The sequence below is a fragment of the Physella acuta genome, unplaced genomic scaffold, assembly GCF_028476545.2.
Source record: "Physella acuta isolate Inbredline_101_S28 unplaced genomic scaffold, ASM2847654v3 ptg000255l, whole genome shotgun sequence".
NCBI lineage: Eukaryota > Metazoa > Mollusca > Gastropoda > Physidae > Physella > Physella acuta.
The window spans coordinates 480,525-549,867 of NW_026731774.1; the positions used below are offsets into that span (position 1 = coordinate 480,525).

The 69,343-nt window shown below is 35.6% G+C and overlaps 1 protein-coding gene across 1 annotated transcript; it reads left to right on the forward strand.

The window, feature by feature from the left end:
- The first annotated feature begins 9,449 nt into the window (after window positions 1-9,449).
- On the forward strand, window positions 9,450-53,189 carry LOC131938673 (LDL receptor repeat-containing protein egg-1-like). Its single transcript, XM_059296799.1, has 20 exons — window positions 9,450-9,544; window positions 16,430-16,560; window positions 16,939-17,043; window positions 17,536-17,646; window positions 20,622-20,729; window positions 22,622-22,732; window positions 23,244-23,354; window positions 23,968-24,078; window positions 29,226-29,336; window positions 34,021-34,128; window positions 36,354-36,464; window positions 37,388-37,504; window positions 37,903-38,013; window positions 41,628-41,738; window positions 42,625-42,732; window positions 44,319-44,429; window positions 45,291-45,401; window positions 49,922-50,035; window positions 51,763-51,876; window positions 52,599-53,189. Exons 2-20 carry the CDS (start codon window positions 16,449-16,451, stop codon window positions 52,661-52,663), a joined length of 2,061 nt encoding a protein of 686 aa, XP_059152782.1. The 5' UTR covers window positions 9,450-9,544; window positions 16,430-16,448; the 3' UTR covers window positions 52,664-53,189.
- Window positions 53,190-69,343: the final 16,154 nt, after the last annotated feature.

Consider the following 69,343-nt stretch of genomic DNA (forward strand, 5'->3'; position numbering starts at 1 on the left):
AAGATAAATTTCCTTTATTAAACAATCAAATTAATTCCCTACCTAACTAGCCATTTTTTATACCCTCTACTACTACTGTCTGCCGTTTCCTAGGTCTAACTATCTGACCGCTCTCTTCACTAATTATCAACTGTTACCTAGCCCTACACATCTCGACCGTCTCTGCCCACTTCCTAATACCTTCTGCCCTCCTCGCTAGCTATACCTATCAACTGCCGTTAATCTCTCTACTGACCCACGACTCAGTGGTCAGCTGACCATCCCACGTGACAGGTCAGCTCCTGTACGTCCATTGGTCTCCACCCAACCATATATAGCCTGTTTCACTATCTACCTGACCTCTCCGACGCAAACTTGCGTCATCACACTGCCCTATACTCCACAGGAAGTGACGAGGATTAATTAAGTCGGTAATATATTTATAAAGTAACAATATGGAGGATTTAAGTAAATTGGTATAGTTTTTTGTTATGTCACAAGCTAATTTCCGCTAAGCCAACATTTTATAGCAAGAACTAAAATATATAATTTACTAGCACAAAAAACTAAATCACGGGCAATGTATTTTCTACTTCAAGAACAGCGTATGGACAGTATAGCTTTTTATATTGATAAAATAATGCATTGAAATACCATTTGGCTACGTAACGGGTAGGATAACAATTTTAACGTTTCCTTTTTTTCAAAATTGCGGTAGCTAACTCAATGTACAATGTTTTCGGCCTTTGCAAAAATAATGTTAGTTATCAATAACAAGGTTAACTACAATAGTTGACAATAAGTGTATTATATTTAAATCATCAATTTAAAAAATAAATGTTTAAGTAACTGACACGGAAATAAGAAAAATAACTGCTAAAAATTAAACCAGAGCAAGCACAAATGGAACCCGACAGGCTCCACCAGCGTCTGTCGACATCAGATATTAGCGTAACAATCACAGCTTCTTAATCAAAGGTTTCTGTCTGTTAAGAAAGTTTTGAGTTTTCTACGCTTTTTATGCGCTTATTCTCTGTTTGTCTCGTTTTTTCCGACAATGCCTTTACAGTACAAATGTACGACGTGCTCCGTTGTGATGGCCGTTTGTGACGTATCTTTAGAAATACGAAATGGAAATGAGTGGATTAAAGAATGCCGGAAGCTAATGGTAGAAAAGTAGTCTTTTGGATGTTACGGTCCATGCGGAAGGTCAAGTTGAGATCGTCTGCTTTAGATTGGCCATATCATATTATTCTGGAAAATTGTAAGAAAACATGTGTGTTTTCTTAAAAGTAATTTCTGTTTTCTAGAATTTATTTTTCTGTCAGGCGGTGAAAAAAGGTAGCCCTGTTAAAAAAAAAATTGTCACTTAGACATTTTTTAGACTTTTCCCAAATGTTTTCCTACAGTTTTTTCAAACTGGCTCTTGTGTACCTATGTTTTAAAAATAAGCTTAAAATTCTTCTTCTTCTTCTTCTTCGTTCTTAATTATTAGTGTTGAAGGGGATCGAGATTTATCTGCCAGTGGGTTTGAACTCGAGACTTTGTTCGAATTTATCAACCATGAGCTTTTTGCCGACTCGACCACGCCTCCAACACAATTAAGCGTTACGTGATGCGCCATTGAGGCCATTGACTCCGATTTTAGCCTGCTTTTCTTTTTGGATTTGCTTCCATAGCCTTTGTTCAACCAAGAACAAACTACAAGGCAGCAGTTGTTTAATTTTGGAGTTGTCTCTCTTAGAAGAGTGGCTGTCCCGAACTAACGAGCCTCATCTGCCCGAGGGTTCGAACTCGAGACTTTTCGGTTTAACAACCATGAGCTTTACCGACTCGACCACGCCGAACCCTTAAAATTATAAGTGGTTATTGAAATATTTTTTTTTTGAAAAATTTATATAAAAATGCCTTTTAATCCCAAAATTTGGTCACCTAAGGAAAATCATGTGCTATTTTCGAGATAAATGTTCATTAGAAACATAAACATTTGCTATATGTGTTATTTTGTCTTAAAATGCTGTTTAAAAAAAGTTCTCCCCAAAGCTCCCACCCCCCTTTAATATTTGATTTCGTCACTTGTAGATTGCTAACCCGAAGGCCTCGAGTTCGAATCCGGGTTCAGGTCAGTAGTCCGTCCCTGAGTCCACCAAGCTCTGATGGGTACCTAACTCACGTTAGGGAAAGTAAAGGCGGCTGGGCATATTGCTGACCACAAATCCCTTTAAATGCCGAGGGGTGAGGTCACAGAAACAAGTGAATTCAACTTCACTTGCCCCATAGACAGGTCTGAAAGGGAACTTCACTAAAATATTATAATTTACACCTTCTCTTGTAGGTTCTATCCTCTGGCAAATATTTCACGCGTATTGGTATTTCAGGTCGTTCACGCAGTCCACTACAGAAAGACAATGAATGCTGTGCAGTACTTCCAATTCAACATTTTGTTTTTAGATTTCAGTCTTTTAAAAGCTGGAAAAGCAAACGATATATCAAACGGGAGATACATGTTTTTATAGACTTAATTTAAAATCAGGCTACCTAGATTTGAATAATCCATGCTACACTGTTTGATGTAGCTCAGCATTATTATTTTCTCTCATATCTGCAAAACTATTCATGGAACATAATGTATAGTTGTATATTCATGGACTAAGCTAAAACGTGATTTGTTATACCTGAAAACTAGACCACACATGTTTAAATATATGTTTTCTCTTTATTGAGGTTTTAAGTGGCAATATCTAAGATGTTATTGGGACTTATACATTATCATCGGTTTATTCATGTATATACAATGTTATTGCGATATGAATTAATTTCATCTGTAATTGCCTGTTAGAAATAGGCCGTGTTCATAAAAACATCGTTACGCGTTGTAACAAACAATGATTAACGTTAAATTACTGGCATACAAGTAGTCGTGTAATTCGCGTGGTTAATTAGCAGAAGCGTCTACACCAGGGGTCTCGAAACTTTTCAACCCCAGGGTGCATTAACTATTGAATAGCAGTTACGGGGCCGACAACACAATCAATGCCAAATGTTACTTTTTTCAAATTGTTCTTCACGTATTTCATTCTTGAATAATTTTTGTTCATCAAGATAACATTTTGCTCAAAAAATTGAAAAGTCCCTTCATGTAAAAGTATTGACATTAGCAAAGGTTTCCTTTGGCTAAAACGTCTAAAAACCCATTATTAAGCTTATTGTTTATTTGTGTCACTTTAGTCACGACACAATTTGCATCATTGTTAACAGGATGCTATTTGGTACTATGGCACCTGTTAGTTTTAAGGAGCCAAGGGCCGTACGCGGCGCCTATGCGGTAATGTAATAGGTGGGGGCGCCCCTCTACGTCCCTTACACATGGGCTGTCACCGAAGTGTGTTCTACCTCATTATTTCGGTGAATGATTAATGTAAACATAAGGTTTTCACGCGGTAGTGTAGGTAAAACCGTGTCCCGATATTTATTGTTTACATTTAAATAACTCACTTTTAGAAAACTAGGTCACACGTCTAAGAATATAGGATTAGTAACGCATGGATGAAACCCTTCTTATATATTTCGTGGGCCTTTCTTCTATTCCCGCGGCAACGCGCGGGGACGGGTACGCTAGTAATAAATATAAGGCTGAAGATCTCTAGCTTTGATCTCGGTGGACGTCCCAGAGTCCACTCAGCTCTGATGGGTACCTGAATTACTTTCGTTACAGTAGAGGCTGCTGGACATATTTTGACCATATTATCGCCTTGTAGGCCGAGGCCAATGAAAACAATGAATTTTTTTTATCCGCCTATGTCTTTTGTGCACGAATGGAAATAGACGATGATGCGTCAGCTAGTGTTGACTTTCAAGTTTTTGATTTTTACTTTCTCGTATATACGAAGTATAGAAAAGTATAGTAATCGTGCAAACAAATTCTAGATTTTTGCAAATCTCGACGTTTTACACCTACCTGAGTGGGAAAAACATAATTTCGCAAGCTTTTCCGTATGTCTGTGTGTGTATGTGTGTATGTGTGTGCGTGTCTTTTAACACAATAACTTGAGTACCGTTACATCTAGGTTGATGAAATTTAAGTATAATATCAAATTTGTAGATCTGTAAAACTTTTCAGCAATTTCCGATAACCGGAAGTGGAACATTTTCTACTTTCAATATTTCAAGTCTATTACTTGAGAACTATTTCAGATAGAAAAATAAAATTTCACATGTAAGTATAAGATCTAATTATCTCCCCAGTCAAATTTTGAGCAGTTTCCGTTCACCGGAAGTTGTAATTCACGCTATCTATGATTCTCAAAAAACGCATGTTAATTTATAACGTACTAATCATATCCTCCACTATTATGCACTATTTGTTTGGCATTCACTTGGTGTGTAACCTTTTTTTTTCTACGAAATTCTAATCTGTTTTAAAAAGTTTAAGTAATTAAAAATGGATTTAAAATATTGTACATATCCCAAGTTGCCATCCCCCGTAGTGTTATATAAGAATATTGGAGAAAGTTTAGGGGAAATCACTCCTGGTTTATTTTTAATTACTCTCTACAGCGTTGTAAAGCTAAAGATTTCAATGGACACAGTTTTGTCGCGATAAAATAGGACTTAAAGCAAACAACAAAAATAGGTTAAAGGTTAAAGTACACAATTCTTATTTTTTCTTAATGAAAGCAATGATCAGATACATACATAGACATGATCTTCTTCTCACATGTCACAATATTTTCTTTCAATTTCACATCCTCGCAGACTAACATTGTAGATTCATAGACTTGCATCCTCTGTTGCAACTTCATCATCCATAAATGACGTTTTTAACGCTTTTTACCTCCCCCCCCCCCTCTCCTCCGTCACACGTCGTCGCAAAAAGCCAGACCCCCCCCCCCCCTAAAGTGACGTCAAACCTCAGCCTACAACCCCTCCCCCCACCCCCTCTAAATTGCTGATTCATTTTTCTTAAAACATCGATATTTTTCCAAAATCTTGTCAGAATCTTGTCAACAAGATTTATCACTAGTATTTTGATCAATTCCTATTACAATTTATTAAAACCGTTTTCTAAAACGCGAAATAACAGTTAAAACTCGTGTTCTAACATTAATTTTTTATGATGCAAAAAAGTGACGTCACACCATCTGAACCCCCCCCCCCCCCCCCCACTCCCCCTCATCACACACCGTCACAAAATTACGAAACCCCTCCTCCCCTACAAGCGTGACGTCAATTATGGACGACCCCTCAGTCTGGACAATAAAGCGTTAAATACAGTTTATCTTTTTACTTTTATGCGTGGTAAATTCTAAGATCGATTTTATTTTTTATTTATGGGCGTGCCTCGTGTCAGGCGGTGGAGACAGCGAACGCAGCCACGTGTCATGGAGATTGTTACACGTAGACAGCTTCGGTTTAGCAAATTGCACAAGACGTAACAATAAGTTAAAATGTGTTACATTTGAGTGGCTAACCATAGCATAGGAAAGTAGACCTCCCCCACCCGAAAATTTCAAGTGCAGTCTCGGAGAAAGAAGTCATGAAGAATCACTGCACACAAGTCATGGTCCTTTGGTTTTTCATATAGGGCCTGACCTAGACGGCTATATATATATATATATATATATATATATATATATATATATATATATATATATATATATATATATATATATATATATATATATATATATATATATATATATATATATATATATATATATATATATATATATATATATATATATATATATATATATATAGGGGGCACAAAGTTAAAAGTTCGCCCCGGGGTCGCTACTCCTGTGCTTTAATCACGTATTTTACAAATATACCATGAAGCTTATTACCTGATTGTAACGCAGCCATATTGTGTTAAGTCTTGCTTACACATATGCTGCTTGCACATGCATGCGGGTAATATGCAAGAACATAATTTGTTTACTAATCCTACTAGGAAACATAGCCTACATGTTCATCGAAACTTGAATTAGTGGATACTAAAAAATATTGTACTGCTATAATTGGAAATAATTGTTTTAAACATACCTTACCTTACCTTACCTTACCTTACCTTACCTTACCTTACCTTACCTTACCTTACCTTACCTTACCTTACCTTACCTTACCTTACCTTACCTTACCTTACCTTACCTTACCTTACCTTACCTTACCTTACCTTACCTTACCTTACCTTACCTTACCTTACCTTACCTTACCTTACCTTACCTTACCTTACCTTACCTTACCTTACCTTACCTTACCTTACCTTACCTTACCTTACCTTACCTTACCTTACCTTACCTTACCTTACCTTACCTTACCTTACCTTACCTTACCTTACCTTACCTTACCTTACCTCACCTCACCTCACCTCACCTCACCTCACCTCACCTCAACTCACCTTACCTTACCTTACCTTACCGTACCGTACCGTACCTTACCGTATAATGTATCCTATTCTATCTTAAATTATCGTTTCGTATTCTATCCTATCCTATAGTATCCTATCCTATCTTTTCCTATCTCATTCCATTGTATCCTACCCTGTCTTGTCCTATCAATTTAAAGGCATGTCATTTTAGAGCACAATCATCTTTGCATACATTAACATTCATACGGAATGATTCATTGATTACAGTGCGAGATAGACGATTATCGATTCTCTGTAACGGTATTTCATTTTAAAATGCAACAGCTGCGTTTTATTAATCAAGTCAGGTACGAAACAATTCTTATCTCTTCAGTGTTCAGCTACACTCAATATAAATTATAATATGCTATGTTGTTTCTTTTCATTTAGAGCAGGGGTCTCCAAACTACGGCCCGCGGGCCGGATGCGGCCCGCGAAGTCCTCTCATCCGGCCCGCGGAGATCTTTTTATCCAAGGAAAAAACGATTGTTGGTGATGGCTGAGGAGCTTTGCCCAGAAAAATCAAAGACATGCCTGGAAGAAACTGGCCCCCGATCTGAAATTTGATAGTTAATGCGGCCCTCGGAATGAAAAATTTGGAGACTCCTGATGTAGAGGAAGTATTGCAAACTTAATTTGGCAACATAGTTGTGTTTGTGTGTGTGTGTGTGTGTGTGTCTGTGTGTCTGTGAATACGATAACTTGATTACCGTTCACACTAGGTTAATGAAATTTCATTTATATGTATTATATCAAATTTGTAGTTCGATGTTAATCTTTCAGCAATCTCCGTAAACCGAAAATTTCGATATATGTAGAATATCTAAGTCTCTTTTTGATGAATTTTGAGTGAATTACAATGACCGGAAGTAGTAATTTTCCCTATTTCCGATTTCTCAAAAAATAACGCGATTTTATTTTTAACTTAATTCCTCTCTCTTATACACAGATCAATTGCTGTTCAGTTGGTGCGCAATTCTTCGTTCTACGAGATTTGTACGATTGCAGACTGGCGGGGGGAGGGGGGGGGGAAGATCGGGTCATTGTGGACGTCCACACATTGAATTTATTAACAACAAAATACTTATATTTTTAAAAATTGCACATTAAATGTAGGTTATACATTAAATCGGCAGCTGTCGTGTTGGTTCAGAATTGTCCAGCACAACGGGTATCACACATGTAAATGTATACAGCCCGCCCTAGATAAAAGCAGGAGGTTTCGTTGTTGTGTTTTTGGAGGGGGGGGGGCGGCTGTGACCGCGAAAATTATCTAAAACATTTTAAGGTATTTGAAGTCTGTTTTCAAACATGTTAAACAATTGAAGCATAAGTTTGAAAACAAACAGTTCTAGACTCCGATCGTGTAACTAAAGCATAGTCTAAATCATTAGTTTGCGTCAAAGCCTAACATGACGCGGATCTAGACTTTTTTACATGTAAAAACACCGCAAAAAAACACGTTACATTTAGATATTTAAATAACAGCGTGGGTAAATATGCTCTCCTTAGTGAGGCGTGTAGGGCTCACGGTCAGCGCGACTTCGACGAAGGACGGTTGAAGAGGTGGTTTGTTATAAAAACACGTGTACCATAAAGTTGAGTAAATGTAATATAATGACGTCACGTGATTAGCCGAATTTACCCTTAACCCACATAATCATTTATAGATAGCCACAAATATTTAAAATTTTTGGTATACAGCATCTTTAATTTAAAAATATTGTTTACCAGCCGACCCGCGGCGTACCATACGCCACTGTTTTGTTGTTTTATTTTCAACTTTTCAGTAATTCATAATTTGTAAATTCGACGCTACCAATACAGCGACTGAAAATATTTGTTTTAAAATACTATCGGTAGCTCGTGAAGGACTATAGCCCCCCTCCCTTTACCCCCCCCCCCCCTCTTCCGTAAAAGCAGCCTCCACTTAGTTACCTCCCGTAAGTTTCAAATCCTTTTGCAGGATGTTTTGAGAGGTAGGCATTTTTTGTGGACGTCTACATGTGGGGAGTGTGTGTGTGTGTGGAGGGGGGGGGGGGTAAATGGATCAAACCGAATATGCCGTCAAGTTCATTAGCCAAATTTTAATAGCTAGGCAGCCACACATGATATCAAATAGTTCGGCCCACAGCACCTACTAGCCCAACCTCTTTAATAAAAATTATTTTATGACTGCCTCCAACCTCTGACTACCTATATGAAAAATAGTGTGTAAAGTCGAGAGGTACACAGCGTCCATGCGCGATCACTACAATTTTTCTCAATACCCTTTGACGATACCAAAACCATTCCAGCTCTCTATTGCTTTTAACGCTTCTTAGATCTGCTAGTCCATTTAAAGGACATGTAGATCTTTATTTTTATTTATCAATCAAGTAGGTTTTTGTTTGTTATAGCCGAGCGGGATAAAATTTGTTCCAATTAAAATTTATGACATCGTAAAGCGATTTTATCTCTTTTATCTGTTTTGTTTTGCACCAATTATTAAAATTTGGACCGAGGCGCGTTTACAGATATTATGCATTCATGAGGAGTAGTTGTGGTGGTTAGGGGGTGGGGGTGGTGGAAGGAACCATTATCAAGGCAAATCTAACACAATTCGAAAAACTTTTAGTGGATGGTATAACATATTCTAAATTTATATCTTTTTTTCACATATTAGTGTACCCAAGAAACAAATTTATCATATTGTTTAAATGTCATTTCTATTAGCTTTCAGTATTTGTGAGTGTGCATTGAGCAATTCATGGAGTGTATGCGTGGACATTTTTACCGATTATTGCCGTGGTACACTTTACTATGACCTTTTTTCAACTTTCCTATGCTATGCTTAGCCACTCAAATGTAATACATATAACTTATTGTTACATCTTGAAGAGTTTACTAAACTTGAGCTGTCTACGTGTACCAATCTCCATGTCACGTGGCTGCGTTTGCTGTCTCCAACGCCTGACGCGAGGCACGTCCATCAACGTTAACCAATAATATCGATCCTAGAGTTTGCCACGTATAACATCAGTAAATAAAAAAACTATATTTAGAGCTTGATGGTCTGGCCTTAGGGTCTCAGTGATCAAGTTGCAACACAGGGCGCAAGTCTACGAATCTACTATACTAGTCTGCTGTATGAGAAAGTTAAAAAAAAAGTTAAATGTGAGTACAAGATCATGTTTATGTATGTTTGCTGATAATTGCTTTTAGTAAGAAAAATTAAGAATGGTGTGGGTATTTTACAAGGGATAAATGGCCCGTTGAGATACAACGGGCGCTAGGTTGATAGTATTGTCAATTTTCTCTAAACCAATACCAAAACTAAAATCACCACCTTAACTTCAAATTGAACAGGAAACGAAAAATGTAATTGAAAACGGATTTTTATCCAGAATCGGCATTTTAATCGGATTTAAGCTTGATCTACACGTATACTGCATTTTGTTAACTAAATATAGTCGCTGCCATACCCCTAAACCTTGCACCTAACAAGTGACTCTACGCGGGGGGAGGGTACGGGCGGGTGTAGGGGGTGGGTTGTAGCTCCGCCCCGCTGCATGACAGCCCCCTCCCCGAACCCCACCCACCCCGAGTTACGTCTACCGTCCGCTTCAACGAAATATAATTTATATAGAAAACATACTTTAACCAGTGTCCACCTCCGCCAAAGAAAATTTGCCCACCATCGGGGAGGAAACTGTCTGAAAGAAACAATGATCTCATTATTAGCGTGCGGCGTCAATTCGGCCAATGACGAAACGGCCCCGTCAAAACGACCCCGACAAAACGACCCCGTCAAATCGGCCCCGTCAAAAGGGCCAGCGACATATGGACCCCGTCATATAGGCTCCCGACAAATAGGCTCCCGCCATGTAAACTACCGACAAATAGGCTCCCGTTATATAGGCTCCCGATAAAAGGGCTCCAGTCAATAAGGCTCCCGACAAATAGGCTCCCGTCATTTTGGCTCCCGACATATAGGCTCCCGTCATTTAGATTTTTCCCACAAAACGGCCCCCGCGACTCCCGACAAATAGGCTCCCGCCATTTAGTTCCTCCACAAAACGGCCCCTGTCATTACGACTCCCGACAAATACGCTAGCGTCATTTTGGCTCATGACAAAAAGGCTCCTATCAATTTGGCTCCAGACAAAAGGACCACTGACAATACCGTTTCTGTAGAGACTAAGTCGCCCGGCAAAGCGGTCTCATTGAATATGACACCTGCCAGTGGAACCCCTTCATCAACATTCTTTAGAGTTAGCTTATCCAACAGTCTTATGTAATACAACCAGGGGCGGAACTACAGTGTCGCCAGACCCTGCAATGCGGGGGGGGGGGGGGGGCAAGCCCTTTAGGGGCCCACAGCCGACCATATTTTTAAAAATATATAGTTAAAAAATATAATTTTCTTGCATTTTTAACTTGATGGTTGTTATTTAAAAAGATTACTATAGCTGCGATTGGATTATCTTTTTTTTCTAAAGACACCACCCCGCGCTCTTGTATTCTTTTTCCCTTTGTTTTTAAACCATTGTGAAAGCCGAGTCCTCTTTCTCCTACAATCAAACTTATCAAAGATAAGTAAACGTGCAAACCACTTCCATGACTTATTTCCCTTTTTAAAATAGTCAAATAGGGGTGTCCATAAGCTCATTTAAATAGATTTGCACTAAACAAATTAAAAAATATTTACTTCTCTTAATAATTATTTTTTATAAAGTACTTACTAAAGAATGACATTGTACAAAAAGGAAATGCATTTAAAATTAATAATATAAATACAAAAAAACATAAAAATAAACATAAAACGAGACACCATAACTAATACAAAGCTTTTATGTTTTATATACTTTTGAACAAATAGTGATCAAGATATCCGATAGCAGAGATAAAATAAACTAGAAATTCAATACAGACTATTGCACTTACACCAGGGGTCGGCAACCAGCGGCTCGCGAGCCGCATGCGGCTCTTTTGATATCAAGATGCGGCTCTCCAGCTCCTTGAACAAATACTAATATTCTTAATAAAAAAATTAAATATTTGAAATAAAAAAATGTTAGTGGCTCTTTAAAACCAGGGAAATTTTGAACATTGTAACTTTTGGCTCTTCCGCTTCAAAAGGTTGCCGACCCCTGACTTACACACATGACAGGTTGTAATTTGCTTAAATTGAAAAAAAAACAATTATGTTTTTCAAAACCCGAACAGCCCAGCCGTGAGAATCCTATGTTCTTATTGTTTGTTTGTATATATATATATATATATATATATATATATATATATATATATATATATATATATATATATATATATATATATATATATATATATATATATATATATAGAGAGAGAGAGAGAGAGAGAGAGAGAGAGAGAGAGAGAGAGATAGATATAGATATCGATATGAAGTTATGAAGTTGTAGATGTAGATGTAGATGTAGATGTAGATGTAGATGTAGATGTAGATGTAGATGTAGATGTAGATGTAGGTGTAGGTGTAGGTGTAGGTGTAGGTGTAGGTGTAGGTGTAGGTGTAGGTGTAGGTGTAGGTGTAGGTGTAGGTGTAGGTGTAGGTGTAGGTGTAGGTGTAGGTGTAGGTGTAGGTGTAGGTGTAGGTGTAGGTGTAGGTGTAGGTGTAGGTGTAGGTGTAGGTGTAGGTGTAGGTGTAGGTGTAGGTGTAGGTGTAGATGTAGATGTAGATGTAGATGTAGATGTAGATGTAGATGTAGATGTAGGTGTAGGTGTAGGTGTAAGTGTAAGTGTAGGTGTAGGTGTAGGTGTAGGTGTAGGTGTAGGTGTAGGTGTAGGTGTAGGTGTAGGTGTAGGTGTAGGTGTAGGTGTAGGTGTAGGTGTAGGTGTAGGTGTAGGTGTAGGTGTAGGTGTAGGTGTAGGTGTAGGTGTAGGTGTAGGTGTAGGTGTAGGTGTAGGTGTAGGTGTAGGTGTAGGTGTAGGTGTAGGTGTAGGTGTAGGTGTAGGTGTAGGTGTAGGTGTAGGTGTAGGTGTAGGTGTAGGTGTAGGTGTAGGTGTAGGTGTAGGTGTAGGTGTAGGTGTAGGTGTAGGTGTAGGTGTAGGTGTAGGTGTAGGTGTAGGTGTAGGTGTAGGTGTAGGTGTAGGTGTAGGTGTAGGTGTAGGTGTAGGTGTAGGTGTAGGTGTAGGTGTAGGTGTAGGTGTAGGTGTAGATGTAGATGTAGATGTAGATGTAGATGTAGATGTAGATGTAGATGTAGATGTAGATGTAGATGTAGATGTAGATGTAGATGTAGATGTAGATGTAGATGTAGATGTAGATGTAGATGTAGATGTAGATGTAGATGTAGATGTAGATGTAGATGTAGATGTAGATGTAGATGTAGATGTAGATGTAGATGTAGATGTAGATGTAGATGTAGATGTAGATGTAGATGTAGATGTAGATGTAGATGTAGATGTAGATGTAGATGTAGATGTAGATGTAGATGTAGATGTAGATGTAGATGTAGATGTAGATGTAGATGTAGATGTAGATGTAGATGTAGATGTAGATGTAGATGTAGATGTAGATATGGATATAGATATAGATATAAACAGGGGCGTAGCGAGGGGGGTGCGGGTGGTGTGGACCGCACTGGGTGACACCATTTAGGGGGGGGGGGGTGAAACCAAGGCAAAAAATAGCAAAATATATATATAGAAAAATGATAATTCCAATTAATAGAGGGATTAATTAGAGTGTTAAATAGCCTTTTAAGAGGTGGGGGGTGCAAATCGAAAGTTTGAGGGGGGGGGGGTGCAAATCGAAGGTTTGAGGGGGGGGGGGTGCAAATCGAAGGTTTGAGGGGGTGGGGTGCAAATCGAAAATTGAAAGTTTGTCCCCGGGAAGGGTCGTTGCGCCTCTGGGGGGTGACACCCGACCTCGCTACGCCACTGGATATAGATATCGATATAGATATAGATAAAAATATTTTTGCGCGGTGGCCCATTTTTTTCTAGTTCCGCCATTGAATACAACGTATGCATCTCTTGTTCGGCAGGCCTTATTTTTATATTAGTTTATCTATTATAAAATATAGCATGTTTTAATTTAAGGGTCATCTATCTATGACATCCATAATTGAGTCGATAGGCTGTTCCAACTCAGTGTGTGGGGAGAAGGGTCCACGCTATACTTTCCTACCTGCAGTATGCTTGTAGGTTATCAAAACAAGATGCTGTTATCATGTAAACATCATGTATATCATACATTTACACTTCTGTGCTCGCTTTTCAGCAACAAATATAGATATCTTTTCTGTTGTAAATTAAACATTATCAAAACTTTAGAATTGGTGGAATTTAGCTGTTAAGGGCTCGATTTGTTTGTGAATTAATGTTGGTTCATGAAAAACAATTTCGTTCGGGCATTCAAAAGAACTATAGTGGTATTGGAGGTAGGACAAAATGGTTACTTTTATGCCAATAATGGTCATTCATTGGTCTGGAGCCAATATGTCGGGAGTCATTTTGTCAAAAGCCAATATGTCGGAGGCCCAATAGCCTGGAGCTAATATGTCGGGAGCCCATTTGTCGGTAGCCAATATGTCGTGAGCCCATTTGTCGGGAGCCCATTTATCTTGAGTCCTTATGTCGGGAGCCAATATGTCGGGAGCCGCTTTGTCGGGAGCCAATATGTCCTGAGTCTATTTGTCAGGGGCTAATATGTCGGGAGTCCATTTGTCGGGAGCCTAAATGTCGGGAGCCCATTTGTCGGGAGCCTATATGTCGCAAGTCAATATGACGGGAGCCCATTTGACGGGAGCCAATAAGTCGGGGCCCTTTTGACGGGGTTGTTTTGACGGGGCCGATTTGTCCCAGGTCATTTTGACAGGGCACCCATTATTAGATTACACAGATTAAAGGTAGACCCTACTTCCATAAGAAAGACCCGTTTCCTACATTTGGTCGCTAAATCTCAATCATGGAGATAGTGTTTCTTTCAGACTTTTTTTCTCAGAGTATTTTAAACAACAACAAGCATACAAATAAAATAAATTAAAACAAACAACTTATAAGTTAAAATTAAAAAAAAAAAATTTAAAAAATTAAAAAATTAAAAATACAAATAAAAATGAAAATTTAAATTTAAAAAATTTAAAAAATCAAAACATTTTTAAAAAAATTTTAAAAATTTAAAAAATTAAAAATCAAATTTAAATTAAAAAATATTAAAACTAAACTAAATAAATAAATAAATAAATTAAAAATTAAAAATTAAAAATAAATAAACAAATTACGTAAACAGGTCACCGATGGTTATTACGTCACAAGGTCACCCCCTCACCTGACCTACTGACCTGCTGACCTACTTCCGCTGCGCCTGCGCCACTTTCTCCTCCACCCCCTGCGCCAACGCCAGGTGGCGTAGTATTTTACTATATATCCTTAGCGCCTCCTGCTCCTGGTCCCCCAGAAATGATAACCAAAAGGGACCTTATATACTAGTTATATGATGTCACGTTTCGTTTTCCATATTGTCTCTTGTTGTACCCCCCACCCACTCTATGTGGGTGGGGCGGAAGGGGTGGCTCATAATCATTCGAAATAATAATAGCTCCCACCCCGCCACCCCCTCCCCTAGTAGAGTCGCCTAAAATAAATTCTAAATGCGAATTTTGTCATGTTTGAAATTAAATGCAAGGTTTAGGGGTAAAGCAACGACTATTTTTAGTATCAATGTGCAGTAACTACGTGTAGGTACAAAAAATGTTGATTCTGGATAAAAATCTGTTTTAAATGACATTTTTCGTTTCCGGTTAAATTTGAGGTTGAGGTGGTGAATTTGGTTTTGGTATCGGTTTAGAGAAAAAGACAACACTATCTACGTAGCTCGTTATATATCTCCCTAATCAGGCCATTTATCTACTTCTTTTAAATTTGACCATATATATCAATGAAATTTTGTTTGTATTCAATTTTCGTTTCTGATTAAATATCGGATTAAATTACCGAATCCAGTTAAATCTCCGATTCTAGATAAAAAAAATATTTTTAATGAAATTTCGTTTTCGTTTGAATTGCCAATTCCTTCTAAATTTCCGGGTCTAGTTAAATGCCGATTTAGGATAAACTCCCTGGTTTAATATGTTTTCCGGCTTAACTTTCCTTTAAGGGTTAAAGTTCTGTATTTGGTTAAATTTCCAGATCCGTTAAAAAAGGCCGGTACTTGATAAAGTTCTAGCTTTTGATTTCTGTTAAATTTCCGGTTTTTTAAATTTCCGGTTAAGGTTAAGGGTTTAGCTTAATGTTTCTGGTTACTCAAAAGTCAAACATATTCCATATTTTTATTGTGAAGCCTTCGGTGACCCTTGTGAGCCGAAACTGAAATTTGCTTTAGCAGAAACATTCCCGAGAGTATTCTCATCAACACCTTAAAGTTTCATGGCGATCAGTTGAAAGGCGTAGCAACACATACAGTATACACAGATACACTTCCATTTTTAAATATATAAAATTATAAATCGATACTGTTGTTAATACGCATTCAAACGTAGAAACCTTATGAAATAGTGTCTTTTCTAGTGTTATATGCTGCAATATTCATTGATGAAAACTGATATAGTAGGAGCTGCACCCCCCCCCCCCCCCCGCTTTCAATACTCCTCTCTTAGCGTATTACTGGTGAGCTGGCAAAGTGTAACTATCTTAAATAAAACGTGGTTGCGTGAGCTCTCTTTAACGTTGTACGCGTGCCACGTCCTTCAATGTGAATCACGATCGATCTTTGATATTGCCACTTAGAACATCAGTAAAGAGAAGAAAAATATTTAAACGTTTGGTCTAGACTTCGGGTATAACAAATCACGTTTTAACTTAGGGCGCAAGTCTACGAATTCACAACAATACATAATTTCACATGAATATTGTTGCAAATATGAGAGAAAAGAATAATACCGTGCTACATTAAACAATATAGCATACATGATTCAAGTCTAGATGACCTGATTTTAAATTAAATTTATCAAAATAATAATTAACTTTTATTTAAGATATCCTTTGATTTTCCAGTTGTTTTTTTTTTAAATTAAGATCTAAAAACAAAAACAAAATGTTTGATTGGAAGTACTGCACAGCATTCATTGTCTTGCTGCTTGCTGTCGTAGACTGCGTGAACGACGTGAAATACCAATATGACGAGGATAGAATCTACAAGAGACCAAGTAATGATTTAAAACATCTTAGTTTATGAATGTTAATCCTCGATTTGATGCTCGACACTGTATATCGTCCCAATAGAATCTTAGGCGTTTGAAAGCTAGTTGTCAGTGTTCTAGAAATGCTTGATTCTTAATCATATAAAGATTGCCTGGCCTGTGAGCAAAAGACGAGTTGGTGAAAAAAGGAAGTAAGAAAGAGAGAGAAAGGGAGAGAGAGGAAGAGAGAGAAAGAGAACTATTACAATTGTTTTTATGATTTAATTTGAAAAAAAATTATTTTACTAAGTTAAATTATTACTATTTTGCATCATATTAATATTGATTATTATTTAAAGGCTAATTAAATATTGTTAATGGTTTTAAATTTAATCTGAACTCTAGACACGTGTGAATCTAGCTCTGTAAAATGCCGATCTTGCATACCACAAAACAAAATATGTGATGGCACTATTGACTGTTCTGATAAATCTGATGAAATTAATTGTAGTAAGTGCGACATGTAATTAGTCATTAAACTTTGTTAAGAATCTAAACATAAATAAAACTCGAATGAGACATTTGAGTGGAAAATGGACTTTTAATACAAAAATATGTATGTCTACTAGTTATAGCAGTGCTTTAGAGTATTCAGATAAAATAAAGATTAGAAATCTAGGTAATACTTTTTCTGACATTAAATATGTCATGTCTCTTTTATAGTCCAATGATTTTAATATGTGTTTCTATAAGGTTATTGTTTATTCTGTGTTATTTATCTTATCTGAAAAGCTGATTTTTTTCCATGGGTAATGAAAGTGTGGGAATTAAAGAGAGGGGTGGGGGGGGGGGGTGAAGCAATCAATCAACGGTTGGGGTTAAAGCCATTCCGAAACTCAATTGCTCAATTACTTTAGAAGGCACAATAAGTATAAACATTATTACATTTTCTGATATAAACAAACTTTATAGTAATTACTATCTGATTGATTCATTCAACAGCCAGTTGTAATGGGAGCAGCTTCAACTGTGGAAATGGACAATGCGTCCCTTCGAAAACTAGATGTAACGGCTTTTTAAACTGTTCTAACGGAGAGGATGAAAAGAATTGTAGTAAGTGTGACCTGATATTTCCCTTGATTGTAAGGAGAATGTTATGAGTGGTCTATTAATATTCTACATTAAATTGAGAGCTGTTGAAAATATTCATTATATTTTTTTTAAAATCATTTATAAGCAGCTAAATTAAATCATCCTTCAATATCCATGTTTTAAAGCAATGTTATTTTACATTCGCATGTTTTATTTATAATATAAAATGTTAAAATGTCAAGAATATTTGTGTTTGATTTTAATAGTTTATGATAGTGACTATTCAAATCACGCTATTTCTATTTGAAAGTAACACGTTAAAAGAATATTAAAATACTGTTTTGTTTGATTTTAATCGAATCGGAATGTATGTCTAAAAGTCAGCTAAATAAAGTCAATACACTATCTGTATACAAATTTATTTTAATTAAAAAAAGATCAGTTAATTATACATATAAATCTTTTTAAAATAAGACATTAAATAAAAATTTCAAACCCTAATGCTGATTTATATTAATAACTACTATATAAATGACCATCGCTGAGGTAACTAATTATTTTTTTCATAAGTCTAGGCTAAATTAAAAACAAATTAAACAATGTGGTTTTGTTTATTTCCAAAAAACGGAATCGTGTAATAAAGGCGCTGTTTATTGTGTAAATGGATTCTGCATTAATGGAATAAATGTTTGTGACGGCGTTAAAAACTGTAGGGACGGATACGACGAACACAATTGTTGTAAGTGCGATATAGAAAAAAAAAAGTCTGAGAGAAACACTATCTTCATGATTGAGGTTCAACGGCCAAAAGTATTATGTTCTAAGTTAAAGAAGTAGCGTCTCCTATTAGTCTGTCTGTATAATCTACAAAGAGGGGTGGGGGCTCTGTGTGAAGGAAATCGTTTGAAATTATCAAGGGTCGATATATATATATGTATATATATATATATATATATATATATATATATATATATATATATATATATATATAGCAATGTATATGTGTGTGTGAGTGCCTGTCTCTCTGACCTACAGTTATTCATTACTAAAACTTTCATCACATCGCCATGAAACTTTGGGAAGTTGATGAGAATGATCCTGGTGAAAACTCTTTAACAAAGATTCAAAATTTGCAATGATGGCTCTCCTGCAGGGAGCGTTTTGCTTTTCTCTATACAAGCGATATAAAAATAAAAGTCGATTGTGGTTTCACACTGTTCAACCGATCGCCATCAAACTTTAGGGAATTAATTATAACGCTCTAGGGAAGTGTTTAAAAAAATTAATTTCGAAAGAGCGGCGCCCCTGGAAGGTGCGATTTGTCACTATATACTTTAATTGTAAACCAATATGAAAGTCAGATGTAGTTCGACACCGTTCTTACGTTTACCATGAAACTTGGGAGCTGATGAAATCAGGCTACTACTGAGAAGGTTTTTGTGAACAAAACAAAATATAATTTGATATGGGCGGCGCCCGGGAGGGTGCGATTTTCGTCAATCCACAAGTTGGCACCTAGAATTCCAGAGTCGCTATGTTAGCAAGTGGCAACCGTTAAACGTACGTCCTGCATAATTGGTAAAGCTTACTACTTCATTCAGCGTTAAAACTTCAATAGGCACAACCGCCGGTGCCCCTTAGACACGATGGAAAACAATAATCGTTGACTTTATCGAACCAGGCGCGTCCCCCGGCGCCCCTTCAGGGTTCGATTTGGCGCCCTTGGTTTTCCCGTGAGCGTAATGACGCCTATGTTTGTTCTAAACAATGCGATAGACAATGGATAACATGGGTTCTTACAGTCGTTCACTAAATTGAATTAGGCGTGTCCGCCGGCGCCCAGGTAAGGTGCAATTCGGCTGCAAACAAAAGTTTAGGTTTCGGCCCCCAAAGGCTCACATGAGCCGCTGAGTGCCCTGTGATACATTTTTTAATAATCAGAAAAAGTAACCAAGTTTTGATTATTAACTTAGTTTACCTTAGGGCGGGCTCTCGAGAGCGTCTCTTTACGTCCCTGACACTTGGGCGATCACCAAAGTGTATTGAACCACACTATTACTTTTAGCGATATACGTACACTAAAGGCTTTCATGCGGTGGATAAATCAGTACCCCGACACATATGATTCAATTGCAGGGATTGTTTACATTTAAATCAAGGCAATCTATTCACAATGTTTTGTACAGTATCATAAATTTAAAATGTAAAAAATACGTTTAGATTAATTTTAATAAACCATGCTATTTACTATTCCATATGTGATATTTCTATTTTAAAAGAATCAATTGAAAATATGTACAATATATACAAAGCAGATACAAAGCGCATATGAAGCGCATATAAAGCGCATATAAAGCGCACATAAAGCGCATATAAACTGCATATAAACCGCATATAAAGCTTGGGAAACTAAAAACTTTCTTAGCAGCCCGAAAATTTTTATTTACAAACTGTGATTGTTACACTTACATCTTGTGTTGACAGACGCTAGTGGAGCCTGTCGGGCTCCATGTGTTCTTGCTCTGGTTGCCATTTACATATTTTTTTTTTAAAGTGATTTCAATATAATACACTTATTGAATATTTTTTTTATTGTCAACACTAGTAGCTAACCTTGTTATAAATAAGTAAAATTATTTTTGTGAAGGCCATAAACTGCGTATTGTTGGCTAATGTAATGTTGAAAAAAACAACGACTTTAAAACTGTCATCATGCCTGTGACGTAGTTTCACGTGGTATTTCAATGCATTTTTTATCAATATAAGAGGCAATACTGTCCATACGCTGTTCATTGTCCGTGATTTAGTTTTATGTGCTAATAAACTTTATATTTTAGTTATCACTATAACATTTTTTTCTGTCGGGGATTAGCATTTGACAAAGAAAAAAAAGCAATTCCGATTTACTAAAATGTCGCAAATTGTTATTATATAAATGTATACAATAATCTTATACTTTGCGACTTGTGATATATTTTATTTCATTAACCCCCTAGAGAAGTGTAAAAATTCTTTCCACTGCGATGACCATGAATGCATCTCAAAAGATTTGATCTGCAATGGGAACAATGATTGTAAAGATGGATCCGACGAACGGATATGTAGTAAGTGAAACATTAAATGACCATTTTAAACTTACACCGATGTCGTGTCTATTGAGTTAACAAAAATAATACTGTAATTTAAAAAAAAAAAGTTTCTATTCGATTTACCGTCTAACGAGATGTAATGATGCTTACCGCTGTGCTGACGGTCAATGCATCTTAAATAATTTGAAGTGCAATGGCAAAAATGACTGTAGAGATGCGTCCGACGAACGAAAATGTGGTACGTATGAAGTACTGTAGTCTACCCGGAATGTGATACATACATTTCACAAACATAAATAAACATTACAAACTTACTTTCATTTTACATGTATATAGTTAAAAATACAATAGTTGCCTGAGATAATATATATATATATATATATATATATATATATATATATATATATATATATATATATATATATATATATATATACATACATACATATATATTCGGTTGTATATACAAACTAGTGAAATTTAATGAAGAATTAAAATGTAATGGCGGTCGATGCATTACGAACAATTTTGTTTGTAATGGCAAAAAAATGATATGGAAAATGATGAAGGTTACAGTGGTAAGTGTGAGATGTAAACGGTAAAAAAGTAAATAATACCTGTTACTGGTAATAATCAGTAACACTGTTGTAATTCAACCGGTAAGAGGGACTGAGCCACTTCGCAAATGGGAATAAAACAAACGTATTTTTAAAAATGTATTCGACTGTCGCTTGAACTTCACGGACAAGGTAATGTAATAATAAAGTAATAATAAAGTTTCAGCAGCTAATGCAGTAATAGTAATAATTAAACTTAATAGTGGCGAGCTGAAGGTCTGATGACTTCGCTACAATTCAACGTGCGCAGTTTACAGCCTTAAAGTCATAACAACCTGGTCGGATGACCTCTTGACTCTGGCAATGGCTTACGGCTGGTGAAAAAGACTAAATATCAAGTCCGATGACTATGGGTCAACTTAATGCCCCCAGTTTAGAGTCTGTAGTAAAATAAAATTATAAGTTTTAAAACTATTCGTTACAAAAAAGCACAAAAATACTGCAATAGTACAATTTATTTTTATGTACTTTTAAAACTTAAAGGATACTTATCATACATATATTTATAAGTTACAAACTGAACATTTATTACAAAATGGGCTAAGTAAGTAATACAGTAAGAGAGTCAGAAGAGAGAGAATTTTTTGGATTGTAGCTGCAGTGAGGTTAATGCAATTAGTAATAAAACAAATAGTGTTCGTTACCTCACAAGTTAAAGACAGTTACAAGTACTATGGACGTTTCGACCCAAGGTCTTCGTCAGCACACAACAGTGTGGTTACAGATTAGACAAATAAAGACAAACAGTAACACATTTTTTGACTGAGCTCGACAGTGAAAACACGTCTTGTCTGCTAACCACGATATCCAAAAGAAAAGACGCGTGAGAAGGACGATTGGACACCGTATAGGGGTGGGGTTGGGGGCGTGGTGTATGCGGGGAGGGGGGGTTGGTTAGGTGAAAGATATCTGTTCATTCAAAGCCATCGGGTGCCCGTGTAACAAATTTAAGTATTAGTCGCATTTCAGTGCTAAGGCAATTTTTAAAATTGTGGCAAAACCGAACGGCGGCAATGGAGGTAAACGGCTTTACCATCACATGAGAAGGGGGAGGGAGGTTGAATAAACATGTTACTAGAAATAATGTTATGTATTTTCTTCAAAATCATAACAAATTTGATATTAATGTATCTTCTAACAATATTGTTCCTTAAAAAATACTTGAAAAATTACTATGACATTCATATTATTTAATGTAGTCTGTCCTTGATACATTAAATAATATCTAAAGTTTACATTAAAAAAAATTTAAGTAGTAAATGTTTTAAAGTATTTGATTTTTTTCCGCAGATCGTTGTTCTGAAGGCAATTTCAAATGCGACTCAATTATGTGCTTTAGACCTCCCGTGAGATGTGATGGCAATCTTGATTGTACTGACCAGTCAGATGAATTCCATTGCTGTAAGTGAAGCTTACTGTTTATCAGTATACTTTACATATAATATAGTATACTTTACCGATGATGCCGTAAATGGTACAGCATACAAATACAACTGAAATTTCAACTGCAACTTTGGAATGAAAGTCCTTTTCAGAAATTGTTGCAGCATTCTATTAAATGTATATATTCAATCACTGAATGTTTAAAACATTTTTAGCATTAAAATGTGGGTATCTAATGGAGCTAAAAATATAAAAATTCACGTAAAACTTTCAATAATAATCAATCATAGCAGTAAAATGGTGATTAAAATAATGGATATACACTTAATTATAAAAAAGATGCATTGATATCTTTATATATGCAATAATTATAGTTGACTTTTCTATGACAGAATATTTTGTAACAATATATAATTTAATCACTTTTTACTCTCCACACAACAGATTAACTTTACACTCTTATTTTTTTTTCTGTTAAAACAAATTTTAAATGTTACAAATAATTGTTTTTATTGAAATCGTTCACCAGCTAGTTGCAAAGAAGGCGGTTTCAAATGTAATGATCCCATGTGCATCAATAAAAATCAAAGATGTAACGGAAAAAAAGAATGTCCGGAATACGAGGATGAAGTAAACTGCAGTAAGAGTTACCATGATACTTATTTGAGTATTGTAACAATAATGCCAGCGAAGGCGAAAGCTGATTTACTTTTACACTGTGCAGTGTTGAGCAAACATAGTTCACTTGACTGTGTGACCGCGGCAGGTACAACCGATTCTACTGTGGTCACTTCTGTGCCAGTCGGATACATATTAATGCTGGCTGAGCCGTTTTCTAGACTTTCATGTATAGCTAGCTCTCTGCCCGATTACGCCGTTCCAATAGATTTTATTTATAGTAACATTAATCTTTGCAAATAATAGATATTAAAAATATTTGATCTGAAACCGTAATACAGCACGGTATTTCTACTTTAAAGTAACCAAATAAAAATATATTCTTATAAATTTATGTTATTTTAATAACAAAAAATGGATCCGTCTATATAAAACTATTGTTTCAAATTCAAATTTTATTTGGTTTAAAATAATATCATTGTAAGTCACCAAATTTAGATCTTAAAACAATATTTACATTATTTCTCGCATTATAAATGAACATCGCTGATATACATCGTATTATTTATATTCTAGTCCATGCTACGTTAAACAAAATATGTTTATAAAAATTAGTTTCCTTACTCTCCCAACAGCAAGTTGTAATGAAGGTGGATTCTATTGCGGAGATGGGAATTGTATATCAGAAAATCAGAGATGTGACGGCTCTCCTGACTGTAACGATACATCCGACGAACGGAATTGTCGTAAGGGCGTATGCTGTATTCTACGTAAATTAGTTAGCGAAATCACATTTCATAAAATAAACAATAACAATATACGCATATTTATTTTATGATCAATTAATAACCACAAATAACATAATACTTCGCTAAGACAATATTTTAATGTCATTTCTATACTTACTTACTTAATCCTCATCACTCCCTGTGGAGTATAGGGCAATAACAAATCTCCGCCATTCAATTCTGTCTTGGGCGAGCAACTTTAGTTCATGCCAGGTCTTGTCAGTAGCCTGCACTTCTTCTTCCATCTCTCTCCTCCATGTTCCTAGTGGTCTTCCTCTCTTTCGATTTCCAGGCGGAATCCACTTCAGCGCCATGTTGGGGAACCTTCTTTTGCTCATGCGTAGGACATGACCCAGCCATCTCCATCTCCTCATTCGAACTTCCGAAACAATTTATTTAATCCTGTCCTTCACCATATTTCCTTGTTCGGGACTCTGTCGTCCCACTTTATTCTGAGGATGCCTTGGAGGGATCTTCTTTCAAATCCTCTGAGTCGGCTCTCTCCTTTCTTGTTTAGTTTCCATGACTCTGCAGCATAGAGGAGTACAGAACGTACATTAGACTTGTAGATCCTTATTTTAGTTCTCTGATGCAGTGAGGATGATTTCCAGATCATGGCTATTCTTTTGAAAGCTTGTGCTGCCATTGCTATTCCGATGGCCATTTCTTTCTCCATGCTGCCATTTGCAGATAGATTGCTGCCAAGGTACCTAAAGTCTTTGACCTCTTCTAGCTATGCTCCAGTCGCAAAGGTCTTGAGAGCACTTTTGGTTTTTATTTTCATTAGCTTTTTTTCCGGAGTTTATCTTTAGTCCAAAGCTTTTAGCAATTTGCTCTATTTTTGTGGTTTTAGCTTGGATGTCTTTTTGGGCATGTGAGAGTAAAGCCAAGTCATCAGCAAAGTCACAGTACTCTAGGTGCTTTGTAAGTTCCCAAACAATTCCTCTTGGCTTATCCTCAGTGGCTTTTCTCTTAATCCAGTCTATTACCACCAAAAAGATGACAGGTGAGATGACACAGCCTTGTCTGACTCCTGTTTTTACCTTGGACCATTCACTTTGCTGATTTTCATGTCGCCCACAGCTTTGGATGTCATAGTACATGTCTTTAAGTGTGTTTATGAATTTTCCTGGAAAGCCATATAGCTCTAGTATCTTCCATAATGATGGATAGTGGATGCTATCAAATGCTTTCTCGAAATCTATGTAGTTGATGTAGAGAAACTAATTCCACTCTAGGGACTGTTCCACTATAGTGCGCAAGACAAATATTTGGTCGTTACATGACCTGTAGGCTCTGAAGCCAGCTTGTTCTTTACGACGGATCCCATCAATTCCTTTCCTCATTCATTGTAATAAGACTATGCAGAAGATTTTTCCTGGTACTGACAGAAGATTAATGCCTCTCCAGTTCTCAAAAACATTAAGGTCGCCCTTTTTTGGGTAATTTGATAATGATTCACCGTTTCCAAGAATCTGGGACTTTTTCTTCAATCCATACTTTATTGAAGATCCCTGATAGAGAACTTTTTCGTTTTCGTCCTTGATAGTAGATGATCTATTTGCTATTCCTCCTGTTAGAGTCCTGCTAATCTTGTAAACTGTTCTGCTATCTCCCTTATCAGCTGCAGCCTGTGCTTCTGTGGCCATTGTGTCTCTACATAGTTTCTTTTATCCTTCCTAGCATTCCTTTTTACCTCTTTTTGTAGTCTTCTATATTTTTCATTGTTCCGTACCCTGCTTTCCATGGTTCAAGATAATGTTTTAATTTTGGCTTCTCTTCTCTTAACAATGAGATCCCAAGTATCGCTTGAGATCCATTCCTTCCTTTGTCTGTTCCTGTGTCCTAGTATGCATTAGCTTGTTTTCTTGTATACATCCAGGATCTTCTCGCATTGTGTATTGGTGTCCTCTTCTGATAGTTTCTCGAGTAGACTAAATCTAATTTTTAATTCAATTGCGAAGTTTGCCTTAATGGTGGGATCTTTTAGTTTAGCTAAATCAAATAGCTGGTGGTTTACTTTCCTGTCGACTCTCCTAAGCTTGAGTTGTAGCTTGCACAAAACTAGATTATGGTCGCTACCTACGTCAGCTCCTCTTATTGCCTTTACATCTCTCGTGGATTTTCTCCACTTTTTATTTATAGCAATGTGATCGATTTTATTGCTGGTTCGCTTATCTGGGATATCCATGTGGATTTATGTATTTCTTTGTGCTGGAATAAGCTGCCAACTTTAACTCGGCCATTTTCTGAGCAGATCTCTTTTAATCTTTGACCGTTGTTGTTTACCTCTCCTAGCCCCTCTTTACCCATGCAGGGTTCGTATCCTTAGTTGCTGGACCCTATCTTTGCATTTATGTGTACAATGACTATTAGAATGTCATGTTGTAGAGTCCTGTCGATTTGATCTTGTAGAGTGTAGTAGAACGTGTCTTTGTCTTCATCTTTTGCTTGTTCTGTCGGAACGTAGCACTGTAATATCGTAATCTTTACATGTCTTGAGTAGAATTTGGCTCTAAGAATGCGAGAATTGATTGGTTCCCACCCTATTAGACATTTCCTTGATATGTTATCCATGATAATACCAACTCTTTCCTGGTGTTGGTTATCAGATCTCCCAGAATAGATTATAGTTTCTCCTGATCCAAGTGTAGTCAGGCCTGAGTCTGTCCATCTCATTTCGCTGATACCCAGGATGTTGATCCTGTATCTTGACGTTTCCTTGACCACTTGAGCTGTTCGCTAGTTTCGTACATGGTACGCACATTTCAAGCTTCTATTCGTGTCATAATTTTGGGGGTTACTAAGGACTGTTTTGGAGTAAAGACTTCCTTGCGGCTTTCATCTAGACTCGTTATATCAGGCAAAGCTGCCTCAATCCTCGGTTGCTCTTCCATGATGGCTTGATTTAGATCTGTTGCCGTTTCCGTAGCTCTTTTGTTTTTACATGGTGGGTTGCTAGCCCAAGCCCATTCTGGACTTAGGACTAGACAATGGCGGAATTAATTCTATACTAGCCTTTTGTAAAGGTAAAGCTCTCGACTATTACAACGGTTATTGCGTCAACCGGCATTTGAAATGTAATAACATATATGACAGTATAAACGGAGCTGATGAAGTGAATTGTCGTAAGTGTATAAGGTGGGCTGTATCGCCCTGTTTTTATATAAAGATGATGATGTCATATAATGTGGCAATTATATAGTACTGATCCACTCTCGATATAGCCATTTTGATACAGTACATTGAGAAAGACCAGGTAACTATGTATTCGTATATATATATATATATATATATATATATATATATATATATATATATATATATATATATGTTGGCTGGTACTCTATGGTTGGCTTGTTATTTTAAATAGTTGTCATAGGTTGCTTGTTTTTTTGTGTAATTGTATTCTTGGTTGGTCGTAGCTGGATGGGGGGTAATGTTGCCCCCACCCCTCAACGACAGGACAGCGCCCGGTTCTCACGGCGCGGGGATCTGCCCCGTGTGTCAAGAATAATTTATGAGTGTTCACAGTCGTAGACCGGCGTGACCGGACCCTAGGTGTGTGCATGCTTTGTATTTCGATTTTATGTCCTGTCTGCCCAATGCTCGTCTCCTTAAATTTACCAGCGTAAGGTCACGACGGTCAGTTCGGGCCAAATAGTTGGTTTGGGGGTGGTGGGAAAGTTTGATTGGATTCAGCCTATAAAAGAAGAAGGTTAAATGGTCATAAGAGCGTAGACAAAAGAGCGCCGACATAAGAGCGCCGACATAAGAACGCAAATTAAAGATAGAAAAATCATATTTAATAAATAGGAACAAGAAAATTAACTCAGAACAGAAGGCATTGTTTGATGTTAACTCTTTATTGTTTCATTAAAAAAGTAACTGTTCAGTTTCTTTAACTAAAATACTGATATAAACAACGTGAAGTCCAATTATTCAAAACGCAATCTAACAACACATACACAGATTTTAAATGTTAGGCCTAAAGTGAGAATATAAACTGAAATGAAATGTAAAAAAAATCAAAATAAGTTCAGATTAATAAAACGTTTCTTTATAGTTGCATTTATATTGCTAAGTTGTGGGCTATACCTCGTAGGTAGTCCATCATTGAATCATTAGCATAGGTTGAAGCAATCGCCTGCAATCTTCGGTTCAGCTGAACATATTTGTTCTTTGAAGCTCCTGGTTTATTATCTCCAGCTACTAGATACGTTTCAGTTCGATTTCGATGCGATCTTGTTCCAGACGAAACAGGTTCATCAATTTATAAACGGATGGAGGATTGCAATCTACCGTTTGTTGTAATGCGCGATGCCATGCCTCGACTGAGTTGTTTGTACGGGGTAGATTTTCAGCGATACGATTATGCACATTCCAAATAGCAAGAGCGAAGCTCGGGTCACCTCCACGGTTTCTCCTTCTCCTCAGTATGTAAGTATCTTTCCAATTATCTACTAGTGGCATAATTTTTGCAGGGCTAGCTTCTACCAAAATTGCTCAAAGGCAGTACAGACATCATTGCCTTCGTCCAATATAATAACCTTCCCTTTCTGTGATTCGATCTTGGGTTAGAAATATTTTTAAACTGCATTTATAAGATATTAACCATAATATATAAATAAAAACGTCGTTTAATCGTACCTCCGATTATTTAATTAAAACAAGTGTTAACTAAGTCATATTCGTTTAGCATACAACACCTGTTTTTTTTTTAATTTGCTGCGCTCTTATGTCGGCGCTCTTATGTCGGCGCTTTTTTGTCGTGCGCTCTTTTGACGGGTCACCATTACATATATATACATATAAATAAATAAATAAATAAATATATATATATATATATATATATATATATATATATATATATATATATATATATATATATATATATATATATATATATATATATTATAACTAGTTATGCCTTAATGTTACGAACATGATAACCTAACTCAAGACAAAGTCTGTTGGAACAGTGAATGTATTTTACCAAATAAAAAAATAAGACTATCAAGTTACGTTTATAAAGTATATAGTTAGTTAACAGAAATATTACAATAGTTAACGTAGATAATATATATTAAATCTATTTATACCAGCCAGATGTAAAGGTGAAGATTTCTTCTGTGGTTACGGTCTTTGCATCGAACGTCCTTTGAGATGTAATGGCGCCAAGGACTGCTTTGATGGACGTGATGAAATAAATTGTAGTAAGTGTGTGATGATTTGTATTTTCACTTGGAATGGTCAAATTAGGATATAATACGATTTATATTTTCTTTCTAACATTATGACAACTAAAAAGATTGTTTATAGTCTGGTACATATATTTAGGGTGCGTAAAAATTGGAATTTAAGAAGCTAAACATATACATAAATGAAATTCTTGGTGCACATCATTGATACATGCACATATATGCACACACACACGTTCACACACTCACACACACACACACACATATATATATATATATATATATATATATATATATATATATATATATATATATATATATATATATATATATATATAGTATATATATATATATATATATATATATATATATATATATATATATATATATATATAATCAGATTGTATTAAAATACTCGTACAAAGTAAGTGCGTCGTGATATATACCTAAATATTTTGTCTGCACTTACCAATCATCAGTATGATGTTAGTGATGATGTTATATTTGTAAACAAAAATGAAAGTCAGATGTGGTTCAACACCGTTCTTCAGTGTACCTGAGATTTGGGGAATCGATGAACGTAGGCTACTCCTAAGAAGGTTTCTGTGAACAAAACAGAATATAACATGGTAAGGGAGGGCATGAGGGTGGGGGGGGGTGCGATTCTCGTCAATACATATTTTTGAAAACACGGAATTCAAGAGTTGTTAGCAAGTGGCAATCGTACGTCCTGCAAAACTGGTAAGGCTTACTACTACTTTCAGCGTTATAACTTCAACAGGCGCAACCACCGGCACCTCGTAGACACGATGGGCAACAATAATCGTTGACTATTATCGAACCAGAAGCGTCCCCCGGCGCCCCTGCAGGGTTCGATTTCGCGCCCTGGGCATTTCCGTGAGCAAAATGGCGCCTACGTTTGTTCTGAGTGCCCTGTAATACATTTGTTAAATGAGAAACAGTAACCAAGTTTTAATTATTACCTGGGGGTTCTACAGAGCGCCTCTCTACGTCCCTGACACCTGGTCAATCACCAAAAGTGTAATCTACCACACTAATACCGTTAGCGATTTACGCACACTCAAGGCTTTCATGCGGTAGATAAATCCGTACCTCGATACATATGATTCAATTGCAGGCATTGTTTACATTTAAATTTTAGGGGGTAGGAGCCGGTTAAAAAAAAAACTTTTATAAGACTCCTTAGAAAACAATATTTTCTTTAACCTTTTTTAAGGAAAATCCTCATAAGCGTTTGCATACACGAAAAAATGGTGGAAAAATCTTGGTAACGATTAACGTGGCGGCCATCTTGAAAATTAACCCCTTCGTAGGTTTTCCACTATTCATGAAATATTATATTTTAAGCCGAATCAACTATGAATTCATAATCTTCTTCCATATGTTGGGGTACTCAGGTACAACTTGAAGTTCATATATAATTTATTATGAATTTTAAAAATCTGTGTCCGTTCGAAACATTTAATTTTATGGAATTTTGGGGCATTAACAACAAGTGTTTTGCATTTTCATTTCTTTGTTCAATATATTAATTCAAATGATAGCAGAGAAGAGTTGCTATTTTGTGAGGATATCACGGTGAAAATAAATGTTTTTTTTAACTGGAGGTTTATAATGGGAAACGGCTGTGCAGTTTGTACGGAAGTTGCGACATCCATGCTTGGGTCAAAATAAGGCTTTCAGAAAAAAGTAAAAGATTTAGCTCCCTAAACAAGGGGAATCCACTGCATGATTCGCCGGTATGTCCACGTCAGCAAGACTCTACCGACAAACGAACGAATATTATCTATTTTTATTATAATCTCGGGACATTTTTAGTAAAGCAGCAAAATTGCCAAAGAAAAATAAATCTTGGAAATATTACCATGTTTGAGAAACTCTGCAATGCTCAGGGGTCTTAAAACTTTTCAAATTTCAAGTGTTCACCTCCCGGAGTAAAAAGGATGACAGTGATATACATGTTCAGTAGGGAAGACAGCTCTTGTGTTAAGGTTCATGTCTTCATCCGCATCTCTAATGAACATTAGCAGTTAAGAGGTAGAACAGATGTCCAGCGACTCATCTCCATTTCAATTTTAAAAATGGCAATACTTTCTTGTATTTTTCGCGATTTAAGACACAATGTTTTCACCATTGTCTGCAAGACGGTGGGCAATTTTGGTATTTACACCCAAATCTACATTTTAAAGTTGTTTTGAATTTTCTAGGCAAAATTCCTCACCAACCTCCAACACACATTTTTTCCGTGGACAAAAAGATATCCCCGGGCCGGATGATAGGACTTCGCGAGCCGCATCCGGCCCGCGGGCCGTTGTTTGGAGACCCCTGATATAGATGAATCTGAATGTGAAATAAAAAATATTTTAAAGAGGATTATGTGCATCTTGAATCTCTTTAAAACGAACTGTGACGCTAATTTCCCTGAGCTGGAAGAAGAAGAACCTGCATTGATACGTCACCCCTTCTCTGCTTCCCTTGATGTTGCCAGCATTCCCGATAAATCAAAAGATGAAATCTTGGGTTTACGGAATGATTCCGCGTCACGTGCCGTTTTAAACACAATTTTAGTGTAGTATGCAGCATTTAAACCCAAACATGAAATTGATTGCCTTTCGAGTTTTAGTTCCTTTTGTTTTCGCGTTCAAAACTTCCCAAATTACAAACAAAACAAAGATATATATTAAATTTTGAAGTTCGGGTTAGCAAAACTCAACGGCGAATGTTGAGGCTGGATAATAGCAAGTTATTTCATTCATAGTATTAAAACAGTTATCAAAAAAATTCATATTTAAAATCTACTGAAATCTCTTATCTTAGTGCTTATTAATTTCCTTACTAATATCGACTTTTTAATTATTTAGTGTAGCGGGTAACTTAATTTTTATAAAAGGGGGTCCCTAGTCGAAAATTTTGGAAGCCACTGCAATAGATAATAGTTACCCAGGTTTATTTTTGCATACTGCTAATATTTATATACGAGAAAGTAAACACATGTGAATACAAATTCGGTGGACATCCAATATGACATTATTGTTGGAATAATATAATTAGCTTATATGGATAAAGTGCAATATGGTAGGTAAAACACGGATATTTTAAATACTGACTTTTATTTATTTTATTCACTGAACGTATTGTTTACTAATTATTATTTTAAATCAATAACAGTTCAGACGTTTCTATTAAATTTCCTTTATGTTAACTTCTATCTTTCGGTTTGCGGACAAGCTGGGGGTTTAGTAAGTCATTCTCTAACTTAAATTAGGGGAGTCCGCTGCTCCTGAGCAGGGTTCGATTTAGCAACACGAGCTCGACCGTAAACAGTATGCGTTTATGTTTCCATTTAACTAATGTTTTGTGTTTTTGTTTGTGTTTTTGTTTAGGTTTTAATTTTATTCTGTTTTCAAATTGGTACTTTTAAAAAAGATTCACTGTGGCAGCGCACTGGTATGCAGGTTGTGTATATATATATATATATATATATATATATATATATATATATATATATATATATATATATATATATATATATATATATATATATATACATAATGTTTTTATTTACGTTAAAGAAGCTAAAACAATTAATAATTAATAAGGGTCAGCGTGTTCGAGTCGGTAAAGCTCATGTTTGGTAAATCGAAAAATCTCGAGTTCGATAGCTGGAGATAAACTCGTTTCTAGGAGAGACAACTCCAAAATAAATCAACAGCTGCTTTGCAGTTTTATATAGGTTGTACAAAGGCTATGGAAGCAATTCCAAAAAGAAAAGAAGGCTGTAATCGGAGTAAACGGCCTATTTGGGGCTTATCAATTTCACGCGTATACTAAATCAAAGCAATCTATCCACAATGTTTTGTACAGTTTCATAAATTTAAAATGTCAAAAATAAGTTTAGATTAATTTTTATAAACCATGCTATTTACTATTCCATATGTGATATTTCTATTTTAAAAGAATCAATTGAAAATATGTATAATATATACAAAGCGCATTCAAAGCGCATATAAAGCGCAAATAAAGCGCATATAAAGCGCATATAAACTGCACATAAACGCATATAAAGCGTGGTAAACTCAAAACTTTGTATTTACAAGTTGTGATTGTTACGCTAATATCTGATGTCGACAGACGCTGGAGGAGCCTGTCGGGTTCCATTTGTGCTTGCTCTGGATTAATTTTTAGCAGTTCTTTTTTTTTCTTCGTGCCATTTACATAAACATTTTAAAAAAAAGTGATTTAAATTAATTACACTTAATGAATGATTTTATAATTTGTCAACACTAGTAGCTAATCTTGTTATAAATAAGTAAAATTATTTTTGTGAAGGCCATAAACTGCGTACTGTTGGCTAATGTAATGTTGAAAAAAACAACGACTTTAAAACTGTTATCATGCCTGTTACGTAGTTTCACGTGGTATTTCAATGCATTATTTTATCAATATAAAAGGCAATACTGTCCACACGCTGTTCATTGCCCGTAATTTAGTTTTATGTGCTAGTAAACTTTATATTTTAGTTATCACTATAACATTTTTTTCTGTCGGGGATTAGCATATGGCAAAGAAAAAAAGCAATACCGATTTACTAAAATATCGCATATTGTTATTATATAAATGTATACAATAATCTTATACTTAGCGACCTGTGATGTATTTTATTTCCTTTACCCCCTAGTGAAGTGTAAAAATTCTTTCTTATGTGATGACGATGAATGCATCTCAAAAGATTTGATCTGCAATGGGAACAATGAATGTAAAGATGGATCCGACGAACGGATGTGTAGTAAGTGAAACATTAAATGACAATTTCAAACTTACACCGATGTCGTGTCTATTGAGTTAACATAAATAATATTGTAATTAAAACAAAAAAAAAAGTTTCCATTCGATTTACCGTCTAACGAGATGTAATGATGCTTACCGCTGTGCTGTCGGTCAATGCATCTTAAATAATTTGTAGTGCAATGGCAAAAATGACTGTAGAGATGCGTCCGACGAACGAAAATGTGGTAGGTATGAAGTACTGTATTCTACCCCGAATGTGATAAATACATTTCACAAACATAAATAAACATTACAAACTTACTTTCATTTTACATGTATTTAGTTAAAAATACAATAGTTGGCTGAGATAATATATACATATATGTATATATATATATATATATATATATATATATATATATATATATATATATATATATATATATATATATATATATATATATATATATATATATATATATATATATATATATATATATATATATATATATATATATATATATTTGTATATACCAACTACTGAAATATAATAAAGAATTACAATGTAATGACGGTCGATGCATTACGAACAATTTTGTTTGTAATGGCAAAAAAATGATATGGGAAATGATGAAGGTTACAGTGGTAAGTGTGAGATGTCAACAGTATAAAGTAAATAATACCTGTTACTGGTAATAATCAGTAACACTGTTGTAATTCAACCGGTAGGAGAGACTGAGCCACTTCGCAAATGGGAATAAAGCAAACGTATTTTTAAAAATGTATTCGACTTTCACGTGAACTTTACGGACAGGGTAAAGTAATAATAAACTTTCAGCAGCAAATGCACTAATAGTACCCCTTTTGTACATGAAGTTCTCGGTGTGTCACGTAGACAATCTAGCCAACTGTAGAAAAGCTCGTGAAGGTGGGGGGGGGGGGGAGATAAGAATGTACGTTGCTGATGAGGGGGTCCTAGGTGCTTTGACCACAGGTGCTTTGACCATAGGGGGTTTGACCATAGGGGTTTGACCACAGCTGAGCTTTGACCATAGGGGGTTTGACCATAGGGGGTTTGACCACAGCTGGGCGTTGACCACAGAGGGGCTTTGACCATAGGGGGTTTGATCATAAGGGGATTGACCGTAGGGGGTTTGACCACAGCGTGGCTTTGACCACAGAGCGGGTTTAACCATAATATATAGATTTTAAAATAGATATTATAAATTGTTATTTGATTTAAATTTGTGATACAATTAATACGATTTTATATATGTTTCCTGGGAGTCCATTATTAGAAATTAACGCACTAAAAAAACGTTAAGAACGATATTTTAGTCTCCACATAAAGGCTGGTGTTACGCCTCAAAGAATTTATTTTAAATGGAACATAAATAATGCGACATATAACAAGTTTCACAAATAAATAATGTAGATGTACTTGAAAATACATAAATAAAAATGATAACAAAGGATAAAAAAACATGCCAACAGTGTAGTCAAAGAAGTAATATTTGTATGGTTTAGATGTCTTGTATTTATATATGATGAATTAACATATTATATCCTGCCGCAATTTAAAATATAATTACACAACATTTAAAATCAATCATTACAATATTTGGACAAAGCGCTTATTATCAAACGCCAGCATTTGACAAACCACCTGTGATCAAAGACCCTATGTAGACAAAAAACCCTGTGATCAAAGACCCTATATGGAATAAACACCCGTGTTTAAAGCCGGACACAGCGCTTGTGATCAAACACCCGTTGACAAACCACCTGTGATCAATCCGTTATGGTCAAACCCCCTATGGTCAAACCCCCTATGGTCAAAGCTCCGCTGTGGTCAAACCCCCTATGGTCAAACCCCCTATTGTCAAAGCACCTGTGGTCAAAGGTCCGCGCACCGGTGAGGGGGGGAGTGATAGCGCAGGTACAGCGTGGTGGAAGCACACAATGTAGGTAAACGGTTTTACCATCACATGAGAAGGGGGAGGGAGGTTGAATAAACATGTTACTCGAAATAATGTCATGTATGTTCTTTAAAATCATAACAACTTTGAAATATATATATATTTTCTCACATTATTGTTCCTTAAAAAAAAACTTGAAAAATGTCTATGACATTCATATTATTTACTGTAGTCTGTCTTGGAGTCATTATATAATATCTAAAGTTTACAATAAAAAAGAGTTTTTTTACAGTGGTAAATGTTTTAAAGTATTTTTTTTTCGCAGAACGTTGTTCTGAAGGCAATTTCAAATGCGACTTAAGGATGTGCTATAGACCTCCCATGAGATGTGATGGCACTCTTGATTGTACTGACCATTCGGATGAACACAACTGCTGTAAGTGAAGCTTACTGTTTATTATTATACTTTACATATAATCAGTTTACTTTACTTATAATCAGTATACATTACCGATGATACCGTAAATGGTACAGCATATAAATACAGTTGAGATTTCAACTGCAACTTTAAAATGAAAGTCCTTTTCAGAAATTATTGCAGATTCTATTAAATGTAAATAGGGGTCATCCATAAATGACGTCACACTCGTAGGGGGAGGGGGGTCCGTAATTTTGTGACGATGTGTGATGAGGGGGAGGGGGGGGGGGTCAGATGTTGCGACGTCACATTTTTGCATTACAAAAAAAGCAATGTTAGAAAACGAATTTTAGACGTTATTTCGCGTTTTAGATAACTGTTTTAACAAATTGTAATAGTTTAGACAAGATTTTGGAAAAATATCGATGTTTAAAAAAAATTCAACTGCAATTTTGAGGGGGGGTTGTAGGTTGAGGTGTGACGTCATTTTAGGGGGGGGGTCTGACTTTTTGTGACGACGTGTGACGGAGGGGAGGGGGGGAGGTAAAAATCGTCAAAAAAAGCGTGACGTCATTTATGGATGACCCCATATTCAATCAATCAATGTTTAAAACAGTTTTTTAGCATTAAAATATGGGTATCTAAAGGAGCTAAAAATATAAAAATTCACGTAAAACTTTCAATAATAATAAATCATAGCAGTAAAATGGTGATTAAAATAATGGATATAAACTTAATTATAACAAAGATGCATTGATATCTTTATATATGCAATAATTATAGTTGACTATTCTATGACATAATATTTTGTAACAATATATAATTTAATCACTTTTTACTCTCCACACAATAGGTTAATTTAACAGTCTTAATTTTTTTCTTTTCTGTTCAAACAAATTTTACATTTTACAAATTATTTTTTTATTGAAATCGTTCACCAGCTAGTTGCAAAGGAGGCGCTTTCAAATGTTTTAGTAATGATAGTAAATGCTTCAATAAAAACAAAAAATGTAACGGAAAAAGAGAATGTTTGGATTACAAGGATGAAGCAAACTGCAGTAAGAGTTGCCGTTCCAATGGATTTTATTTATAGTAGCATTAATCTTTGCAAATAGCTATTAAAAATATTTTAACTGAAACCTTAATACAGCACGGTATTTCTACTTTAAAGTAACCAAATGAAAATATATTCTACTACATTTATGTTATTTGTTATTATATTATGTTATTTATGTTAAAACTATTGTTTCAAAAATTTAAATTACATTCAAAAAAATTAAGTTTATTTGGTTTAAAAATAACATCATTATAAGTCACCAAATTTAAAACAATATTTACATTATTACTCACATTATAAATGAACATCGCTGATATACATCGTATAACTTATACTCTAGTCCATGCTACGTTAAACAAAAAATGTTTATCATATTTAGTTTTCTTACTCTCCCAACAGCAAGTTGTAATGAAGGCGGTTTTTATTGCGGAGATGGGAATTGTATCTCAGAAAATCAGAGATGTGACGGCTCTCCTGACTGTGAAGATAGATCCGACGAACGGAATTGTTGTAAGGGCGATATGCTGTATTCTACGTAAATTAGTTAGCGAAATCACATTTCATAAAATAAACAATAACAATATATGCATATTTATTTTCTGGTCAATTAATAAACACAAATAACATAATACTTTGCTAAGACAATATTTTAATGTCATTTCTATACTTACTTACTTAATCCTCATCACTCCCTGTGGAGTATAGGGCAATAACAAATCTCCGCCATTCAATTCTGTCTAGGGCGAGCAACTTTAGTTCATGCCAGGTCTTGCCAGTAGCCTGCACTTCTTCTTCCATCTCCCTCCTCCATGTTCCTAGTGGTCTTCCTCTCTTTCGATTTCCAGACTGAGTCTACTTTAGCGCCATGTTGGGGAGCCTTCTTTTGCTCATGCGTAGGACATGACCCAGCCATCTCCATCTCCTCATTCGAACTTCCGAAACAATTTTGTTTAATCCTGTCCTTCGCCATATTTCCTCTGTCGTCCCACTTTATTCTGAGGATGCCTTGGAGGGATCTTTTTTCAAATCCTCTGAGTCGGCTCTCTCCTTTCTTGTTTAGTTTCCATGACTCTGCAGCATAGAGGAGTACAGAACGTACATTAGACTTGTAGATCCTTATTTTAGTTCTCTGCTGCAGTGAGAATAATTCCCAGATCTTAGCGAGTCTTTTAAAAGCTTGTGTTGCCATTGCTATTCCAATGGCCATTTCCTTCTCCATGTTGTCATTTTCTGATATATAGCTGCCAAGGGACTTAAAGTCTTCGACCTCTTGTAGCTCTGCTCCATTCGCAAATGTCTTGAGAGCACTTTTGGTTTTTATTTTCATTAGCTTTTCTTTTCCGGAGTTGATCTTTAGTCCAAAGCTTTTAGCAATTTGCTCTATTTTTGTGGTTTTTGCTTGGATGAATTTTGAGCATGTGAGAGTAAAGCTATGTCATCAGCAAAGTCACAGTACTCTAGGTGCTTGGTAAGTTCCCAAACATTTCCTCTTGGCTTATCTTCTGTGGCTCTTCTCATAATCCAGTCTATTACCACTAAAAAGATGACAGGTGAGATAACAAAGCCTTGTCTGACTCATGTTTTTACCTTGAACCATTCACTTTGCTGATTTTCATGTCGCCCACAGCATTGGTTGTCATAGTACATGTCTTTAAGTATGTTTATGACTTTTCCTGGAAAGCCATATAGCTCTAGTATCTTCCATAATGATGGATAGTGGATGCTATCAAGTGCTTTCTCGAAATCTATGTAGTTGATGTAGAGAAACTAATTCCACTCTAGGGACTGTTCCACTATAGTGCGCAATAGAAATATTTGGTCGTTACATGACCTGTAGGCCCTGAAGCCAGCTTGTCCTTCTCGAAGGATCCCATCAATTCCTTTCCTCATTCATTGTAATAAGACTCTGCAGAAGATTTTTCATGGTACTGACAGAAGATTAATCCCTCTCCAGTTCTCACGAACATTGAGGTCGCCCTTTTTTTCTATAATTTGATAATGATTTCTCCGTTTCCAAGAATCTGAACTTTTTCTTCATTCGATTCTTTATTGAAGATCCCTGCACCTATTTTTGGGTCTGCCTTAAGCATCTCCGCAGTGATTCTGAATTCTCTCCTAGAGCCATATTGCTTTTTGTTTTTTTGATAGCTTGTATTATTTCTTGTTCTATGATGGGTCTTCTATGCATTTCGAAATTTAGGTTCGTGTCAGTGAAGTCAGCAGTTTCTTTTGGATCTGGTATGTTTAGGGTCTCTTCGAAGTATACAGCCCTTCTTTTTAATTGGTATTTCTCCGTTGTGAGAACTTTTCATATTTGTCCTTGATAGTAGATGATCTATTTGCTATTTCTCCTGTAGAATCCTGATAAACTTGTTGACTGTTCTGCTATCCCCCTTATGTGTGGCCATTGTGTCTACATAGTTTCTTTTATCCTTCCTAGCATTCCTTTTTACCTCTTTTTGTAGTTTTCTATATTCTTCATTGTTCCGTGCCCTTATTTCCTTGGTTCCAAATAATGTTTTAATTTTGGCTTCTCTTTTCTTTTTAATGAGATCCCAAATACCGTTTGAGATCCATTCCTTCCTTTGTCTGTTCCTGTGTCCTAGTATGCATTAGCTTGTTTTCTTGTATACATCCAGGATCTTCTCGCATTGTGTATTGGTGTCCTCTTCTGATAGGTTCTCGAGTAGACTAAATCTATTTTTTAGTTCAATTGCGAAGTTTGCCTTAATGGTGGGATCTTTTAGTTTAGCTGAATCAAATAGTTGGTGGTTTACTTTCCTGTCGACTCTCCTAAGTTTGAGTTGTAGCTTGCACAAAACTAGATTATGGTCGCTACCTACGTCAGCTCCTCTTATTGCCTTTACATCCCTTGTGGATTTTCTCCTCTTTTTATTTATAGCAATGTGATCGATTTGATTGCAAGTTCGCTTATCTGGGATTATCCATGTGGATTTATGTATTTCTTTGTGCTGGAATAAGCTGCCAACTTTAACTCGGCCATTTCTGAGCAGATCTCTTTTAATCTTTGACCGTCGTTGTTTACCTCTCCTAGTCCCTCTTTACCCATGCAGGGTTCGTATCCTTAGTTGCTGGACCCTATTTTTGCATTTATGTGTACGATGACTATTAGAATGTCATGTTGTAGAGTCCTGTCGATTTGATCTTGTAGAGTGTAGTAGAACGTGTCTTTGTCTTCATCTGTTGCTTGTTCTGTCGGAGCGTAGCACTGTAATATCGTAATCGTTACATGTCTTGAGTAGAATCTGGTTCTAAGAATGCGAGAATTGATTGGTTCCCGTCCTATTAGACTTTTCCTTGATATTGTATCCATGATACTACCAACGCCTTCCTGGTGTTGGTTATCAGATCTCCCAGAATAGATTATAGATTCTCCTGTTCCAAGTGTAGTCAGGTCTTAGTCTGTCCATCTCATTTCGCTGATACCCAGGATGTTGATCCTGTATCTTGACATTTCCTTGACCACTTGAGCTGTTTTACAATTTTCGTACATGGTACGCACATTCCAAACACCTATTCGTGTCTGTCTGTAATAAATACAGCAAACGGACGTATTGTTAAAGTTATGACCGACAGAAAATTAGATTTAGAACGCGTTAAACTTTTGAATGGGAACACAATCTTCTTTGCTAGACGCCGCCATTTTATTGTACTAAAAAGTAAACAAAAAAACTGTGACGTCACGGTTCCATCGAGTCTAGTGGTTTTTCTAATCTTTTTAAAAAAAATGTGGTAAATATACCTATGAATAAATCAATAAATTAATTAACGAAAAATTTGTGATTAACAGTCTGTCTTAAAACAAAAAGTGTTCTCTACCTACGTATTATTTTACAGCTCTCCACGATGAGTACAACCATTTACAACAGCAAATCAGACAAACAAACAAAAAAAATAAATATTCAAGCATGTTTTAGTAGTATATATATATATATATATATATATATATATATATATATATATATATATATATATATATATATATATATATATCCACAAAATTAAAAGAATTAGACTATCAAGCTACGTTTATAAAATATATAGTTAGGAATATTACAATAGTTATAAACTAGTTAATATATATTAAATCTAATGTATACCAGCCAGATGTAGCGGTAAAGCTTTCTTCTGTGGTGACGGTAATTGCATCGAAGTTTCTTTGAGATGTAATGGCATAAAGAACTGTGCTGATGGACGTGATGAAAAAAATTGTGGTAAGTGTGTGATGATTTGTATTTTCACTTAGAATGGTTAAATTAGAATATAATACGATAATTATTTTCTTTCTAAAATTATGACAATTGAAAAGATTCTTTATAGTCTAGTACATATACTTAGGGCGCGTAAAAATGGGAATTTAAGAAGCTAAACATATACATAAATGAAATTGTTGGTGCACATCATTGATACATGCAAATATATGCACACACACACACGTTCACACACACACACTCACACATACACACACACACACACACACATATATATATATATATATATATATATACAGTGGCGTAGCGAGGTCGGGTGTCAGCGGTGCGGCACTTAATGGTGTCACCCCCCCCCAGAGGCATAGAAACCATTCCCAGGGACAAACTTTCAAATTTTCGATTTGCACCCCTCCCTCAAACTTTCGATTTGCACCCCCCCCCTCAAGTTTTCGATTTGCACCCCCCCTCGAGTTTTCGATTTGCACCCCCCACCCTCAAACTTTCGATTTGCACCCCCCCCCCCTCGATTTTTTCTCTATATATTTTGCTATTTTTTGCCTTGGTGTCACCCCCCTAAATGGTGTCACCCGGTGCGGTCCGCATCCCCCCCCTCCCTCGCTACGCCCCTGTATATATATATATACATATATATATATATATATATGTATATATATATATATATATATATATATATATATATATATATATATATATATATATAATCAGATTTTATTAAAATACTCGTACAATATAAGTGCGTCGTGATATATACCTAAATATTTATGCTGCGCTTACCAATCTCCAGTATGATGTTCGCACTGTGTTGAAAGAAAAAAGATGTGTAGGACACATTGATATATTTTAAAATGTCATTTAATTTCTACACCAGAGACATGTAAAGGTGATTCTTTCGGCTGTGATGGTTTTTGCATAAACAAAAAACGTTTATGTAACGGAAAAAACGAGTGTCGTGACGGATTCGATGAACATAATTGTAGTAAGTGTGTACGGTATATGTTGTCATGCATTATGTTTAAATCATAATCTGGTAATTTATTGTTCGCATAATATGAATAATAATTACTTAAAATAAGTGTATTAGAATTATTTGCATTCCGACTGTCTTATGGTCATTTTGGTCTTATTAAAATAGGAAAGTCTAATAAGTCGACAGTACACTTCAATACCGTAAAAAAATATGTTTATTCTGAAAATAAATAATACTCTCAGTACACACACACACACATACACACCTACACACCATTTACTTGTAAGGTGGAATACTATCAGATTGTATTATGTTATGGCATGCACACATTTAAATTCAGTACATCTTTATAAAAATCGTTATGTTTATCTACGATGCTATAAAAAATGATCTAATTAGTAATAAAACAGATAATATTAGTTTCCTTACCAGTTAAAGACAGTTAGAAATACTATGGACGTTTCGACCCAAGGTCTTCGTCGAAACGTCCATATTTTTGTACAAGTGTTTCATTTGTGAGGTAACTAACACTATCTGTTTTATTACTAATTGAATTAACTTCACTTCAGCTACTATTTTTTATTTATAAATGATCAAGTAGAAAACTTGAGTCAGGCTGAAATAGAAGTTTTATCTTCTTCTTCTTCTTCGTTCCTTTAATTTAGTTGTAAAAAAAAGAACTATAAATATATTAATTATAGTTCACTGTTATCATATCCAGTTAACGATCATCTTTTTCCGTTATAGCCCAAGACATATTGGGCAGATGAAGTAGAGTTCATCTGCTTCATGGACCCCGGCATAAGAAGGGATAGGGTGGTCAGCTCGATGCCTAGCTGACTTATTCAATGACGTTCTACTGATTTCAACTCAGATTTGAACTAGAGTTTCTCGGGTCAGCAGTCTAGCTCTCTACCGCAAAGCGATGCCGTCCCATTTAATTATAACTAGTTATGCTTTATTAATACGAACATGATAACCTAACTCAAGACAAAGTCTGTTGGAACAAAGAATTTATTTCAACCAAATAAAAAAACAAGTTAATTAAATAGTCTAGTGACATTTTAAGCGCAATTTCCTTATGTTATCAAAAAATAGCTCTGACGTATAATGCTGGGGTGCGTTCAAGCTAGGAGAACGATTGGTTTGTAGGTGTTTATGTAATTTTAAAATTTGTAACCGAACGAAAGGATATTTTTGAAAACTTTCTTCGGCAATATTTTTCTAAATTATGGCAGAAATCGATTGGTCAATGTTTCAAGTCGCTAAGTGGTCTGGTTGCCGAGATACGGGCAAAAAACGTCATTTTTTCGAGGTTTTTTGGCTTTTCCGTGAAATCCAGGAAGGAATTCCGGAAATTTTTTTGGCCCACTATCATCCTTTGGAACTAGTCCTCGATATTGCTTCGTTGAAAAGGAGATACGACTTAAAGCTGCGAACACACATCCATCCATCCATTCCCAGAAAAGACGATTCTCCAGAACGGAAATTGCGCTAATAAGACTATTAAGTTACGTTTATAAATTATATAGTTGTTAACAGAAATATTACTATAGTAAACCTAGATAATATATGTTAAATCTAATGTATACCAGCCAGATGTAGAGATAAATCTTTCTCCTGTGGTAACGGTCAATGCATCCAACGTCATTTGAGATGTAATGGCTTCAAGGAGTGCTCTGACGGACGTGACGAAATAAATTGTAGTAAGTGTGTGATGATTTGTATTTTCACTTAGAATGGTTAGATTAGAATATAATACGATTTTTATTTTCTTTCTAAAATTATGACAACTGAAAAGATTGTTTATTGTCTGATATATATATATATATATATATATATATATATATATATATATATATATATATTTAGGGCGCGTGAAAATGGGAATTTAAGAAGCTAAACATGTACATAAATAGAATTCGTGGTTCACATCATTGATACATGCACATATATGCACACACACACACACACGATTACACACTCACAGACATATGTATATATATATATTTATATATATATATAATATATATATATATATATATATATATATATATATATATATATTTATATATATATATATATATATATATATATATATATATATATGTTTGTGTGTACATATATATATGCTAGCTGCATACCCGTGCTCCGCCACGGCAAATCTTTTTTAAATGTACCGACTTTGGAACAGAACAGAACAAAACAAACAAAAACACAACACAAAAACAAAAACAAACAAAACACAACCACAACCACAACACAACCACACCATAACCACTACACAACCACAACCAAAACCAAAACCACAATCACAACCACATCACAACCAAAACACAACCACAAAACAACCCCAACAAAACCACACAACCACAACACAACCACAACACAACTACAACATTAGTATCACCACCGAACAACGCGCTTTCTTAGTCGTCCGCGCCCAATAGAGCCTTTACAACATAAAAATAAGACTATTCAGTTACGTTTATAAAGTATATAATTAGTTAACAGAAATATAACAATAGTTAACCTAGATAATATATATTAAATCTAATGTATACCAGCCAGATGTAATGGTAAAGCTTTCTTCTGTGGCGACGGTCTTTGCATCCATCGTCCATTTAGATGTAATGGCATCCAGGAGTGCCCTGATGGACGTGATGAAAAAAAATGTGGTAAGTGTGTGATGTTTTGTATTTTCCACAACTTAACCACAACACAACCACAACCACAAAACTACCACAACACAAACACAACACAACCACAACACAACACAACCACAACACAACACAACCACAACACAATCCCAACACAACCGTAACACAACCGTAACACAACCACAACACAACCACAACACAACCACAACACAACCACAACACAACCACAACACAACCACAACACAATTACAACACAACCACAACACAACCACAACACAACCACAACACAACCACAACACAACCACAACACAACCACAACACATCCACAAAACATCCACAACACAACCACAACATTAGAATCACCACCGAACAACACGCTTTCCTGGATGTCCGCGCCCAAAGAGAGCCTTTCCAGCATAAAAAAATTAAGTCACATAAATAAATCTTACTTCATAACTTACAATAAAACTATGCGATGCAAATAAATGTTCGGCAAGTGGTGTTTTTATCCATTTGTAATTACTTAAACTTTTTTATAATAGAATAGAATCTCGTAAAAAAAAAAGAATTGCACACCAAGTGAAAAGTTTCCCTTTCAAACCTGACGGTCTACGGGGCAAGTGAAGTAGAGTTCACTTGTTTCTGTGAACTCGGCATATGAAGAGATAGTGTGGTCGGCACTATGCCCAGCCGCCTTTAAATCCCTAACAGGAGGTAGGTACCCATCAGAGTTGGGTGGACTCAGGGACGGTCTACTGACTTGAACCCGGATTCGAACTCGAGACTAACGGGTTAGCAGTCCAGCTCTCTACCGCTAGACCACTCCGTCCCACACCAAGAGAACGCCTAATAAAATGTGTATAAAAGTGCGGGATGTTATTTGTACTTTATACAATTACATGCGTTTTTTGAGAAATCGGAAATAGCGTAAATTAGTACTTCCGGTCAACGGAAATTACTCAAAATTTAACAGTAGGTAGCGAATTAGATCTTTTACTTCACTTGTGAAATTTCATTTATCTGTCTGAAATAGTACTCAAGTTATAGGCTTTTGAAAAATTCAAAGTAGAAAAAGTACCACTTCCGGTTATCGGAAATCGCTCAAAAGTTGATCAGTATCTACGATTTTGATATATATATATACTTATATACTTATATATTAACTTTCATCAACCTAGCTGTAACGGTACTCAAGTTATCGTGTTTACAAACAGACACACAGACAGACACACAGACATACGGACAAGATTGCAAAATTATGTTTTTCCGTATCAGTGAGGTGTGAAACGTCGAGATTTGTAAAAATCTCGATTTTTTTTTGCACGATTACAAGACTTTTTCTATACGAGAAAGTAAAAATAACTAAAATTATTGATTAGTTAAATTTATTATTAAATTACCTCTTTTGCAAAAATTACAAAAAAAAGTTCAATTAACTAGTTTTTTAGACCTACTGTTATAATAATGTATCCACACTTTTTCTAGGAGAATAAACGAAAATGATGTTTGACATATATCCTTTTAAGATATTTTAGCAATGTGCGTGTATTTAATATTTTCTTTACGTTATGCAAAATACTAAAAACAGTGGCAACTATAAAATAACTTTTTGTCGTTATATAAACCAACCCTACACTATTACATATAATAAGACAATGCGATGCACTGAAAAGCACTGCATGGTGCGACGTTTACTTTTAAGATTCCAAAATCTATAGAGATGACAGAAGGATGGACTGACACACTACAAGCCCACTAATTAATACTAATAGTTTTGCTGTCTGTCTATCTATGTATCACTGTATGTATCTGACAAGAACGCTATATAGAAAACACAAGCAAATTAAAAACATGCATAGTGAAACGAAAATGAAACCTGACGTCACATTGGAGCAAATAATAGAAAATAGTATCAACCCGGAGAGTGCACACAGTAATATGACGTCATTGATTCTCGAGTAAACATTGAATATAAAGGCAATTTTGTCTAATCTAAGTGGTTTTCGTGAAGAGTTTCATTCATACAATTCTTACAATTCTTCGGGTAGGAGCGAAGCCCATTCCCCGCGTAAGAACATCTAAGCCGACCCCCCCCCCCCCCCCATCGAACTCAAAAGAAATTTCTTCATCGATACTCTATAATAAAATTACCGTCTAATTAATGTGTCTAATCTAACTAATCTAAAAAGGGGGGGAACTTTTTCTAATCTAAAAAGCGAGCACAGTTTTTTTCATGCATCTCTTCCCCGCCCAGGTTCTTCCTTTAGTTTGTATGATCTACAAATGCGACCAGTGTTTCTTTCAGACTTTTTCCTCCCCGGCGAGGTATGGGGGTACTTGATTTTTTTGGGAGGGGGGGGGGGGCGGAGGTAGAATTTTCTGGGAGGGGGCGGACACTGGAAAAAGTATATAATTATATTTCGTTGAATGGGACGGTAGACATGTTTTGGGGTGTGTGTGGGGGGGGGGGGGCGGAGCCCCCTCCTTCCAAGTAGATGTGCCTGAAAGAAACTCTAAATGCGACTTTTGTCATGAATGAGATTAGGTGCATGGTTTAGGGATATGCCTATGACTATATTTTGTATAAATTAAAGCACCGATTCTGGATAAAAATCCGTTTTCAATGTCATTTTTCGTTTCCGGTTAAATTGAATTAAGGTGGTGATTTTGGTTTTGGTTTTAGTTTAGAGAAAATAGACAGCACTATCAACCTAGCGCCCGTTGTATCCTTCCTCAACGGGCCATTTTTATAGATACAAATAAAGAACAAATGATCGTGTTTATTATGCATTCTAGTTAGACAATCACAGACGTGCACACACACACACACACACACACACATGAACACACTCGAAGATATAGGCCTATATATATATATATATATATATATATATATATATATATATATATATATATATATATATATATATATATATATATATATGTATATATATATATATATATATATAAACAGCAAACAAATTTAAAACGTTACACTCCGTGTTTCAGGTGAGGTAGAGTTGACCTGTTTTAGTGACCTCGGCATATGAAGAGTCAGTGTATCGATAACTATTCTTTACCTTTCCTTTCAGGATCCGAACTCGAGGGTTCTATAATTTCAGTCAGTCAGTAACAATATTTATTCAGACCAACAAAAGATCAGTTTATTCTTTTGAGATACCAGCCTCTCTCAGCAGACCAGCTCCCTCAACAGATCAGCCTCTCTCAACACACCAATCTTACCATATAAGAGATAAGCCTCTCTCAAATGACTAGTATAAACGTAAAACAGACCTCTCAAAAAACAAGTCATTTTCAACAGACCAGCGCCACGCAAAAGACCAGCTCTTCGCAACAGACCAGTCTTACCAAAAAAACTGATAGCCTCTCTCAACTGACAGGTCTTAACATAAGCTAGACCAGCCTCTATTAACACTTAATTCTTACCGTACATGCGACCAGTCTTTATCAACTGAATAGTTTTACCATACACAAGATCAGTCTTATCTGACTAGTCTTAATAAAGAACAGACCAGCCTCTCTTAACAGACTAGAGGTCTTACATTACAAGATACATGCCTCTCTCAACAGACGTTTTGACGCCGCACGCGAAACCACGTACCTTGAACTAAACGAACGATCGTGGCTGAGACAAAAGTTCTTGTTTCAAAACAGCTGAGTTTTCGCACGCACAGATAGACGGTTTGGCAGCGAGTTTTAGATCGAGCAAACCGGCTATCTTTTAAACCTGCATAGTGTTTCTTTGCACATATTTTAAAAAAGTTTCATTTGAGCGATCGAGACTGAGTAATCAGTTTTCTCTGTCCCTTTTAAATTTTATATTTTCGGAGTTGGACGGTTTGCGACAGAGACCATCGATTTATATATATATATATATATATATATATATATATATATATATATATATATATATATATATATATATATATATATATATATATAAAGACAAATGAAAGTCAATATTATGCACTCAAGTTATATATTTCAGATAGCGTATTATCGTCAGAGTATTTAAAAACACAACTTTAAATTAATTTTGGTCGTGATATTTATCTTTTTGCTTTATTTGCTATAATATACATCATCTGGCAAAACACTTAAGTAAGTCTGAATTGGCAGTTTTTTATGTGTGCATCTTTTTTTGGAGACATATTGAAATTTCGCACCGAATTTGACTATTCATAAATAGATGAATGAAAATACTCTTGTATTCCAAAGTTTTATTCTCATTACAATGTGACTGTCTAAAGTTAGTACAAGTTAAAGAATCAAGAATAACTTGTCAAACAAATTGAAATATATCAAAGTAGGGAATGGTATTTACAATGTGCTTAAAACCAAACATATTTAAGTTTTATAAATGGCTGCATACATTTTTTGGACATTTAATGATACTTTTTTTTCTTTTAAAGTAATCACTTGGAGTCCATCTTTTAAATTGACAATTAATTCTATGATATGTCTTATAAAAGATGAAATGATACGAATAAAAATCTTGGCTTAATTTTTTTTTCCAGAAAGTTGCAACGGTAACGCTTTTCACTGTGGAAGTAAACCTCGTTGTATTATTCAAAGTAAAAAATGTGACGGCAAAGATGACTGTGAAAACAACCAAGATGAAAGCTACTGTCGTAAGTGCGACTGATATGTTTTCGTAATTCACCAGGAGTCTAGGGAAAAGGTGCAAACGATTCATTAAGTAATAAGCGGCTTTTGGTAGACTTATTTGACTGATGCCTATCATATGTGTGTAACGAACCGTATTATCAGATAATGACAGGCGTTTGTACGTTTAACTTTAGAATTAAGAAACGTGTACGTGTGTCTGCATTGAGTGTAACGTATACTTGTACTCTTACTTGTACCCATACTTGTGCTTGTCCTTGTCCTTGTCCTTGTCCTCAGTGTTTCTTCCAGACTTTTTTCTCCGGGGGGGCACTTGAAATTTTTTTGGGGGTGGGTAGACTTTCTTCGAGGGGGAGGACACTGTTAAAAGTATATATTTTCTATATAAATTATATAAATTTAATTTCGTTGGGGGGGGGGGCGGTAGAGGAGATGCCTGGAAGAAACTCTGCTTGTTCTTGTCCTTGTCATATTGTCTCCCGATAAATTGGCCCCCGACATATTGGCTCCAGACAAATTAATCGTATGACCACTAGTGGCATAAAAGTAGCTATTTTGTCATACCTCCACTACCACTATAACATCTTTTAAATGCCTGAATTAAATTGTTTTTCATGATCCAACATCAATTCACAAACAAATGGAGCCCTTAACAGCTAAATTCCAGCAAAATGTTGATAATGTTTAATTTACAACAGTAAATATTTTTTGCTCTAAAGCGAGCACCGAAGTGTAAATGTATGATACACATTATGTTTACAAAAATAACGGCATTTTGTTTTCATAACCTACTAGCATACAGCAGGTAGGAATGTACATGGTGGACCCCTATCCCCACACACTGAGTTGGAACATTCTATAACCGACTCATTTATGGAAGTCATATATATATAGATGACCCTTAAATTAAAACATACTATTTCATATAATAGATAAACTATTATTAAAAAAAGGCCTGCCGAGCAAGAGATGCATAAACTGTATTACTCAAAAGTGTTGGATCAGCTTACTCTAAAGAATATTGATGAAGGGTTCCCACTGGCACTGGCAAGTGTTATATTCAATAGGACCGTTTTGCCAGGAGACAGTCTCTACGGAAACCGTATTGTCAGTGGTCCTTTTGTCGTGAGCCAAATTGACACGAGCCTATATTTCGCTAGCAAAAATGACGGGAGCCTATTTGTCGGAAGCCTATATGACGGGGTCCATATGTCGATAGCCCTTTTGACGTGGTCGATTTAACGGGTCTCTTGCAGGGATCGTATTGACGGGACTGTTTTGTCATTGGCCGTTTTGACGCCGCACGAAAAACCACGTTTTTGGACAAAACGAACGATATATATATATATGTATATATATATATATATATATATATATATATATATATGTATATATATATATATATATATATATATATATATATATATATATATATATATATATATATATATATATATATATATATATATATATATATATATAGACGAAGTAAAATGAAAGTCAATAATATGCAATCAAACCAGGGAATGGCATTTAAAATGTACTTAAAACCAAACATATTTAAGTTTTATAAATAGCTGCTTAAATGTTTTGGACATTTAATGATACGTTTTTTTTTCCTTTTAAAGTAATCACTTGGAGTCTATCTTTAAAATTGATAAGTAATTCTATGATATGTTTTATAAAAGAAGAAATGATAAGAATTAAAATCTTGGCTTAATTCGTTTTCCAGAAAGTTGCAACGATAACGCTTTTCACTGTGGAAGTAACCATCGTTGTATTATTCAAAGTAAAAAATGTGACGGCAATGATGACTGTAAAAACAACCAAGATGAAAGCTACTGTCGTAAGTGCGACTGATATGTTTTCTTAATTCACCAGGAGTCTAGGGAAAAGGGGCAAAGGATTTATTAAGTAATAAGCGGCTTTCGGTACACTTATTTGACTAATGTACTTGTACTTGCACTTGCACTTGCACTTGCACTTGCACTTGCACTTGTACTTGTACTTGTACTTGTATTTGTACTTGTACTTGTACTTGTACTTGTATTTGTACTCGTACTTGTACTTGTACTCGTACTTGTACTCGTACTCGTACTTGTACTTGTACTTGTACTTGTACTTGTACTCGTACTTGTACTCGTACTTGTACTTGTACTTGTACTTGTACTTGTACTTGTACTTGTACTTGTACTTGTACTTGTACTTGTACTTGTACTTGTACTTGTACTTGTACTTGTACTTGTACTTGTACTTGTACTTGTACTTGTACTTGTACTTGTACTTGTACTTGTACTTGTACTTGTACTTGTACTTGTACTTGTACTTGTACTTGTACTTGTACTTGTACTTGTACTTGTACTTGTACTTGTACTTGTACTTGTACTTGTACTTGTACTTGTACTTGTACTTGTACTTGTACTTGTACACCTTTTACTGATTGTACTTCTCGTGTTACTTGCACAACTACTTCATCTACTGCTTGTATATGTACTAGTTGTACTTGCATTACATCTTGCCCTACTAGTATGATGCTGGATTAATTCGGTTTCAACTTTGCCTTAATAGCAGGTAAACCGGCCATTTGCCTATGGAAGGTGTGCCCCTTACCCGACTGGTTAGTAGATGGATGAACCGGGGTGGCAGAGCCACACAGCGTTGTGTCGCGTGACTACAGAGCCACATCTTCACATTCTATGTGTATTAATGTATATCATATCGTAACATTCTTTGTGTATTTATGTATATCACATCTTCACATTCTATGTGATAGACAAGAGGAAAAAAGTACACTAAAAGTGGTCAGATCTGTTTTTACGATGCGCGAACAATTTTATTTTAAAATATCATTTTAATGAAGCCAATTCACAAAAGTTATACAGTAATCATATTTCCGTTTGTTTATAGCATGCTTTTCTTTTTCTTTATGGTTTTTTTTTCGTTTGTTTTAATCAGTTTGTCTAAGTATTTTATTTTTGCTAATCTGGTGGTATTGTTTGTTCCCCAATGTGAGTAATACGTACCGTTTTATAATTGTATTTTTAAAATTATTGAATCATACTTTTCAAAAATTAAATATTAAAAACATTCCTTCTTTTTCCAATTGAAAATAAAGATGGCTTCAACATAAAAATAATCAGTTTCGTCTTGAAATTTAATTTTTTTTCCTCAAGGGGTACTAATTACCGTATTTCTCTTACACTTACACTTACACTTACACTTACACTTACACTTACACTTACACTTACACTTACACTTACACTTACACTTACACTTACACTTACACTTACACTTACACTTACACTTACACTTACACTTACACTTACACTTACACTTACACTTACACTTACACTTACACTTACACTTACACTTACACTTACACTTACACTTACACTTACACTTACACTTACACTTACACTTACACTTACACTTACACTTACACTTACACTTACACTTACACTTACACTTACACTTACACTTACACTTACACTTACACTTACACTTACACTTACACTTACACTTACACTTACACTTACACTTACACTTACACTTACACTTACACTTACACTTACACTTACACTTACACTTACACTTACACTTACACTTACACTTACACTTACACTTACACTTACACTTACACTTACACTTACACTTACACTTACACTTACACTTACACTTACACTTACACTTACACTTACACTTACACTTACACTCACACTCACACTCACACTCACACTCACACTCACACTCACACTCACACTTACACTTACACTTACACTTACACTTACACTTACACTTACACTTACACTTACACTTACACTTACACTTACACTTACACTTACACTTACACTTACACTTACACTTACACTTACACTTACACTTACACTTACACTTACACTTACACTTACACTTACACTTACACTTACACTTACACTTACACTTACACTTACACTTACACTTACACTTACACTTACACTTACACTTACACCTACACTTACACTTACACTTACACTCACACTCACACTCACACTCACACTTACACTTACACTTACACTTACACTTACACTTACACTTACACTTACACTTACACTTACACTTACACTTACACTTACACTTACACTTACACTTACACTTACACTTACACTTACACTTACACTTACACTTACACTTACACTTACACTTACACTTACACTTACACGTACACGTACACGTACACTTACACTTACACTTACACTTACACTCACACTCACACTCACACATACGCATACGCATACGCATACGCATACGCATACGCATACGCATACGCATACGCATACGCATACGCATACGCATACGCATACGCATACGCATACACATACGCATACGCATACGCATACACATACGCATACACATACGCATACACATACACATACACATACACATACACATACACATACACATAAATTTCATATATAAGTATATTATCAAAATCGTAGATCCTGATCAACTCTTGAGCGATTTCTGAAGTGGTACTTTTTCTACTTTGAATTTTTCAAAAGCCTATAAGTTGCTTACTATTTTAGATAGATGCATGAAATTTCTCACGTAAGTAAAAGATCTAATTCTCTACCTTCTGTTTTCCGATTTCTTAAAAAACGCATGTAAATTTTATAAAGTACTATACACATTTTATTAGGCGTTCACTTGGTGTGGGACGGAGTGGTCTAGCGGTAGAGAGCTGGACTGCTAACCCGTTAGTCTCGAGTACGAATCCGAGTTCAAGTCAGTAGACCGTCCCTGAGTCCACCCAACTCTGATGGATACCTTACTCCTGTTAGGGAAAGTAAAGCCGGCTGGGTATAGTGCTGACCACACTATCTCTTCATATGCCGAGGTCACAGAAACAAGTGAACTCTACTACACTTGCCCCATAGACCGTCAGGTTTGAAAGGGAAACTTTTCATTTGGTGTGCAATTCTTTTTTGTACGAGATTCTATTCTATTATAAAAAGTTTAAGTAATTAAAAATGGATAACAAATATTGTCTATGTCCTGAGTTGCCATCCCTCGTAATTTTATATTAGAATATTCGAGAAAGTTTAGGGGAGATCACTCCCGGTTTATTTGTAATATACTGTTCTGTAACAAGTGTTTGACTCCCTCCCCCTGACATTTAAGTGCTTCTTCCACCCCCCCCCCCCAACCCCTTAAGTTTTAAGTGCCTCCATAGGACACAATTTCTGAAATAAACACTGTATACAATTCAATGTGTGTTAACAACAATCTTATTCAGCTTGAGGCAATAGTGCTAGCACAGATTTGTTGTGGAACCAGTTATAGGCGGTATATATTTATTCGTTTTTAACATGGCATGTTTATTATTAAAAAATACAAGTACTCTCACAAATATCCCGATACGTCATGCTCATTTCAATGACCGTTGTTTGTAAATAAGTGAGGTAAAGAATCTGGATTGTAAGTTTAAAAACTCCCAGGCGCTGTAAATATTTAGTTTGTTCAGAAATCTCGACAAAATCTGAACTAAACATATGCAATAAGTGTTATTTTTATTGTGCAAGTAATAATAAATCTCTTTATTGCAATTTATCTGATCTTAATTAAGTCATAGCATGTATTGCTGCCATAAATTGCTAAACAAACCTTTGTAAAATATTAAATCGATTTCGCTTTAATATTATTTTAATATTACTCACTACTTATTCATTTCTTTGATTTTTGTATTTGTTATCCCGCTTTGAAATTCAATGTTTAAAAAAATTGAAAGAAATTTATGGTCAAAGGGAAGCAACCAAGAAAATAGGTCATAATTTAGATTAACCGTGATTGTCTCGCTTTTAGAAAAAAAATTGTTGTGGGAAAATATTATTTTATTTATTTTATAAATCATACTTTATACGTGATTAAGAGCATTAATTTAATTGTTGATAATCTCGTACTTTTTAACTTCATAATTATAAATATTACTAATAGTATATAGTACTGTTAATTTCAAAATAACTTTAAAACAAACATTAAGCGAGGTAACCTAGGCTGAATTACGAAGTGAAACAGTTTCATGTTTATTCCCCTTTGACAATATACATTTGATTTTTAAAATTAATCTTTTTAAAATTCAAAGCAGGATGATTCATATTAAATTTACGAAGGTTTAAATGAAAACATGACAATTCTTCTTGGAATTTTTTTCAGAATTAAGATTTTTTGTAAAGGTAGGCCTACCTAATTAACAAAACGTAACCATAATGTTTAGAAAAGTAAAAACTCTCAAATTCAATAAATTTGAGTGTGCATGTGTGTGTGTGTGTATGTGTATGTGTGTGGAGGGTGGGTATAGGCTGATTTGTAACGTTATTTAGTGGTAGTCGTCCAGCTTTCTTCGATGTGTGAGGATGAAAGAAGGTAAAAATCAACCAGAAAAGCGTAACGTCATTTATTAATGACCCCTTTGTTTGGGAAAATTATTCGTTTTGAAATGTTAACAAGAACTAAATCAATGATATTATTTGAAATGTGCTTTAGATAAATCTTTATGATTCTTCTGATATTGAGCCAATGCTACGTAACGACGAGAATCCACATATAAATATGTAAGTGTAACAAACAAAATATGCAGTAGCTTATAACTGCGTGATGGGGTAGATAAGCGTATGATCCCAAACATTTCGAGTTCAAGGGATATTGTTGAGCACATCATCCTTTTAGATGCCAAGTTCAAACAACATACGAACCCCACTTCATGTTCCCTACTGATGGATAATCCTATAAAGGGGATTTATTTTAATCAAATAAGAACCATGTAAAATATATTTCTCAGTTAGGTCACACTATTCTGTCGCAGGTTGCAAAAGATTTTTACTTTAATATCATAGTTTATAAAACTAGAAAAAGTGACCATGAATTAGGAATTTGAATAGTTTTGAGAAGATATAGAATACTTATCCTTTGCTGGTGGAAAAGCCGTTAAAAATTTGATATTTGTTATAACACAAACTATAATGTGGTTTCTGTAAGATAAAATAAGAACGAACGATAAACACAATATAATGTAACAATGCACTTTATACACGTAATATTGTCCTCACATTTAACATCACAATTGTATTCTACATTTACCTACTCTGGATTAGTTGGGTTTATCAGTACTTTGCTACCATGTTTAATTGATTCGTAAATTTAGAAATGCACCCAATTTACTGCTTTTTAAATTCGCAAAGATAACGATAAATATCTGGCTCCTACAGCTGTCGATTATTTTCTTTGTGATAAAGATCTTTCAAAATACGGTTATTTGTAATTACAGGCTGGGCTAATTATTTATGACTCCGTAATTGGGAAACAGTAGCCCTTTGTTTATAAGTAGTTTATACGTTGTTATGACAACAGTTGTAAACAGCTACCAGACCCGTTTGTGTATTGCAAAATGCGCAATACACGTGTGTTCTTTTGTTTTTCTCCAGTGTGTTTGACTGAAATGAATAATCCGCGCTTTTAATGTTTTGGTAGTTCCTTGCGTAAACAATTGGGATTTGTAAAAGAAAACACCAAAAAAGCAAGAAAACAAAAACAGCAGAGAGAGATAGTGCGAACCAATTAGGAACGATACAAGTTTATAACGAGAATAGTACAAAAACATTTTTCGGCATACGGATTACAATACAAATTGGGATAGAAATTCCGAATACAATCGGGAAGCAGATAAATTAATATTGGTAAACCTGCGAATAGGTATGTAGACACTTTGTCTTGACGGTATAATATATACTTTCTCCTCTGTTAGGTTGCAAACATAAGTGTGTATTCATGTTCTTCACTGTAATCTATGTTTAATCCTACAATTATAACTTCGGTATTATACGTGATACCCAAAAGGGGTTTCCTCCTACACAATTAACGTTTTACAAGCATACGGCTCGTTGACTCCGACTTATGTATGCTTTTCTTTCTGGATCTGCTTCTATAGCATTTGTCAAAAAAAAAACCATTGCGCAAGGCAGCAGTTTTTCAATTTGAGTTGTTTATGCGAGATGCGTTATTGATCTCATCTAACTGAGGTCAGAACTCAGGAGTAGGCGATCTTCAGCCCGATAACGCCGTCATTCAATCCAACTAGGCAAAGATCAGTAACACTTCAACATTTTAACTTGATATCACCCTGCTCTTATATGGGTGGTCTCATTCTGTTCGCGCTAACATGCCTGTTGGTCTAGCACGGTCTAGCCCCTGCCTGTTGGTCTAGCACCTGTCTGTTGGTCTAGCACCTGTCTGTTGGTCTAGCACCTGTCTGTTGGTCTAGCACCTGTCTGTTGGTCTAGCACCTGCCTGTTGGTCTAGCACCTGTCTGTTGGTCTAGCACCTGTCTGTTGGTCTAGCACCTGTCTGTTGGTCTAACATCTGTCTGTTGGTCTAGCACCTGCCTGTTGGTCTAGCACCTGCCTGTTGGTCTAGCACCTGTATGTTGGTCTAGCACCTGTATGTTGGTCTAGCACCTGCCTGGTGGTCTAGCACCTGTCTGTTGGTCTAGCACCTGTATGTTGGTCTAGCACCTGTATGTTGGTCTAGCACCTGCCTGTTGGTCTAGCACCTGTATGTTGGTCTAGCACCTGTATGTTGGTCTAGCACCTGTCTGTTGGTCTAGCACCTGTATGTTGGTCTAGCACCTAAATGTTGGTCTAGTACTTTCCTGGTGATGCTGCTTGTTGGTTTGCACGAGCTGGGTCCTATCCATTTCCATTTTTTTTATATTTCTGTACCAATAGGGCTTTACCCAGTTTTTTTATCCACAGTTCCGCTTTGGTAATTTTTCCAGGCAACCTGATGTTCAATTTGCAAATCTAGCCTGTACCATACACGCCGGAACATCGTCATGTCTCTTGTTAAATATTCACAGTAAGACCGCCTAATTAACGGTATTGATTATGTTCATAGATGAACAGGATCAGTATTGATTTGCTGATGGGTTTGGTATTCTAGGAAAATTTCAGTTAGGTGGCAATCAAATAGAAGACGTCGTTCTATTTGTTGCATGAAAACTTGTTGGCTTAAATATCTCAGGAAATTGTTTTCGACAACAGGTAATTAGATGTTTTCCTGTCGACACTTATTTTGTAGAAAGTAGTTATCTAGTAGAAGGTAATAAAAGTGTGTAAATAAACGATCTATTTACCGATCCATCACAGATTAAACTGCAAATCATCTAGAACAATGTTTGGAGAATGGACGATTATGAAAATCATGATTGTAGAACTCATATGTTTATTAACAACTATTTCTCTTTTGTTATACATAAAAATAACATCTGACAAAATAGAAAGAGCGAATCAAGGACAAAGTACTCAATTGGCAAACAGAAGTTTCGTTTATCAACTTGGAAACATCATTACTCGGATAGGAAATACCACATGTCAGGTAGATAACCGTGTAACTCAGCAAGGAATCTTTGAATGTAGTTTAGGAAACAATGTCAATCAGAAAAACAACATAGTAAACCAGACAGGAAACAATATAAATCAATCTAATATTAATTCAATCAACATAGGGAACACAACCATTGAGCACGATAACGTATTTAATCAGACAAACAGCTCTGTTACGCAGCAAGGTATTAATTCAATTCAAATTGGAAGTGGTTCAAATCGGACTGAAAATAGCTTGCCTCTTACTGATCCAAACTTTATGCAAAAACTATCCACATGGATAAAGAAAAAAGTGACAAGGACACTAGAAAATAATAGTTCACAAGACAATGTTGAAAATGTGTGTCCAGTTACTAAAACAAGTACTGATGTCGCGGACATAATACCTACATATTGGTCGTGCCATGAACAGTTTACTAACGCTAGTTCGTTGCTTTCTCAAGCATTGCCGAAGTATTGTCAAGTTGATTCTACAACAAAAAATGAAATCGTTCAGCTAATAAAATCCACGTGGAACTCAGAGCTTGTTCACCAATCAATTGATGTGTTTGATGTTCTACGAATCGAAAACATACAACTTTTCTTAAAGTACGATTCTGCAAGGAAAGCACTACTGCGTAAGCTAAATCGTCCGTGCCAGCCTATTTTGAAACTACCTTGGAATCTTGGAGAAGTTCTGACCTATCAAAGCTTTATGAGAACTGAGCTGTTTAGGGACATCAACGAGTATTATCTTTTCTATGGGGCTCCTCCAAGCTGTATTGATTCCATTGCTCGGGATGGATTGAGTCAAAACTCAGTAGGAAGAGCTATTTGGTGTACAGAGTCTTCAATGAAAGCAGATCAATATACAGGTAAAAATACCCCATTTTAGAATTAGACAATAATATGATTGCATACATCGTATAATTTTGCATTGCAAATATATTAGTTTGAGCGATTACTGAAAGATAGCAAGCTGAAATAAACGTAAATTTGAAGCCGATCTTTGTATAACTAGTATGTTTTTTGCAGTTTCTATGTTAAATTCAGGAAGCGCTAATGGAGATAACAGCATTTTCCTGATCAGGGCTATTCTTGGTGAAGTATTTGTAATCAGTAGAGACGAACTAGAACAAAATACAAATGAAGGTAGGAAAATGGCAAATTAATGTGCAAACACAATTATATGCTACGACACTCTGCTTAAAAAAATCGCCTTAAGAAAAAATATTTTTAGCGTAATAAAAAACACATTTTTTATAGATTTGAAGCAAGTCAGTTCCAGTTCCGGGCATGAAAAGTACGGCTCCGTCATGGTTGACGGCGAATCGCTACTCCGCGAGTTCGCTTTCTACAAAAGCAACCTGTGCTATCCGGAATTCCTCATCAAGTACCGCAAAATGTAAAGTAAATTAGCATGACCAGCATCATTGTATAAACTTGATTGTCTTGATTCTAAACATGTAAATACATTTTCGAACGTTAATGGATGCACTTGTTTTTAAATTTCATGTCCACTAAACTTTTATAAAACTTTTTTTGAATTTACTTTTTATATTGATTTTAAAATAAACTCCTTACATATCTAGAATGTGTTTATTATTGTATGTTTTAGATACTTAATATCATGTGTCAATATGTTCCATCTGATGACATTGATTTCAGCCTGCCTTTCTGGATTTGCTTCCATATCTTTTCGCTAATCAAGAACAAACTACCGGGCAGTAATTGATTGAATTTTTTTAGTATCTCTCATTGTTACGTAACCGTCCTCATGTAGCAAGCCTCAATTGTCTGGAGTCCAAACTTAGGTCTTCTTGAGTTTACAGTCATTCAGATACTCCTCGGCCATATCGTGCCATATTTTACCGTTCGTAAGTTTCACTCCCTTCAGATATGGGTAAATTCAGGGATGTCTTACGTACTCGAGAACGAGATCCGAACTCCAGACATTCGGATGAGCTGTCGTAAGCTCTACCATTCGACCACTACTTTACACAGGATAATGATGAAGTTTTAGATTTTCGAGGATCATAATTATGATTGGTTTAGTTATACTTCTTAAGTCCTTCCAGATGTAATGTTCAGAAAGCCTTACCACTAGTAACAAAGGTTTCGTTGGTTTTAAGGTGAGAGTTTTCTCTAGTACCAAAGTTTTTCCTAATAGAAGAATTGAGAGGAATTAATAATTTTCTAGGGACATGTAACTGAAAAATTTAACTCTTTAAATTTATCAAAAATGTAAATATATTGCTAACATGCCTCCTTGAACTAAAAAAAAGAATTGGATTGAATAAAAACTTTAAAATAAGTATTTATAATTATAAAAGTAATTTTCTACATTAAAAAAATCAGATTAAACAAGACAGTTTTTAGCTTTCATTACCGTCTTATTGCTACGGCCACTGATGAAAACTTTATTTGGCGATTTCATTTCCTTTCTGACCCTATAAGTAAGTGGGATATTTGTATTGTATGATTGACACTTTACAAAAATTTACATCCGTAATTTGGGCTATAGTACGTCTATTTTTACAGGCGGTGGCTTTTAATATCGAGGGTTTTTCTGCTCTGTATGTCATGTCGTTTGAATTGCAAGTGATACTTGTAGCGTTACGTTCCGTGTTGAAGGAAGGGTTGAGCTCTGGATTCAAAGGTTTCGTTGGTTTTAATTTGATGTTATTCTCTAGGACTAAGGTTTGTTCTAGTGTAAGGGTAGATATATAGAAAGGAGATTCAGACTGACCTAAATAATACTAATTTAATAAAGCGTATAAAAAGTTTTCGAACCCCGTCGGAATGGTACCTTTCTTATTGTCTTTTTCTTCTTTGAAAGTGAATCTTCCTAAAAAGTAAGACACTTGACACTGCTGATTATAAGCATAACAGTAAAGCAACAAAAAAATGTTGCTTTTAGTGAAAACTTCCAAACTTGCTTAGGGCATGAATACGACAAATATTAAAAATAGCACAACAATAACAGTGTACGTTAAACCATTGTTAGTTGTTTTCATGTGTCCAGCATTAATTGATTAAGTTACAACAGTTAATAGTTTCTATATTCTTAATAAACTTGGAAGTAATAACATGTGGGATTCTGTGGTTGACCGGTACAGAGCTAGACTGCTAACCAAGAGATCTCGAGTTCGTTAGGGGAACAAAGAAAGATGGGCATAGTGCTGACTACACTATCGCCTTGTATAGCGTTAGTGTCTTGGGCACGAACTGGGAAAGATTATGAATGACATTGTAGGATGTGTCACCGTCACGTCAGGCTGGCTGTTTAGGTTAGTAGGTTAGTAGGTTAAATGTGGCTTCAAATAGAGTTTTATGATTTGTAAGAGACCTATGTATCGCACGTATTAATGTTAACATGCGTCTTGCTTAACATCTCATGTATTACGGCTCTAAAACATGTATTATTCAAGTCTAAGTATTATGTATATTTACATGAAATAAAAATAATACTGATCAATTGAAATGTTTTATAATCGTGTAAGGAGTAACAGTTAAAAACGTTGTTACGTTTTCGTGGGGAAAAAATATCGCACTATCACTAACTAAACCAACATAAAGGACTTTACTCGACGTTTTGTTCAAACTTGTTTCCATCTCTACCTTACAAACAAGACAACAACATCGATGTTTTCGCCTTGTTGCGATTTCAATTGATCGTCGCTTCCATTACTGCACGCTGTGTGTTTTGTTACAGTTTATTTCTGCCGTGTGCCAGGATCAATACAGGTCAGGTCAAGGTAGTGTGGATTTCCTAGAAATAGAATACACTCAGTGGCGTAGCGAGGTCGGGTGTCACCCGGTGCGGCACTTAATGGTGTCACCCCCCCTCCCCCAGAGGCGTAGCGACCCTTCCCGGGGACAAGCTTTCAAATTTTCGATTTGCAACCCCCTCGAACTTTCGATTTGTACCCCCCCCCCCCCTCAAACTTTCGATTTGCACCCCCCCCCCCCTTCAAGTTTTTCTCTATTATATTTTGCTATTTTTTGCCTTGGTGTCACCCCCCTAAATGGTGTCACCCGGTGCGGGACGCACCCCCCACCCCCCCCCCCCCCCCACCCCACCCTCGCTACGCCCCTGAATGCACTACCAACCTCTTCAACAGTTTTCTAAAAGTTAATTTATTATGTTTTTAGATTAATTAACAGTTACAATTTTAAACATATTGTGTAGAGTGCATTTGAAGAAAACCATACCACTTTTTGCATCTAAACAATGAGTACTATTTAAATATGAAATAATTAATTTAAATTATCAAACTCTTTTTTATGAAAGCAACCGTACAACGGCTATGTTTTTATTCCTGTGTAGTTAGTTGGAGTAAAGTGGTATTCATTCGAATGCTTTATTAGTATAATAATTTAGTAGTTTATCAAAATCATCAATGAGACTTATAAGAGTTTCAATCTTCTTTGACTAGGTGTTATTATAATAGTAGTAAAATTCCAGCTGGACTGCTAACCCGTAAGTCTCGAATTCGAATCCGGGTACAAGTCAGAAGACCGTCCCTGAGTCCACCCAACTCTGATGGGTACCTAATTCCTGTTAGGGAAAGTAAAGGCGGCGGGGCATAGTGTTGACCACACTATCTCTTCATGTGCCGAGGTCACAGAAACAAGTGAACTCTACTTCACTTGCCCCATAGACCGTCAGGTTTGAAAGGGAAACTTTACTTACTTTAGTAAAATTCCAGGTGAGAAAAAGAACAGTATAACATAAATAGTGAGGCGTTACTATGGCAACAAATAAACTAGACGATGTATATGTACCACGTCCAAGCCAAAGCGGTCGGACCATCACACAGATAGGCAATAGGATAACTCAGAGAAACAACACGTTGATACAGATAGACAACACCTCAAATGTCGCCAGTGGTGACGTGTATCAGAGAGATAATATCATAACGGAGGAAGGGAACTTCACCTATCAGAAAGGAAATGAAACAAACGAGGACGGCTATGGTGTAAGTAAACTCGACTTTGTTTCTCAAGTAGGATCAATGTATACACAAATATCAATACTGGCATCTAAAATGTAAATAGTATAATTATAATTATGGTGTGAACTTGGTGCGGTTTATGTAAATTATGTATATATTTAATTTGGAAAAAGTTAGGTAGTTTAAGAATACTGGCTATCCTATGGTCGAGATTAATCATGAATGTTACGATATTCGCGAGAGTTAGGAAAGTGACGCATTAATATGTGTAGATATGTAAACAATCACCTACTGTAAAAATTATAAAATCGAATTACACTTAATGAAAATATATTTTAAGTATACTATTTTTCTGATTTTATGCACTTTATTTTCTTCTTGATTTACATTCATTTTAATAAAATCATTTTTTTCTTAATTTTTTAAAATTGTGTTCAATCCATTAGTTTATTCTTGATTTCTATATGTTTCTTTAATATTATTTTTTTTCAAGGTAAACCATAATGTAAAAGTACCATCCGATGATATAACGAGCGCTGATGGTAAAAACTTTAATTCTTAGCATTTATGTTAGATACATTTTTCCAGTAAAAATATGAACAAAAAGTTTTTTGTTTTTATTTATACTCATTTATTTTAAACAAAATTGCAGATTTAGCTGACCAAACGAAACCTATCCGAGGAAACTTGCAGCCCATGCACCGGCAACTTCTACGTGAACACTACGAATACTTACTCGAGGAAATCGATGCTAAATATGTGTCGCCTCACCTCTTTACAAAATGCATTATAGACTCAGATGCATTCAGCCAGATTTCACAGAAAACGACACGCAGAGAACGCACGCAAACTTTGTTAGAGATTTTGTTTCATTCCGGGCCAAGAAGAGCTTTTCCAGAGTTTATAAATTCTTTACAAGCAGCTTATCCAGACATTGCTCACAAGCTAATAGGTCAACTACAAATTCAATAGCAATAAGAATTGTGAATGTGTGAAAGAGGTTTTACTATATGCACTTTGTCCACAACGGTGCTTTCACCACAGATGGGCTTTGACCATAGGGGTTTGACCACAGAGGAGGGTTAACCATAATATAGCGATTTCAAAATAGAAATTATAAACAGGTATTTAATTTAAATTTTAAAATAGAAATTATAAAAAGCTATTTAATTTAAATTTATGATAGAATTCATCCGATTTTATAAATGTTTCCTGATAGTCAATAAATAGTAATTAACATGGACTAAAAAAAGTCTAGAACTATATGCAGTCTTCACATTAAGGCAGATTTACATAAAAAAAACATTAGTACAAACGAATTTACGATATTTTAATTTGTTGCTGTATATATTGCTTTCTGATAAAAAATATTCTGTCATTAAATATTTAGCATGAAATATTTAGTTATTTAAACCTTTTAACTAATATATTTTTCTTTTATACATTCTGTGATTTAATTATTTTTATCCTTTACATTTAATCTTTAAAATACTTTGTCATTCAACTATTTATCCAATATATTTTCTTGCTTACTATACTTTGTATGTAATATTGTGTAATTCAAACATTTTTAGTAAAGATTTTATATTTTATCCACTTGGCTCTTATAAGTTGTGTCTTGATAACAACGAGCTCATTCATAATTCTAAAATATGTGTTTAAACTACGGATGTAAGTGGTGTGAATAGTTCAAAGCATGTATCAGAGGCGTAGCGATGGGGGGGGGGGGAACGGGGGGGGGGGGGGGGTAGGGGGGGGGGACATACGTCCCCGGGCGCCGACCTTAGGGGGCGCCAAAATGGGTTGTAAAAACAAATTAAAATGTCATTTTAGCTGCATTTTTGCAGTTTGAGGGGGGAGGGGGGGATTGCAAATCGAAAGTTTGAGGGGGGGGGGGAGGGGGGTACAAATTTAAAATTTGCTCCCGATGGGGCCGCCAATTGAAAGTTTGTCCCCGGGCGTCGGGAAGTGTCGCTACGCCTCTGGCATGTATATTCTTTAAATATAAATGTTGTTTCGGTTTAGTATATTGTAATCTTTATTAATGTTGATTCATTATAGGCTACGTCACTCGGACCTCCACGTTTTCAAATAGGCAATCTTTTAATTTTTACATATTCTAAATTATTAACCCATACTATTTAGTAAACTATGACTATTCGATTGGTCAAATTAAAACAGAACACGACGGTTTTTATTTTATTTTTAAAATCATGTAGTTATTCGTCAATTAAATGTCTGCTTAATTTTAATATATAAACGCGAAGCGCATACTAACAGAACCAAGCTTATAGTTTCCCTTCAGTAGTTGTTAAGAATGTTTTATTTACATGACGATAAGATAAAAAAACACAACCTTACAACCTGTTACGATCAAGCCCCTAGCGCCGTTCTATATAGGCTACATTAGGTCACGCAGCAGTTGATTTGTTCGAGTTAGGCAGTGATGTTTTGCTCGTAGAAACTTGTAGAACCAGTTATGGCAAACTTGGTGACTAAGTTGGGAAATTTTCTATGAAAATAGGACGGAAACGTTTTTTTTTTTAAAGAGGGTTCAATAGTAATTTTTTTTCCTAACTGTACTGGTTTAGAACTAAATAGAACTTGATTTTTAATTTTACAAAAAAAGTTTCAAAGACTATCGCTGCAGTTTTTCAATGGCTTCTACGGGTGAGTCTTTGTTGTTATGTACACTAACGCTGATTTAAGCATAGCAAGGGTAGGTGAATGAATATTCTAGATAGTCGGTGAACGAACGCATTCATTATTTTATGTAGTATTTTACCGTACATCTTCAACATTAAAAGTTATTACGACAAAATAAACCATAATATTAAAGTATAAAGTAGATGTTTTACATCATTAAAGTATATAATGATAGAGATCAACTAATTCATGCTATATTAGCTTGATTTTATTACTGACTATGCACAACCTTTTATTAAGCGTGGTAAAAATAAATAATTCTTAGAAATTATTTTTTTAAACTATAATTATATCTACTAACTCTAAATTAATGTAAATAAGGTATAATGATTTGCTTTCTAAATTTAGATACATGACCTTTGACACACAGCCAACCATAATAGAGTCATTAAACGAACACATTTATAGTAACCTGTTATTTCGTTACGTAAGTAAAATATATTTTCTAAGTTAAACATTAGTTTCCCTTTCAAACCTAACGGTCTATGGGGCAAGTGAAGTAGAGTTCACTTGTTTCTGTGACCTCGGCATATGAAGAGATAGTGTGGTCAGCACTATGCCCAGCCGCCTTTACTTTCCCTAACAGGAGTTAGTACCCATCAGAGTTGGGTTGACTCAGGGACGGTCTACTGACTTGAACTCGGATTCGAACTCGAGACTAACGGGTTAGCAGTCCAGCTCTCTACCGCTAGACCACTCCGTCCCACGTTAAACATTAATTTAAGCATTTTTTTTACTTTTGGCTATAAAGGCGTGTAGTAAATGTATTGCTAACACGGCAACCTATGATAAACGCCGTGTTAAGCGTGAACTACGACCCACTTTACTACAGCTCATTAGGATGTATTGGGCGTACTATTAACCCCTTAATGCCTGAATTATGTTCCAAGCTTGTAAAAAATTATTTGTGCTGATTTTCTCTCATCATACTGACACTGAATTTGAGGTATATTGTTGTTTTTAAATTTGGACATATCGTTTATGCTAATTACGGTATATCGCGAAATCGGCGTTCCGGCACTAATGGACCAAACAGTAATAAAAAGTTTTTTAGTCCAGGTCATTTTATTATTTCTACCTACACGTTTTTCTGTAAATATAAAATCACGAACAATAGAATATCACAAACTAAACATGTGGACATGTAAGGAGATGTAGACTCGCTTGTAAAATTAATGAAAACTAAAGGTTAGTAGCTCAGGCATAGAGTTACATAACTCTGCTGAACCTGCTCACTGTTAAACTCTTATGAATGGGTACTTTGAAGCATTGTTACTACAGTAACACACAACATACGAAAGGACTTCCTCAATGTGTATAGCTTTAGTTGTCCCTGGTTACACACTTTTTGTGAACATCTTTTCAAGGTCAACTAATAAAGACGCATATGTATTATTCGACTTATTATTTGCTATGCACACAAACCACGTGAACAAATACTGTTAAATAATGACAGTGTTCCGCCGTTGTATATATTCGTCCATGCTCAATGCAGCTGCTTGGGTATTTAGTGTGTGGGTACTCAGTGCCACTGGTGTGGGTACTCAGTGCCACTGGTGTGGGTACTCAGTGCCACTGGTGTGGGTACTCAGTGCCACTGGTGTGGGTACTCATTGCTATTGTTGATGGTACACAATGTTTCTGCTTTTGGTACTACGTGTTACTGGTGTTGTACTCGAATGATACTGCTATTGATTACCCATGACAGTGCTGTAGCTACATATTGCCACTGCTATGGGTACTCAGTGCTGAAACAGTTTGTACTGAGTGCTAAAGCTGTGGGCACTCACTGTTATTTATTTATAACTGTGTAGACCTACAAACTATTTACAACAATAAGTTTTATAGGTTTGTAGAACACCATCTCTGTAAAAAAAAACAACCTCTCACTGCACCAACATCCGGTGTTAGCCTGCCGATAAGCTAACATCCTTTCAATTAAGACCTGCGCAGTTTTGTTCTTTACAATACAAACTATACCAGGGGTAGGCAACCTGCGGCTCGCGATCCGAATGCGGTTCTTTTGATGTCAAGATGCGGCTCTCCAGCTACTTGCACACCTATTAATAATTATATTATTTCATTTTCAAAACTTGCAACTAATATTATACTGCAAAGAAACTCAACTTTAAACAGGGTAAAACACTCATAAAAGAGCATTGAGAATAGGTGCAGTAGTAAGTATACGGACAGCTGACAGCGGCTTGAGCACAAGACCCAGCCCTACAGCCTTGCTGTGGCCAGCTCGGTGGCGACT

What these genes read in the sequence shown, in the direction of transcription:
- LOC131938673 (XM_059296799.1), top strand. Translation starts at nt 16,449, where the DNA reads ATGTTTGATTGGAAGTACTGCACAGCATTCATTGTCTTGCTGCTTGCT. An exon ending in CGAGGATGAAGTAAACTGCA is followed by an intron (nt 23,355 to 23,967) that starts GTAAGAGTTACC and finishes CTCTCCCAACAG; the next exon opens with CAAGTTGTAATGAAGGTGGA. An exon ending in CCAAGATGAAAGCTACTGTC is followed by an intron (nt 50,036 to 51,762) that starts GTAAGTGCGACT and finishes TTCGTTTTCCAG; the next exon opens with AAAGTTGCAACGATAACGCT.